Source organism: Micromys minutus (assembly GCF_963924665.1).
Source record: "Micromys minutus genome assembly, chromosome: X".
Classification (NCBI taxonomy): domain Eukaryota; kingdom Metazoa; phylum Chordata; class Mammalia; order Rodentia; family Muridae; genus Micromys; species Micromys minutus.
The window spans coordinates 100,674,129-100,746,217 of NC_137970.1; the positions used below are offsets into that span (position 1 = coordinate 100,674,129).

General features: G+C 41.3%; 1 protein-coding gene across 2 annotated transcripts; it reads left to right on the forward strand.

Annotated features, from left to right (window-relative positions):
• The first annotated feature begins 1,529 nt into the window (after positions 1-1,529).
• On the forward strand, positions 1,530-49,626 carry OCRL (OCRL inositol polyphosphate-5-phosphatase). Of its 2 annotated transcripts, XM_080909999.1 has the most exons (23): positions 1,530-1,603; positions 4,939-5,018; positions 8,288-8,326; positions 18,653-18,763; positions 19,186-19,272; positions 19,875-19,995; positions 20,083-20,244; positions 21,986-22,087; positions 23,349-23,463; positions 24,540-24,656; positions 24,755-24,942; positions 26,915-27,026; positions 28,156-28,265; positions 29,329-29,464; positions 31,939-32,049; positions 32,621-32,786; positions 33,044-33,279; positions 40,866-40,889; positions 44,297-44,413; positions 45,243-45,327; positions 45,951-46,078; positions 46,962-47,073; positions 47,284-49,626. In XM_080909999.1, exons 1-23 carry the CDS (start codon positions 1,542-1,544, stop codon positions 47,406-47,408), a joined length of 2,646 nt encoding a protein of 881 aa, XP_080766125.1. In that variant the 5' UTR covers positions 1,530-1,541; the 3' UTR covers positions 47,409-49,626. The 2 variants fall into 2 exon arrangements, with proteins under 2 accessions (XP_080766125.1, XP_080766126.1); XM_080910000.1 differs by lacking the exon at positions 40,866-40,889.
• The last annotated feature ends 22,463 nt before the right edge of the window (positions 49,627-72,089 follow it).

The window sequence follows — 72,089 nt, forward strand, 5'->3', positions numbered from 1 at the left end:
CCTCTCCACAGCACACACAGCTTGTCGGGTAGGCTCAAGCTGTCTACTAACTATAGGATATCCTGAAATTAATTTCCCCTTTCATGGTGTGAGGCAAAAATCAAATTTTATAATTTTACATGGAGAAAAATCAACATCCCCAGTATTATTTAGTGAAGAATAGATTCTTCCCTCGCTGATAGGAAATGACATATATACTGAGTATTAATCTTCCATAAGCTTATGGGTTTATTTGGGGGCTGTATTTTCCATTCCACTGACCTGTGTTCGCACAACAACTGAAAGGTAGTACTTTTGGTGGCTATCAACTACTAGAGTAGAAAAGTTAGAGGAGAGCTGCAGCTAAAGGGATTTCTTTGGAGGGAAATTCGGTAACCCAGATTCGATATCACAGAGCTCATAGTAGATGGCTGGGAGGAGGGGAGGAGAGAAAATGGAATTGAAAACATCATTCCAGAGAAAATATAAACAAGGTCTATATGGATTTTAAAAAAGTTAAAGGAGGGGAAGAAAGCTTGTAGCTTTGAACTTGGGGGGCCGTGGCTGAATGAAATGAAAAGCTAGTTTTGTCAGTGATTAGTAGCATTTTCACCATGGGCTGTATTAAGTAGGCCTAGACTAGACCTGTGCGCTTGAACTTCGCGTACTTGGAAGTGACCTGGGAAGGGTGAAAAATGGGGGAATCGAAGGACAGAAGGCTGAGATATGATAGAAGAAAGAAATGGGAAGAGAAAACACCTTAAAAGATGATCCACAGAAGGCTTCATAACCTTCAAAACCTTAAGGATTTGGGGGTAGGGGAACAGTCGGTTGTGGGCCCTATCAGTCCATTTCAACTGGTGTGGCAGTTTCTTCTCTCTGGGCATCTTCAAAGTCCTCAGATCCCTTCTAGGGTGTTGGAGATAGCAATTTGAAGTCAGATTGCTCCATAGCTGGACCTGCTTTATGGAGTCCCCAAGTCCTTCTAGTGTCTGGCTGCAGTTCCCCAGGTTGGCCGCAGGGGGCGAAATCTGCGGCGGCCTGGCAGGCGGGCGGGGGCGGGAGGCGCCGCTCTCTCTCCACTCAGACTCGCTTCTCCCGGCGCCCCAGCTCCCCGGCTGGCTCCCGGGCTCCCTGGCTCCGAGGCTCCCCGCGCCGGGTGGCACCGGAGCTCTTCCTCTCCGCCTGGGCGAGGCAGGCGGGCGGCAGGCCGCAGGAGGCGGTGTCGTGGAATCCGCTGGCAGTCCGCAGCCCCGCAGAGCCTGGAGGCCGCCCTGATGGAGCCGCGGCTCCCGATCGGAGCTCAGCCCCTGGCAGTATCCGACTGAGAGAAGGGGGGAAGGGGAAGGGAGGCCAGACGGGCTTGGGGCGCGGGTTGGTGTGCAGCATGTCCTGGGGCGAGCGGAGTAGGTAAAGGGGACCAGCTCGGGAGGGGACGCCAAGGGAGCTGAGGAGGGCAAACGGTGTGAGCCTGGCCCCGCGTCACCCCTCTTTGGCTGCGTTTGCAAAAAATAAAAATAGAGACCCTTGACCAGTGCCTACATATGGTGACGGGTTTGGAGATGAAGGGTCCCCTCCGGGAGCCCTGCGCCCTGACCCTAGCCCGAAGGAACGGGCAATATGAGTAAGTAACCTCCTGACTGCCACGGAGGTGAGAGCCTTCTTCTATAAACCTCCTTGAGCCTGAAACCGCAGGGAGCCACCCACCTTGGCTCAGCCGCAACAGGTTCACTGCTAGGTGTGAAGAGGGAGCACTGCCTGCGCTGGGGCCTCCCACCCCCAACTTCTAAACTGCTAAGTAACTCCAGGCCCTGGGGCTCAGTGGATGGATTCAATGGAAAGGGAAGCAGGAAGCCTGAGTTCTTAGTTCCTTCACCCTGTAACTGACATGTGTTGTGTAACCAAGTAAATCTGGCTTTCTGAGCCTTGGTTTCCTCTTGAGGTGAATAAAACCATAAACTGTCCTTTGGAGATAAAACTGGGGGGAAAACACGGGCAAAAGTGGGTTAAAGTAAAAGTGCAATGGAAATGCTATATTGCTAATGTTACAGACTTGTCCTTTTCCCATTCGACTGGCTCTACCAGTCCCCAGATCCTCTTTCTCCATTTGCTTGACGGCATTTGCATTAATTCACTAATGTGTTGGCGCAGAGCAGTCACAGTTGCACTGGACCGGACTGTTGGGAAGCAAAGTTAATGAAATGTGTAGAAACAACATGGCATTTGACATTTTATCAGGGCAGGTCGCCTCCAACTCTTCCTTGGATGGTGGCAGCTCAGTAAATACTGTTGACTGATTGAGCAGATTATTTTGATAAGCTAGCGCCACAGCTGCTAACCTTGCCCCCTTCCCTGCTAATGCTTCATCTTAAAAGTTTCCATGGTGACCATTTCATATCACAGTGCCCTGTCGCTGTATATGTACAGACCCCTTGGTTCACTGGTTTCTGAGAATAGCTTTTCCCCCAGTTTAACAGTTGATGATCACCTCAATCCTACCATCTCTTAACACTGGATTCTGCATGAAAAACTGTTTGTCCCGGGTTCTACTTTTAAATCCTCTGTCTCGAGCTGCCTAATTCACAAAGAAAAGTCCCACTAGCCTTGCCTGAACATAGCTGAAGCTACGGGTGCTGTTAATAACCTATTAGCAATTAGGTCTATGAAGTGGCTCTTTCCTAAATCCGGCTTGGTCGGCCATGTTGATGTGAGAAATTTATGTTATTTTCCATATAAATCCAGGAAGACTAGTTTAATAAGAGTACATTCAATAGAATAGTGGATTGAGAAACACAGTTCTTCTACCATGTGGCAAAGGCTGTAGGAATGTAAGCGGCACAAACCAGGAGATTCTGTGCATGTCGGTTTCCTCTTCTATAAAAATCCAAAGTTTTAGGAATTGAATGGCATAGCCACACTGGTGAAATAACCACAACACAGGAATTCGTTCCCCAGTTTAGTGGGTCTAGAACAATATCAAGAGAGCCAGCAGCTGGTCTTGGGAAAAGTAACTTGTCCTTTCTAAGCTCTTATACTAGAACTTTTAAACTTGGCAAGGGGAGGGCTCTTACCTATTTCCCCACAGAGAAATTAAATCCCTGTGTTTTGAATCCATATAACTAATAAGGGTATTGCTTGATGACTGTCCCAAGTGCATGTCATACCCCTTTACAGGTATAGACACTGAAGCTAAGTCACTTACTAAGAGTTACAATGCTGCATAGCTGAGATCCAAACCCATGTAGCATAGTTAAGAATTCCACAGTGGAAACGTCTACTTTTGTTTTCTCTGTGTAGCCATAGCTGCCCTGGAACTGACTTTGTAACCAGGCTGACCTCAAACTCCGAGATCTGCCTGCCTCTGCCTCCAGAGCACTGGGATTAAAGGTCTGCACCACCATGCCCAGAAGATAACTTTCTTTTGAACATTCACTGGAGACGCCTGATATATAATACAACTTAAAAGCCTCAAAAGTGTTTTGTTTTGTTTCGTTTTCTCTCTCTCTCTCTCTTAATGTCATCTCTGACCTAGGTCTCCAGAACTTTTTACATTTGGCCTTTTTGACTTAGAACTTGAAGCCTTTCACTATGTTTAGCTCTGTGGTTCTGAATACAGAGGAGCTTTTTCTTGAGACACCAAAATAAAAAAGGAGTGGAGAGGGTTGTTTTTGGAAACAATCAAATGTTTTAAAGTATTTATTTCTCCAAAGAATTTCATTTAAAAATTCACCTCTGTTTAAAGTGTAATTAAAGTTGTTCACTTGTCCAACTAGTAATCATTGAGTGTCTGTTAAACTGTAGACAAAACTGAATAGGGTCTTTGCCCTGGAGGAACTCCAATATAATAAATATAAATGCTGTTTCCGTGTTCTATTGGAAGGCCAGGCTAAGGGGATAAGACTACTGGTTCTTCTAGGGAATACTTGAAGAAAGCTTCACAAAGGACATGGGCATGGGTCTAAGGAAGAAAAGATACATTATTGATTAAAAAAAAAAAAAAAAAAAAAAAAAAAAAAAAAAAAAAACAAAAAAACCTCACTTGAAGAGTGCTTAATGTGGAGAAGACAGTTAATGCTTAAAATGTCTGTTTACCAATTAGGGTATGCCTTGATTCTGTCCCACTAGGAAGTAAAAAACAAGCCCAACCTGCTAGTGTAAGATCATGTGTTTGAGATCAGCCTAAGATATATAGTGAGTTATAGGCCAGCCTGAACTACAATACTGAAAACCTATCTCAAACAGTAATGTTTAAGGAGTGGGTAGAAGTGAATTTTGGAGTTTTGTATTTCAGAGCCAAATTTATTAGTGTTTGCATTAAAATACCAGCCTAAAGTTAGACACCACGGGACATACACAAAGGGTGTCAAGGCAACCCATTCAGGAATTTTGCTACATCTTCAGCTGCTAGTGTTTTTTTGGCTGGCCCAGAAGTGACTCTTATTTTTCTAGTCACTTACATGCATGTGTGAAAGAGGCAGCACCCTTCTTTGGTCAAAGACATGAAACTGAACATGAAAAGCTCATGATTGAGTTGTCTGATTCATTGAGTCAGTGCACATGAGTGTCTTAAATATGCTAGGCTCTACACTAAGCATTAGAAACACCAAGAGAGAAAGATAACCACAGTCCCTGCCCTCAACAAGTTCACTCAAGCTGTAGGTTCTTCAGTCTGATGTTCACAGTGTAGCTATATAACTTGCAGTGCATGCTCTTAAGACTGTGTTTAGGACGTGGACTATAATCCATTCTATGTGCATGTAAAGCAGTTTGGATGTTCAGGTATTGATCACCTTTTAACCCTTGACAACATCTAGCAATCATAATGCTCCGATCAGGTGTACTAGATGCAGCAAGTTTAATAAACACAGATTATATTTGTGTAGGAAGGCAGCAGTGTTTTATTGCTAAAGATTAGGCATTTTCGGGAGCTATTCGTTGATACATTCTTCTGTGTTCTAGGTTAATAATCCAGTTGCATGGGAAGGAACAGCATGTTCAAGATATCATTCCTATAAATAGCCACTTCAGATGTGTTCAAGGTACTTGCTTTAATGACTTAGCTAGTTTTATAAGGCTTCTCCATGGCCATTAATGCAGTGTGTAATGTCATACATATTCAAATTTGTCACTGCATGGAAAGTGAAATATATTACTCTTCGCAGAAAAGTTAACACTTCTAACCTGCCACTGAAAAGTGTTGTGTTTAAAAGTGCCAAAGAATTATGTTTTAAAATACATATGTATATATCACCTGTTTCCCTGGGTAGAGCTGGAGATATGTATAAGTAATCATTTATGCTGACTGACATATATGTGCATTTAAAGTACTATATTGGGCTTAACTAACATTGTGTCTGTTATAAAGGATTTGCACACATTCAGCACGTTGTTTCCAAAGTATTGGATTTAAGACATTTTGGTAACATGAAATACCAGACTGTGATGGCTCACAGTCAGTTCTGTTGGTTCTTAGGCCTTGACATTTGTGAATCATAGCTCTGGGAAAGAAATACTTGACCGAACACAGAAAAATCTTGTTTCATCTGCTACAGTGAAATTAAAAAACTGAGAGAGCTATGTGGGAGGTATTGCTTCCTAGACCTCACTTTGTTCTAGAAAGGAAGCTGATTACTAGGAAAGAAAATGTGTCATGTCTCCCAAAAGTCCAGTGCTTCTATCTGGCAGAAGCATTCCTCAACCAGGAGAGAATATTGAGAACTTGAGGCCCAACTTGCACAAGTGCTTACTACTCTGAACTTTATTTTTTTTTTTTACAACAGTAACATGCATGGTGTAAAAGGGTTGGAAAGAGCAGCAGTGCACAAAGCAAACAAGTCACCTTCATTTTCATGCTTAAGAGGCACTCACCATCTTTTTTTCCTTCTGTGCACATTATACATCGGTTAAGCAAGACTCATCCTCTCTAACATTTTTCTCTCGCCCACTTGCTGCTGTGTTATGAGTGTTTTCTGTGCTGCCAGTGGCTTATACGCTGTTTTATTTTATGAATGGCTTATAACCTAATTATTCCCTCTGGTTGACATTTGGATTACTGTTCACTGGTATAAATAGTAATGGGATGAACATCTCTGTACATAAATCTTCCCACATATCTGGTATTTGCTCAGGATTTAGCCCTGGGAGTGACTAGAGAGTCAGTGTGTATGAGTTTTAAGACAGCATGCTGAAAAGAAAACACAGGATGTGTTAAGAACTAAAAGTACTGAGCTGGCCATAGTGGCTCACACCTACTATCCCAGAAGGAAGCTGAAGCAGGAGGATTGTGGAGTCCAGGCCAAGTGTGAGTCTCAGGCTATATTTAGTTGTATAGTGAGACCCCACCTCCAACAAAAAAAAAAAAGTAGGAGGAGCAAAGAGAGAAGAAAGAGGGAAGGAGCATGAGAAAGAGGAGGGGGCACATTCAAATGCCTACAAGGAATAGTGTCTACAGTGTGTCAAAAACCAAGTCGGCAGTTGAGTCTCCTCTCTGTGGGAGATACTAAACCAGGCACCTGGTGCCATAATAGGTTTCTGCACTCATCTAGTTTTCGAGTGGAAGCCTTACACAAAGAGCCAAAGGCATGGCTGTTCTAGCATGCATTTCCAATTTGCTACTACTTTTGGGGTCTCACTTTTATTGTTTGTAATGAGAGGAGATAGCCAGTTAATAGACTGCAGTGGAAAACATGTACGCCATTGTTTCCCCCATGACAAATTGAAATGTTATGCCCTTGAGTTTTCGAGTCCTTTCCATTTCCTGACTTGCATATCTATTTGGAAACCTAATCAGTCAGAGTTTTATGGAACTAAAGGCTACTACAGAAGAGTGGTGACTAGAGACAACGTGTTCATAGCCTCGTTACTTCACCCTGCAGTGGATCTTAGTGAGACTCAGTTCGGCTAGTAGACAACACAGTGCCTTACCCTTTGCTTCTTTTGCCCCTGACTAATAGAGCCTGTGGTAGTATCTTGTGTGATGAGAGAGCAAAACAGTACAAAACTTCCCATCTGATCAACAGAGATCCTGGCTGATTCCAGCTCAGAATCAAGGGTTAGCCGTGAGGCTGTGCTCAAATCTGGGGAAGCCAGAGAGGAAAAGATAGGTCAAATTCAGATACCCGGGGCGCAAAAAAAAAAAAAAAAAAAAAAAAAGGAAGTCCAGGAAGACCAATGTGAAAAAAAAGAGAACTCTAAACTTGCAAACTGCTTCGTGCTGTCTTCTGTCTTCTTTTTCTTTCCATTGACACATAACATCTGTGCGTATTGAGGAGTACCAATTTGAAACATGTAATGATCCAGTTGAGATAATAACATTTCTTTGTATTGGGAACCCTCAACTCATCTAGTTCTTTTTAAGATCTGTAAATGTGTGATATACCTTAGTTACCCTGCCATGCTGGAAAACACTAGAAATGTAGTCCTCCTAGCTAACTGTACGTAACTATCCATTCCTCCCTCCCTCCTCCTCCTCCTCCTCCTCCTCCTCCTCCTCCTTCCTCTCCTCCCCCTCTCTCTCCCCTTACCTACTACTTCCTACTAGTCTCTGGTACTTATTTCCACTCTGGACTTCTCTGAGATCATTTTTTCAGCTTGCACATGTGAGAGAACATGCAATATTTGCCCTACTGTGGTTGACTTATTTCACTTTGCATAATGTCCTCCAGCTCCATGCATATGGCCAGCAGGACAGGATCTCATTCTTCTTGCCCTTCTCTGGCACTCCACTGTGTATTCTATACTATATCTTCCTTATACATCTGTCTGTCATCACTTCATGAATAGGGCTCCAGTTAAGACAGTACTGCAAGTGGCCTAAACTTCATGCTGGGTATGATACCTCTCAGACGCTCAAGGCATTCACTGAAGCCTAAGAGCAAAGAACTTTAAATATACTCCACTCTTAGTCTGCTCGGAGGCTTTCAGTCACTTCCCTGGCTTTCTCTAAGATCTGAAGAACAGAGAGCTAAGCTTTCCTTCACTTGCATGAACACGTTATTATGTTCCCTACTATTAAGTCGCCATCCCTTGCTTTTCTTTGAGGAGCTCCAGTTGGGTCCTTGATCAGTTTCTCTTCCTGTTTGTTTGTTTGTTTGTTTGTTTTTTAAGTTGAATTGCACCTACTCTTTATAACTTGGGGCTATTAAAATTCTTTTTTTAAAAATGTGTGCCAAACAAAAACAATCAAAGAATTCTTTAATGTGTTCTAAGACCCGGGGGTAACTGAGTAATGCTGTTATTTAGTTATGAAATTTGGTGGTAATGAGTGGTTTTCTCCTCGGTGATTCTGTTGTGTTTTTCCTCCTTTCAGAAGCAGAAGAAACTCTTTTGATTGACATTGCTTCAAACAGTGAGTATCTTTTGGAATGAAGTCGTTTTTAATTCTACAAATACTGACTTTAATACTTTACATTTAAGAAACTTCCAGGGCTGCATCGTATATTTTGCCATCTCATCCCAAAGTTGCCGTTTTCTTAAGGCATCCCTAAAAATTATCCTGATCTCTCAAAACCATTCCAGCTGAGCCTAAGAAAACACAGGTGGCTGCTAAGAATCTCTCCAAACCTCACCTGTGATAAGCTTTGCTGCTGCCGAGGAGCTGTAAGCTACTTGAAGCTGCAAACATTGTCTATCCTAATCTTTTTTCATCACTGTAGGACTGATTAATTTATAGGAAGAGCTAGGAAAATGCTTAAAGTGCTTGAGGTTTATGGGTCATTTTTTTCTTTTTTAGTTTGTGTGTGTGTGTGTGTGTGTGTGCAGACAAGCATGTGCATTTATGCATGTATGTTCACGAATGTGTACATGTGTGTATTAAATAGGTAGTATCTTTGGGTGTTGTGTACCTTTGGTTTTGAGACAAGGGAGTCACCAGCTTGAAGCTCATCAATTAGGCTATGCTAGCTGGCTAGTACACACCAGGAATCTCTGTGTCTGCTTCCTCAGCTTGGCTTTCAAGTATGCACCATCGCCAGCTTTTTTACATAGGTTCTGAAGATAAAACTCAGGTCCTCCTGTTTAACTGCAAAGCACCTTACTGACTAAGCTATCTTCCCAGCCATGATTAGAATGTTTTATAATTTGTATACATGATGTATATGAATATACATATATATATATATATATATATATTTAAAGTGAAATATAATTACATTCTTTTCCTCCTTCCCTATCCTGCCACCTCACCACCTCAGCCCCTGTAAAGGTCCCTCCTTCCCAGCTTCTGTCATGTCCCCCTACTCAAATTGATAACCCCTTTTTAATTATTATTGTTATTTATTAGGGTGCATGCACATGTGCGTAAATATGTAAATACAGCCTACTGAATGTTTCATTTTGTGTACGGTTTCAGAGCTGACCACTCTACTGGATAATGTATTAGAGGTTCATCTCCCCACAGGGGCAGATTCTTCCTCTCTCAGCATTCACTAGTTGCCTATTTTGTTGTTGTTGTTGTTAGCATCCAAGGTAATAGGTTCCATCGTGGCCTTTCAAGCATACATTTTAAATTGGTTCTCATCCCACACCAGCCTACCTTCTGACCCCCTTCTTCTCACTGCTCCACCTTCTGCCTGCATGTCACATTTTTACCCTGATTTGCCTCTCCTCAGCTTTCCCTTAAGCTATCTTTTCTTCTCTCATGCTCCCTTTTCCAGTCTCATGACCTGTACCCCTATACATATATGAATACTCATGCACTCGTATGCACATTAAGATGTAGGCTCTGCATATGAGAAGAAAACGTGCAGCATTTGCCTATCTGCATTTAAGATACTTTGCTAACACTGGCATTGTAATTTCCAGTTACACCCATCTTGCAAATGTCGCTATTCTGTTTATCTTTGTGGCTGGGTAAATGTTATCTTTTGACTATTATGTTCTGGAGTCTACTCCCACCTTGTTTTTATGTTTTTGTGTGAATTCATGATGCTTTCATCTATTCGGTGCATTATTTTGAAAGGCACAGAATCCATTAAATGGCTTGTTCTCTTTTTCTTTTCTTTGTTGAAATAATTAGTGCCCTACTTAAGCCCTGTTCCCTCAAGGCTTCCATTCATCAGAGAGAACATGGTCTTCTTTTTGCTGTTTCTGTCCTTTCGTATTTTTATGAGTTTAATGCAAATCACTGACTTTCTGTGCAAGATGTTCTTTGTTTATCATCTAATTGTACTGTGCTCTGGAGAGGAGAAAATGGGCACTTGATTGCTACTGTGGCTACTGTGTGGTTGCTATGGAAAGTGTATCTGACCATACAAATCTAAATCAAATGGTTTACCTTATCTCTTGCTTGAGTCCTTGGATAAGCAGAATTTACCATTTAGCTTGGGGCTACAGGTTGCACATAATTTTATTTGGAGAAGATCTCTGCCCTTGGCACTATTAATGTGTACTAAATGTTTTTCTAATTTGGGTTTATTATTCCTTTCTTTAATCATAAAATATGAAAGTCTTAATGGCTGCTCCTAAATTGTTATGTAAACCTAGCTGCTAACTTCTGTTGCAGGTATCCAAAAGAGAAAATGACTTAGAATCAGTCTATGTTGTTTTGCACTTAGACAAAAGAAGACAAAAACAACAGCAGGCTGGAGATATGGTTCAGTTGATAGAGTATTTGCCTAGCAAGCAAAAAGCCCTGGCTCCACCCCCAGTACTCCATAAACTGGGTGTGATAGCTCACATCAGTAACCTCAGTGCAGCACAGGCAAGAAGGTCAGGAATTCCAGTCTATCCTTAAGTTACACAGTGAGTTCCAAGCTAGCCTGGGCTATATGAAATACTCTCTGTCTCCAAAACATGTTTTTGGTTTTGTTTTTGTTTTAAGGAACATAGGGGTCAGGGAGAAATCTCAGTGAGTGAAAGCATGTGTTGCACAAGACTGACAACAATCTGAGTTCAACTCCTAAAAAACAGTACCCCTTATTAATGGGCAAGACTGATTTTAATATAAATATATATTCTCTAGATATTAGTGGTAAACATCTTGAAAATAGTTTTTCTAGTTATAAAGTTCATGCATCTTAATTATGTATAATTGTGGCAATCAAAATGTTTTGAAGTATCGAATTAAAATTATTATGTAGAATGGGAGAGGATGGTTCAGCAATTATGAGCAAGTATTACACTTGCAGAGGGACCCAAGTTCATTTCCCATCATCCCCTTCAAGTGGTTCGCAACTACCTATAATTCCAGCTCTAGGGGATCCAACACCTTGTTCTGGACTCTGCAGAAGCCTGCATTCTTGTGCATGCACATTCATGTATGCCCTTGCACACACAAATAAAATCTTTGAAACTTAGCATTAATCTTGAGGTTATGCTGTAGCTAACATCTATATGTATTTCCTATTGTTTTAGTTTGTATTTCATATAATTGGAATCCTACATAGATTTGCGGGGGGGGGGGGGGGGGGGGGGGGGGCTTGTAAGGCTGAGAATTGAACCCGGAGGCCTGGTACCTGGCAAGCATCTGCTCTAAAGCTGAGCTATATCTCTACTGCTTTATTGATAGTTTTTATCATGGATTTTCACTTAGCACTTTACCATGACATTTCCCCTCTATCATTTAAAATCATTTTAAACATAATTTCATGTTTGTTGTTTGAAACAGGGTTCTATCTATCATAGGCGAGTCTCAAACTCTCTATGTAGCCAAAAATGACACTGAACACTTGACCCTCCCTCTACCACCCCAGTGCTGGGATTAATGTTTTGTTCTGCCATGCCTGCTTGTTTAAACATTTTTTTAAATTTATTTATTTATTATCTGTAAGTACACTGTAGCTGTCTTCAGACACACCAGAAGAGGGCATCGGATAGCATTACAGATGGTTGTGAGCCACCATGTGGTTGCTGGGAATTGAACTCAGGACCTCTGGAAGAGCATTCAGTGCTCTTTACCACTGAGACATCTCTCCAGCCCTTAAACATTTTTTTAATAACCAATATTTCACCATGCTATTTTGTCACAGTGTTATTAAGTTAGTTTCTTTATAAAATTAAGTCATCTTGAGGGAACATAATACAACTCTTTACCTCAGTCCTATTTTACAGTTCTCACTAAAACATTGTAGTTTCCTTTTATGTATCAAAATTTTAGGTTGAGATTTTCATGCTGGATGTGATTTGCTGATAGTGTGAAATATTTTTCCGTTATTTTCTGATTGCCTGCTACCATCATATAGAACTAAGAAGTCTTGGATATTTTATCCAGTCACTTCACTTTATTCTTAATTAGTTTTTGCTATATTTTTCCATTTTGGCAGTCTTAATTATCTTCAAACAACTAGTCTGCCTTATTTCCAGTAGCTAAAGCCATTGGCTTTGTTTCAGGTCTTACTGTACCTAACAGAATTGGGAAACCAGTATTAAATGATGGTGTTAACCCTTATGTGGCTCCAGGTTTCAGTGAGGATGTTTCAACTGGCATTTCCCAGTTAAAGACATTTTTCCCTGATGATTTGCTGACTCTTAAAAAAAATAAATTGTATTTAAACCAGACATGGCATGTACCAGTAGTCTGAATATCTGGCAGGCTTAGGCAAGATGATTGTGAATTCAAGGCCAGGGCTATATAGCAAGTTCAAGACCAGCCTGAGCCACATAGAAAGACTGTCACTCACAAAAAGAACAAAACCAACAACAAAAACTAAGCTTTTGTGGTTTCTTAAAATTGTGCATATATACTGAATTTTATTAAAATTTCTCCCTGCTTTTCATGGAAATGAATTTATTTTCCCTTTTTCTTTTCTTTATCTCTTTATGACCTTTAGATGAACTCTGTTATGCTAATTTTTAAATAGTACCCTACCTAGTTTATTCATTACTCCACAAATATTTGTTGAGTGCCTTCTATTTATCAGACCGGGTGGTAAATCCTACAGAATCATCAGAGCACAGCGGAGATAAGAGTCCAGCTTCTGGTTTCCTTTTTCCTTCTCTGCTTTTTGTTGCTAGAGCTACAGAGATGCCTGTAATTCATAAATGTATTCCATAAACATCTGAATACATTTTGGGTACTATGCACTGTCCTAAGCCCTAAAAATGCAAAAGAAAGCAACACACTCTTGGTGGTTCATGTATTTTGATGCACAAAATGACTGTTAGAAGGATTAGATGCTTACATAAATGTGGATTTAATAAATACTAACAAGAACAAGTGCAAAGAGTTTACAAGAGGGGTCACTAAATTAGGCAGTGTACTCAGTCAAGGCATTTACAAAGAAGAGACATTTATATTGGGAACAGAGAGCCTAAGAGACAGGCAACAACTGGAGAAAAAGAATGTTCCAGATAAAGGGGTTTGTGAGACTCCAAACTTAGAAGTACCCCAGCAGTTTCTGGGAAATAAAAGGCAAAGATGCCTGGAATAGGGCTTGAGCACCAAGACAACAGAGGCTAGGAACTCTTGTAAGTCACAGTGTTGACTCTGCATTTTTAGACCTTAAAATGAGAAGTTAAGGATTTTTATGCTGATAGAGCATCATTTGCCTGGAAGCAGAAAGACTACTTATGAGGCTGCTTTGGTTGTATATGCTAGAGAGTGTGGTTGTGATAGAAATGGAGAAAAGTGAGCAGATTTGATAGATGGCTTTGGAGGTCAGGTCAAGAAGAATCAGATTGGGTGTGAGAGGTAGGAGGAAGAAAAATGTCAAGGATGAATACAAGGTTTCCAACAGGAACTTTCATGATGATGATGATGCACATTTGCATAAAAATCTTGAAGATGGGATGGATTTTCCTTTGAGGGGACCATCAAGAATTCGTTTTTTAGAATATATTGTATTATTTGTGTCTACATTTTTATCGTTTTACTTACTCCTGAACATGGACTCGTCCACTGCAGAGTGGTTGACCTATCAGGAGCTACATCCTTAAGGGAAAACAGACTCTTCCTCCCTCTCCTACCAGCTGTCCATAGCTCCTTAGTTAGGAGTAGGGGCTCATGAACCCCTTTACACTTGATGCTAGAATGTTGACTGGCTGGTTTTTATAGGTCCTGAGAACATAGCCACAGTTGCTGTGAGCTCAAGTGCATTGTGGTCCCACCATGTCAAGAAGACAGTTTTATTTCAGTCCTCCTAAGCCTCTGGCTCTTGTTCTTCCACCCCCTCTTTTAGAAGGTCCCTGAGCATTAGGAAAGGACTGTGATATAGATGTCCCATGTGTGGCTAATCAGAACCACAGAAATGTAATTCAAAATAACAAATAGCCTCCTAGAGTTTTTAAGTTTCCTTCCGAAACTCCATAAGCCAGGCCTCCATCTTCTGCACAAGCTCCCTCAGAACAGCCCACTGAGCTCTCAACATTCAATGTCTTTCCTATTGTTCAAAATCTTTTCAAAATCCTCCCCTAAACATGGTCAGCTCTCACAGCAATACCCTACCTACTACATTGATACCAACTTGTCTTAGTTTGGGTTACTATTGCCACAATGAAACACTATAACCAAAAAAAACGACTTGAGAATAGGGTTTATTTGGCCTATACTTCCACATTGCAATCCATCACTAAATGAAGTCGGGACAGGAACTCCAACAGAGCAGGAACCTGGAGGCAGAAGCTGATACAGAGACTGTGGAGGGGTGCTGCTTACTGGCTTTCTCAGTCTGTTTATAGAACCCAGGACCACCAGCCCAAGTGACACCTCCTACAGTCAGCTGGGCCCTCCTGCATCAGTCACTAGTTAAGAAAATGCTCTGCAGGTTTGCCAACAGCCAGATCTTTTTGGAGGCATTTTTTCAATTGAGGTTTCCTCTTCTCAGATGACTATAGTTTATGTCAAGTTGACATCTCATACCATAAAACTAGCACAATATGAATGTGTACTTGTGTGCTTATTTCCTTTGGTTGCTCTGGTAGAAGTACAAAGAAGGCAATTAGTCGGATTATTGCAGGTTGGAATTTAGCCAAATAGGTACTGTGGGCAACCAGGGGTAAGGCAATTGTGGATTTTTGCAACAGACAGTGATGATGACATCTATTTGAGAAAAGGGGAAGTGAGAGCAAGAGGGGTTCCAAGGAGAGCAAATGAAGGGATTAATGGGGCCAAGGTTCCCCAAGGTCAAAAACAATTACAGAAAAGATAAGGAGCAGAGTGGCTAATAGTTTGATTTCTGTTGCATGTTAGGGGATGGTGAGGCAGTGGAGGCTAAGGTGGAATGGGAAGGCCATGGGGTGAAGAAGATGAAGGTGATAACTGGATGTTCTGTGCCAGTTTTTTCCCTTTTTTTCTTTTTTTTTCTTCTTTTTCTTACAACTTTATTTAAAAACAGAGACACATGTACAGATTTTAAAGGCATTTTGGCATAAAACTATATGAATATATTTTTGTCCGTACTTGATTCTTTTAAAGGTTTGATGGTATGCATTGAAATCTTACTAGTTCCAGTTTTTAAGCAAGACTGAATAATGGCAGGTGTTTGAGTGGAAGTAAAGTCTTAAGTATCAGGCATTGGATTCTGGATTCTGAGCTTTGTAGAGATTGATGGTCTCGTAGAGGAAGGAAGAAAAGGTGGTATAGCCTCAGGAGAAAGCAGTTTCCTGACAGGGATGGAGAGGGAGTCTATAGGAAGTATTAAACTGCATCATATTTAAGCCAGGCATGATAGTGCTTGTCCGTAGTCTCGGGTACATGAGAAACTGAGGCAGGGGGATCACTTGAGACCAGGAATTAAAATTCAGTCTGTGGAAGAAATAACCTGCATGGAACTAGTCAGTTCCAAGTTACATTTGCCTCCAGTTAATAATGTATTGTATGTTGGAATCCCTAAGAAGTATTTTTCTTGGGCTGGAGAGATGGCTCGGCAGCACTGACTGCTCTTCTAGAGGTCCTGAGTTCAATTCCCCAGCAACCACATGGTGGCTCACAACCATCTGTAAAGGGATCCAATGCCCTCTTCTGGTGTGTCTGAAGACAGCTGTAGTGTACTCGTACAGATAAAAATAAACAAATATTTAAAAAATAAAACAAAACAAAGCTTGTGAAGAAATCAAGCATCTTAAAATACCAGGCATGTCTATTATTTTTAAAAAGTATTTTTCTTAAATTACCAGTAGAGTCAGATGTAGTGGCAGGTGCCTATAATTCCAGCACTTAGGAGCCTAAGGCAGGATCAATGTTTTGAAACGAGCCTGGGCTACATAGTGAGACATTTCTGGGTTTTCTCCCCAGATTGTTTTTAGCATCCTGAAGTGGAGCACACATATCAGTATGCCCTAAAAAGCACCTCTGGGACTGGAGAGATGGTTCAGTTGGTAAACTGTTTTTTTGTCCAAGCATAAGGACAAGTTCGATCCCCAGAACCCATGTTTGAAAGGGAAAAAAAAGAGGTGGTGATAAGCATATGGATAATCCCTCACTGTGGAGGCAGAGGCGGGTAGATCCCTGCGTCTCACTGGTCAGCTCCCCTATACTATCCTCCAAGTCCCAGGTCAATGAAAGACCCTGTGTATCTTTTAAAAACCCAAAGTGGATAGATCCTGAGGCCTAACAACAGAGACTGACCTCTTTCCTTCTTCCGTGTATGCACACACGTGTAGGCATGCACACATGCACACAAATGGAAACCTCTAGTAATGTAATAAAGCCATGGTTAAGAACCACCAAGGGATATAAAGAATGTCAGGTGAATGCTTGCTGCCTGCAGAGGGCTGAGAGTTGGGGCTGGGTGGAAGAAAGGGGGAAGAGAAGACTGGCTCATGGAATAATTTGTCATATTTTTGAGCAACATGTTAAGAGAGCATCCAATGATAATTTGCAAGCAATTTCTGGAATCTTCTGGCCATTACATAGATGTATTTTATATTTACTAAAATATATCTTTCAAGAGTTGTAGAAAAGAGAGAAAATGTCCTTGTACTTGTATCAGATGGAGATGGCTTTGTCTTACCTATTTTGATTATAACTGACATGAGAAAGGGTGGAGTTGGATCCTGAGACTTTTCCAAGTATCTTTAATGCTGCTCCAAACTGACACTTGTGTCCCTGCCTTCGTTCTCACCTGTACAGTGGATCCCCTATTAAGTATGTTTTCTCGGGTCTTTTGGTTGTCTTTCATTTTTCTCCATTTTTATCCTTTTTATGATTCTGACCAGTAATCTTATTTTTAAAAAAGCACCGTGTTCTATAAAGATGGAAACAAAAGAGATAGAAAAAAAAGAGAAAAAAACCAAAATTCAGAACTATATTATTAAAATAAACTAGGACTTTTAATTCTATTTCCCTTTATTATTTATAAGTGTAAAAAAATCCTGTTCCACAGCCATTTATTAAATTCCTTCTATCTCTGAAATCTGCCATTACCGTCACCAGGAGAGTGGCCAGCTAACCCAGGACTTTCTCCATCCAAATATAAAAAAGTCTTGAATCATACACGGACATCCCTTCTATCTCCGACATCTCTGAAACCATTGGTTACTCTAGACTATAGAGAACATTGGGTAATGTGTATATGTGTCTTGCCGCTTGACTAAACTTATAGCTTTAGGAACACAGAAAAAGCAAGGTATATAATCAACCAACTAGAATAAGAATATAAACAAACACATAGGCTTTCTGGATCATAAAATCTAAATAGTTGAGTCAGATGATAATTTTAGGGCATCAGATAACAGTTGTACCCTTAAATGTCTAAGCCTGGGTCAAGAGAGATGGCTTGGCTGTTCTTCCAGAGGACCTGGGTTCAATTCCCAGACCCTCGTAGTAGCTCCAGTTCTAGAGGAACCCAATGCCTCTTCTGACCCCCAGGTGCACCACACATGTGGTGCACAGACATATATGCAGACAAAAGCACCTACGCATATTACATAAAAACAGTATTTTAATAATTAAAGAAACCTAAACCCTTGATAAATTTGCTTTGCTTTTTAAAAAAGGCATTACTGTTTTTAATTTGTACAGTGTTTGCATGCATCATGTATATGCACCATGTACATTCTTAGTGCCCACAGAGGCCAGAAGAGGGCATTGGATGCCTTAGAACTGGAGTTACAGAAGATTGTGATTTAATACATGGATGTTGGCAATCAAATTCCAATCATCTGCATCAAGTGCCCTCAACTGCTGAGCCATCTCTTCAGCCCCGGTACATTTGGGGATAGATTTGCAAGCTTATTCAAGATACCTGTGGTATTTTTCACTTTTGTTAATGAGGTACCAGTATGTCTTCTCAGAACACATCAAGCCAATCTCCCTTTTTTTAAAGTTAACTTGTAGATTTGATTTACGCTGAACATGACCATGTGACATCCTATAGTACCTTCATGCTTTAGAATATTACACAATCTGAAGTTAAATGGCAGGAATTTCCAGTCGGGGGATAAAAAGAGGATAAAGTTTGTGAATTTATCCTTTGCTAGAACTTAGAAATCCCTACATTGACATCTGAGAGATTGGGACATAAGAAGCTGTGGTTTAGTGTGCCTATTGCTAGTCTGCTTATTGACAGTTCATCAGCACTGTGAGTGCTTCCTGTAGGGTTTCTTCTCTGCTTCATCCCCTCCACCACTACAATTCCGGAGCCCCTGCTCTTCAACATGTGCTCCTTATTAAGGGTCTGAACTCTCTGTAATATGGACTGCCTTCTGACCAGAAAGTTTGAGAACATTTTCCCAATAAGGTATTAATAAAGCATTTTATCCCATAGCTAGGCATCTGTGGATTTAATTCTTTTTAAAGGTGGCTGCAAAATTCGGGTACAAGGAGACTGGACCAGAGAGCGCCACTTTGAAATTCCTGATGAAGAACGCTGTTTGAAGTTCCTCTCAGAGATCCTTGGAGCTCAGGAAGGTAACTCAAAACAATTTCCTTTCCACAATTTCAATGGGAGTAAAATGTTGACATGCTGATTCAGAAGCAGGTAGCCATTAGCAAAGCCCCACCCCCACCCCCACCCTGACTCTTGGGCTCTGATAGTTCTTTTTTTTTCCCTTCAGGAATGAGCCCAGGGATAGATTAAGGAACAAGTCTATCCAGCTTTAAAAAGAGAAAGTCAATGGCATGGCATGCAGTTTACTGCAGCTGCAGCCCCCTCCTTCTGCCCAGAATGACTCAGAGCTGTTGGTATTTCCTTAGTCTCTTCTATCCGTGTTTTTTTTTTTTCCCAAAATTCTGCTAACTATGCATTTAAGGACTCCGAATAAATGAATAGTTTTGGGTTGTAGTTTAGTGACGGTCTTCCCAGTTTTCTGACCTAAATCTTGTCTTTCCAGCTCAGTCACAGCTTCTTGTTCCAGAACAAAAAGACTCATCTAGCTGGTACCAGAAATTAGACACTAAAGATAAATCTGCTTATTCAGGTATTGGAAAGACCCTTTCATCTCTGGTTACTTTGGTCATTTTTGAGCCAGTAGATAGTATTAGTTGAGATGACTTGGTTTTGAGGAGTAACCATTGAATCCATGGCCATGGAGAGATGCTCACTCCTGGTTTTCTCTGTGGTATGGTAGCTCTTTCTGAGCCAACTTGAAAAAAAAAAAGTTTAAGTACAGACTTCATTGCCAGACAACCTAGGTTTGAATGCCAAGTCTGAAACTTAATAATTGTGTCATCTTGTTTGTGTGACTCAACTCTGAACTTCTGTTTCCTTCTCTACAATGTAGAAAAAAATGTCAATGTTACCTACCTGATGAAGGTATTGAAATGTAAGGAAGGCATATGATATATAATCCCCTCTATAAATGTTGGCTTGTATTATTCAGGTTCCAGATCGGTATAACTTTCTGTCATTACAGTTAGTGTGTCAGTGCTTCTGGGATGAATGTGAGTCTCACCCTAAGATAAATGATTACTATACCTGTGGTACCTTGATCCTGTCATAAGCAATAAAGGCCTCGCCTATCCTGGCTATGTTGGAGGGTCTCTTTATTTTCACATTGTCTTTGGGTCTTATGTCCTTCAGGATTGCTTGGATTTGAGGATAATTTTTCATCTATGAATTTAGATAAAAAAATGAATACACAAAATCCCCCCACGGGGATTCATCGGGACCCACCCCCTCCACCTTCTTCATCGAATAGAATGTAAGTTCTCTGTTGCAACATACTTCCCCCTCTAAGAGGCTTACATCTTAGCCAATTTTACTTTTGAATCCATGGTTTATTTTCTAGGCTTCCACGTGAAAAGGAAGCTTCAAACAAAGAACAGCCCAAAGTCACTAATACCATGCGGAAGCTCTTTGTACCAAACACTCAGTCTGGGCAGCGAGAGGGTCTCATCAAACACATCCTCACAAAGCGAGAGAAAGAATATGTCAACATCCAGTCTTTCAGGTTGGTCTGTTTTCTACTCACTGAGTCTAAATATTTAGGCACAACAGTCTTGATTTGCAAAAATATTAGCTTCATTAAGAATGAAAGCACAGTATAAGGTAGTGATTATCTGACTCAGGCTCCTGTCTCTGCTTGCTTAAAAACCTATATATCTAAAATCATGCATATGCTATAGCTTCCCTTCAGTTTCCTAACAGAATCCTAACACCTATGATTCCATGTCTAATAATATTTCTATCCACGCTTTGAGGAATAAATCAAACTCATACATAATCGAAAAATGCCCTGTTATATATTCAATAAATAAGTATGTGCCTCAGTTTGTGCAACAAATCAAATTTGGAATTTTGAAGTACAACTTCGAAGCCTGTCGGAGTCAAAACTGTGAGCCAGAAAAGCAGTAATGCTTCCTGAGACCACAAAAGGGAAAGAATCTGCAAATGTCTCCTGTCCTGGCTCCACCGCTCTGTTTTACAGCCTTTTCCTGGTTCTGTGGTTCCTGCCTCCTAGGACAACAGGCCATCAAACAGTGTATTGCCAGAGATGGAGAAAGAGCCGTCAAACCACAAGGACACTGTTGCAGGGCCCAATAAAAGACAACTATATGCAAAAAAACCCCAACAATAACAACAACAACAAAAAAAATCCTATGTGTCTCATCTGGCCAGCTAAACCTTTGTCCAGCCAGTATTGAAAAATTAAAGTTTGCCACTGCTACCATATATAAATGTACTGCTTTGATAAATCAACTAAGATTTCACTCCATCCTCTGGACAATCTCTCCTGAATTCTTTCCTGTTAGCTTTTATTTCACTTTTGCTCATTAATATCCCCTTTCTGGACCCTGATATATTTGGTAGAGAAGGGAGGTGATGAGGCATAGCATGTATCCCCATTGTGTTATTCGTGAACAGATATCCCATCTCATGCAAAATACCCATGCGGTATCCTACCATCATCATTTCTTTGAATTCAAACACAACTGCACTTCCTCATATTCTACATGCTGCTCATATGTCTCATCCCTTCTGCCCTCCCACGTCATGATCATCTGCCTCATCAGTATTTCTCACAGTTGTCCTCATGATCCTCCAGAAGTAAGGGATTTTTATTTAATTTAGCTATAGCTCCTTACAGAAGAGTTACCCATATTAGATTGTGTTTAGCACCGAGATACCTCTTTCCCATACTAACCTAACACTCTCCCTTAATGAATGTGGATGGAGTATAATTGAAGGGAAATTTGGCAAAATGGTTGTTTGTTTAAAATATAGACCTAGTACCTTTTTATTAGTTCACTTGATGTAAAATGGAGAGAAAATAAACTCATGCCTTTACATCATATGTGCGAGAGTTCTTTTTTATTAATAATTTTATTCTTTTACATTTCAAATTATATCCTCCTTCCCTGTTACCCCTCCACCAACTACCTCTTTCCATCCCCTCTCACTCCCTTCCTGTTTCCTTCAATGAGGGTGCTCCTCCACCCATTCACCAACTCCTGCCTCACCTCTCTAGCATCCCCCTATACTGGGGTGTCAAGTTTCTCTCCCCTACTGTCAGATAAGGCCATCCTCTGATACATATGTATCTGGAGTCCTGGCTTCCAAGAGTATCTGGCAAAACACTTTGAAGAGTTATGTTAATCAAAATAGCCATTCATAGAAGTGATAGAAGCAGCATTGTGTTTGTTTATACTTGATCTTTGTTTTTTGTTTTGTTTTTGCTGTAATGTTATTAGATTTTTTGTTGGAACGTGGAATGTGAATGGCCAGTCCCCAGACAGCAGCTTAGAACCTTGGCTGAACTGTGATCCAAATCCTCCTGATATTTACTGCATTGGGTAAAAATCACTTCTGGACCTTCCTTTTTCTGTATTTGGTGTTAGTGTAACATGACTTTGCTCTCCCTCTTATCTGTGTGTATGTGTATGTGTTTGTGTGTGTAAGCATGTTGGTGTTTGCATGTGAGCCCCAGAGGTTATTAGGTGTCTTGGTAAATCACTATCTTATTTTCGTTCCATTTTTTTTTTAGTCTTTAAACATTTCACACACACAGACAGACACACACACACACACACACAATTTTAGTTGTTTGCACCCCCTATTACCTTCTCAAACACCCCCCTTTCTACACTCATGTCTTCATTATATGCATGACCCACTGAGTTTAGTTGGAGATTCTTGTGTGAGCATGGATGGGGTGTTATTCACCAAAGAAAGTGAGAAAGCCACTTCCACCAGCAACCACTAACTGCCCATTGTCCCTTAGAGAAGGGTAGAACCTCATGGGTCCTTCCCCTATCCGTGATGAAATGGTGACGAGCCCAATCTGTGCAGGTCCTATTCAGACAACCACAGCTGTACTGAGTTTAGGGGAACAATGGTGTTCACTGAGCCTTGGATTGGATTGTGTGCTGTAAGTGTAAACGTCCCATAATGGCAGAGTGCCATTTTAGCACTTGGGCGAGTTATGAGTTCCTCCCTTAGCTGCCACCTATTTCTACAGGGAAGGCTTATCTACCTTATTTTTTTAGATGGGGTCTCTCATTGAAGCAGGAGTTTGCTTCCTCCTGGTGCTGGCATTACAGACACATGCCTGCACAGTCAGCTTTTTTACATGGATGCTGAGGTTTGAACTCAGATCCTCACACTTGTACAGCAAGCACTTTACTGACTGGGACATTTCCCCAGCCTTGATCTTCATATTTTTTCTAAAACTTGATTGGTTAAAAAAAAAAAAAAAAACTTGCTGAGCATTGTATGTTAGGGTTAATTTGTGGGTCAAAAGAAAATACGAAAGAAACCCATGACAGGGAACCGCTCATCATAGAAACAGATGAGATCAATTCACAAAGTTGATTATTCAAAGGTTGTAAAAGACAAGTTTCACTACTATCCCTATGAGAGTTTTGTTATTATTCAGTTTTTGTATAACCTATGAATGTACTGGTGGGGATTCTTTAGAAAAGCTACATGTCTTTTATAAAATTTATCTCGCACTCTTTTTTTTTCTTTACTCTAATGTCTCAGCAAATGGGAAAGGATGTAGCCAAAGAAAATTATGGCTGTGTATAGTGCCTGAATATATTTTTTTTCTCTCAGATTCCAAGAGCTGGACTTGAGCACAGAAGCCTTTTTCTACTTTGAGTCTGTAAAAGAGCAAGAATGGTCCATGGCTGTGGAAAGGGGTCTGCCTTCAAAGGCCAAGTATAAAAAAGTAAGTGGCGCTGGGTTCTTTTTCAGTATATAATTAAGTAGTACTCACTGGGAGTTATTCCATTAAGTGAACCTCCTCCAAAAGGTTTAAATAATTGACTTCTTCCCTGTATGAAATACTGTGTGCACCATATGAGACTAATCTGCTGTAGTTACATCATAGGAAAAAATTCATAAGCTTTCTGATCATACATTTTCATCATTTAAATAGTGTTTAGAATAAATTAATATATTTCTTTTACATTAATAATTCAAATAGGTACATATACACTAACTGGTCTGTCTGTGTAAAAAAAAATATAAAATTGTACTCCAACATGGCCAGAATGAAATGCCTTCAAGAAAAGCAGTATGAAATATATGGGGTGCAGAGAGTATGCTTTAGACTTACAACAAGAATAGCAGTATTGTGGGATTTAAGCACATTCTGAACTTCTTTGTAGATCAAGAATAAAATTGACTTTAACAAGGTGGTTCAATTTGTTAGTCTTTAGAAGATATCTGCTAGGGGCATTGTGCTACTAAGAGAGTTATGTTCATCTTAAGACTACTATTCCAAGCAACAAAGTAATCTATGGTTTTAGAACAGTTTATGTAGTTACTATTTGAACTTTTAATATACTCTCAGTGGGCTACAAAGTGACTTAGAGATCTAAGACTTGGGATGTGGCTCAGTGGTAGATAGCTGCATAACATGCTCAAAGTTCTCTATTTGATCCTCAGCACTGATGAATAGAAGCAGAGAGACAGAGACATACACACAGAGAGACAGACACAGAAAGACAAATAGACACACACACACAGAGAGAGAGAGAGAGAGAGAGAGAGAGAGAGAGAGAGAGAGAGAGAGAGAGAGAGAGAGAGAGAACAGCCCTCAAGGCTTTTAACTGTTATTAATCAAAGCCAGACTAGAATCTTAGCTTTCAATTTATGGGGTCTGATTGGAAATTAGAGGGTGCAGATCTAGATTTAGATATTAGTTATCACCTTATCACCTTGTTGGTCATCCTAGGAGGTTAGCTATGTAGCAGAGAGAGATGCTTATTTTAGCTGTTAATAACTCCCTGGAATTCATAGGTTCAACTGGTCCGACTTGTGGGGATGATGCTTCTTGTATTTGCCAAAAAAGATCATTGTCAATATATCCGAGATATTGCTACAGAAACAGTTGGAACTGGAATCATGGGGAAAATGGTGAGTTCCTTTGGCAATTAATTTGATTATTGTTTAGATCTATGCAAACGACCATTGCTCCTTGTGTGAACTAAGTTCATACTTACTCTGTATCGCAGGGAAACAAAGGTGGAGTAGCTGTGAGATTTGTATTCCACAACACCACTTTCTGCATTGTCAATTCCCACCTGGCTGCCCACGTGGAAGAGTTTGAACGAAGGAATCAGGATTACAAAGACATCTGTGCAAGAATGAGTTTTTCAGTCCCCAGTCAGACTCTCCCCCAAGTGAACATCATGAAGCATGAGTAAGCAGTTAGCTCTCTGTGGCCTTTGGATAAAGATAGAACAGTGATTGAATAGGGGGAATAGCTATAGAACTATGAAGAGTGACAGATTACCATTTGGGGATTTGGGTCACAAAGAGAGAATGTTATTTAGAAATAACAGATTCATTGAGGCAGGAAAATTCGTTTTGGCATTAGGAGAAAAAAAGTTTATATTAGTGTAGCTTCTAAAATAACACTTAAGGAATCTGCAAATTAGAGTCATTTTTTAAATTAAAATAAAGATGTTCACTGTAAGTATAATAACAAAAGATACAATGAATATACATGATTTTAAATCCTTTACTTATCTTCTATTCTCTCTAGACAGTCCCTCTCTCCAAAGGAGATACTGTCTTCGGGTGTCATTTGAGTGTGGAACTTTCTAGAGCTATGTTGTCTGATATGATAGCCAGCACCTGGCTGCTGGGTATTTGAAAGTCATTAGTCAAAACTGAGAGATCTGTAAACAAAAGCTATATTGGATTTTGAAAGTTGCTTGGGGAAAATATGGGATACCTTAATTTGCAAAATATTATTTACACATTAATGATTTGGATGTATTGGGCTAAATATAAATTATTTTTACTTTTATAGTTTAAGTGCATTTATTAGAAACATTAAAAGGATATAGAGATAGGTTTTCATTTCACTGAACAGTCTCTTCTAGACTTTTCTCCACACATATACAGGCACACATACTTGTTGTGTAAGAACATATTTATCTATCTCTTTCCAATTCTGTCTCCACACATCTACATTATTCTTTTTAACGATTGTGATAATTAAAAAGAGGGGTAGCAATGATGGGTCTGTAAAAACAAGACTTGAGACAGACAGAAGTAGAGGGCCATTGACGAATGGGTTGAGTGGGGAGAGAAGTAAATATTGGTGTTTGAAGTTCTGAGAGGAAGACATAGTGTGAGATGACAACTGTAGTTCATCAAAAGGTAATTTAGGGAAATTAGAAGCAGTGATTATTAGCAGAATTAAGAAAATAATGGGTGCAATAGTATTTAAGTGTACCTATACTGTCACCAAAAAAAAAACCCTGGGATCATATAGAATTCTCTTTCATAGGGACAAAATCAGGGTCTTGAAATTTATGACCATGAAGACCCCAGTAAATTGTAAATTTATTTCCCAAGAATCCAAAACTTTCTTTCCTGTTGCCTTTGAGAACTTGCAGTGACTCAGAAGGGATCCATTTTGATGTGGCCATTTCAGCATATCCCAATTACTGGTGCTGGGACTAGGGCTTAGGTGCCAGTTTTTTTTTTTTTCTTTTTCTTTCTTTCTTTCTTTCTTTCTTTCTTTCTTTCTTTCTTTCTTTCTTTCTCTCTTTCTCTCTCTCTCTCTCTCTCTCTCTCTCTCTCTCTCTCTCTCTCTCTCTCTCTCTTCTTTCTTTCTTTCTTTCTAGAATTTGAACTTTAAGCCTTGAGCAGGTATTGTCAGGCTGGCTACGGTAGAGATCTAGGATTTGATTTTCCTAGTGGGCTTGGTAAGTCATTCCCACCGTGCAGAGAAGGAGGCTACAAAACCTCAGGGCTCTGGGAAGCAAAACACATTAAGATTCTCTTTGCCTGGAGATCTGGCAGGCAGCCAGACAAAATTTTGAAGCTAATCCAGCAAATAAACTGCATACTTCTCAGTCCATTAACTCCTTGGCTTCCAAATCCCATATGTATACTATATTTTCCCCACTTTCATTTGGTTTTATGTGGTGTTGCCTATTTTCCCAGATACTTTATAATTTCTTGTCTTTCTTGGGTATTAGCAGTACTTGCCCCTAAAGAACTAGTTATAACTTTAAGCCCCTTGTCAGTGGTAAATAACTTCTTAAAAGTAATCCACCCATTTTCTTTTCTCAGTTCCCCCTCTAATTGACTTTAATCTTAATTACTACTAGTTTAACCTATTTCTAGTCTGTAATAATCTATTTTTTGGTCCTCAGTGTTGTCATTTGGTTGGGAGACTTGAACTACAGACTTTGCATGCCTGATGCCAACGAGGTGAAAAGTCTTATTAATAAAAGTGAGCTTCAGAAGCTGTTGAAATTTGACCAGGTAAGCGAAGTTTCAGTGGCAGAGATTGTTGGGATTACAAGACAGACACATGGTAGGCATAGTTTATAATAAAAAGCAATGCCAAGTTCTTACTATCTTGTAAGGTCTTGTGGCTGGGGATAGAGAGATTTGGAGTACTTTGATGAGGTGCTAAGATCCAATGGAGATAACATTGGAGACAAAAAGCAAATGTAAAATTCATTTAGTAAGTCATTATCAGGCAGAGACTTTAGAGATTTGTATCCATGGGCTGGAGAATGGGTGAGGTAGACTGGAGAATACTTCGTAGAAGAAGCGGGCCTTCTGCTGTGCTGATGTAGTTTAGCAAATGGAATAGAGAAAATTGTTCTATGGTTGCTTGGCAGGCTGAGCAACAACAGATGGAGGTAAAAGAGGGAAAGAGGTCCCATGAAAGGTACTGGAAAAATGACAAAGGAAGTTTGTTTGGAATGAATGGCACAATCTATAATCTAATAAGAACTGATTGATAAGTTGGCATTAATTGGTATTCAGTTGTTGATGTTAAAACTGTGTAAGGGGCTGAGAAGGTGGCTCCAAAGCCAGGCTCAGTACCATATGTCTGTAACCTGAGATCTGAGGCATGAAGGTATGTGTATCTCAAGGGTTTACTGGCCAACCACCCTAGTCCAAACAGTGAACTCCTTGTTCAGTGAGAGGGCTGAAAAACCATACTCAGCCACTGAGCCATCTCTATAGCCCCAACTCACCCATTAAGTAAAAAAAAAATCATTAATTATTTGTTGAAATTGCTTTCAAAATTATCCTTTCAAGGTTTGTGTGCTTTGTTGTAATGGTAATTATGTTAGATCATTCCTGCCCAGTTCTATGTAACGTGGGATTATTCAGAATTCTTGTTTCCACAATTTCATCCTGGTCACAACTGGGAATAAAATGGCAGTGAGCTAGTAAGTGTTGTTGGAAGGTGGGTTCAGATGCTGTGGCAATGTTGACATTGAATTCAAAAGATAAGAAATCTTATCTTTGTGTTTTCCCAGGGTTGAAAGGGCTGTGGGACTGAATGCCTAGAATGGAAATAGTGGGCAGCCAAGCTATCAGTTATGTTGCTATGGTATTGCTATGCTTATGTGGTGTTTCTTTCTGTTTGTAGTTAAACATTCAGCGTACACAGAAAAAAGCTTTTGCAGATTTTAATGAAGGGGAAATCAGGTTTATTCCCACTTACAAGTATGATTCTAAAACTGACAGATGGGATTCCAGGTAAAGTGATGAGAATCTTCTCACAGGAAGTTTGTTAAAGCTTGATCTTTTTCTATGTCCTTCCATGTCCCTCCTGACAGGGTAGGGACTGGTTTATAGCACTCTATATGCAGAGAGAACTACTTCTTGGAGTCCCTTAGATTTCCTCATTTCCCCCAGAAAAGTAGTGAGTGACCCTGTCAGTAAATCCTTTTTACCTGCCTGTCTCCCACATATGTTTCTTTCTCCTAGTTTCCTAGGAACTGCAGACTCTGAGATCATTAGGTGGGGTAGGGGTGACGGGTAGGGGAATTGGCAGCAGGGGCAGGGGGTTATCCCATGTACCCAGGGAGCCAGTCCACAGGACACTGAGGGACCTTGCTCACTTCTCTTAGTTTTTGCCACTTAAGGTCAAGCTCCAGAACTACTGATAAAGAGTATTGGAGTCACGTACTAGATCAAGTGTTCAAGGCATTCCTAATTTGAGTGAATGATGACTAAGTTTTCTGTGCCCTCTGTATTCTATGCTCAGGCTTGCATGCATGCATGTTAGTTTATCTCTATCAAAGAAGCTAGATGTGTCCATGAAAGTCGGGGTTTAGAGGAGAAAGCTCTATTCTTCTCCAGAGATCAAGCCCACCCTAGGAACAGAGGATTGCAGTTTTCTACTCTACTACTTACCTATTATGAAGTAGCATTGCAGTCAGGTAGGGCAAAGGAAGAGAAAATGTTCAGAATGGAACCCTGACCTTATAAGGCTATTTTAAGAAGGTATTGTTCCACCTTCACCTATAGTTACATTGTTTAAGATGCAGACCTAAATTTAGGGAAACTATCCATTCCATCTTTAGATGATACTAGGCACATAACTTGGTACTGGACAGTAGTGTAAGAGTTCAGTGACTGACCAGCAGACACAGGCCATTATCAGTGCTTACAGTGTAGGAAAGATGATAGGGGTCCTCTGGGAAGAAGTGTGTGGTTCACTGGGAGCACATCAAAAGAGGCTTAATGTGATTCTAAACCAATGTGTACCATTCCTCTTGTGTGGTATGTTGTTTGTGACTCGTTCCTTTATTTACAGTGGGAAATGCCGAGTACCAGCATGGTGTGACCGAATTCTTTGGAGAGGAATAAATGTTAATCAACTTCATTATCGGAGTCACATGGAACTCAAAACTAGTGACCACAAACCTGTTAGCGCCCTGTTCCATATTGGGGTAAACAGTTGATTGCTCATTCATTTATGTGTTAAGTGGCTATTTCCAGACCATTGTATAGATAGATATAAAGTGGATTCAGAAGCCAGCATGTTCTAAATGATCTCTAAACAAATCATTTACAGAGTTGAGTGGTTAGCACTCCCTCACCAATCCCAAATACTATCTATCCTTGGATATTTTCAAAGTCCACTCTTTTTACTGATGTATAGGTAGTTTGTGCTGTGTAGGCACAGACTGATCAGAATAGGACCACATCTACTCATAAGAGATATAGTTCTATCTGCTACAGTGACATCTTCCTCTCAAAACAGCGAGGTTTGATGTTGCTTTGAACTTGGTTATATCTTGAGCTGCGTTTATAGCCAGTTATTCAATGTTTTGCCTCTATTATAAATGTATTTTCTCATTCTTAGCTGTATTATGCGTGTTCAAATTATCCTATAAGCTTTCTGACTTATACTTTGATTATTTCTTGTGGGTTTTCCACATATGTGGTCTTGTAACCTATGAGGATATAACTAGTGTGGTTTTTACTAGGATGACTTGATAGTCTGCTACCTGGTTTTGTTTGTATTCCAAGTCAACCACTTTGTAATCGTGGGACTATGACCATTTATTTAGCATCCTCGTGTATCATTTTCCTCCTCATTCTCCTCCTCTACAAAGTATGTTTTGTAATGAGACCAACTCATGGATTTATACATGCAAAGGGCGTAATAGGACAGATTTTCTGTTAGTTTCAAGGACTGCCGACATATACATCACCCATGTGTCTTACTGCAACTGTTGTCCTGGGTCTGCTTTTTAAATTACTTATTTGTTTTTATTTTATATGCATTGGTGTTTTGCCTACATGTATGTCTGTGTGAGGGTGTCAGATCCCCTGGAACTGGAGTCACAGACAGCTGGGAGCTGCCAATATGGGTACTAGGAATTGAACCCAGATCTTCTGAAAGAGCAACCAGTACTCCTAACTACTGAGCCATCCCTCCAGCACACAGCATACACACACACACACCTCCACAGTCCTCTTTCTAAAAGGATTTTAGGGCATTTCCTTGGAAAACAAAATTAGTTCTTGGTATTAGAATATATTTTTAAATTTTTTTCAAGATAACCAATAACATTTTTGTCCACTTTTTTATTACAGTTATTGTTTTTTGTTTATTATATGTTTATTGAAGGGCACATGCTGTGGGATGTTCGAAGGTCAGGTGGCAACTTGGCAAGAACTGGTTATTTTCCTCTACTCTCTGTAGTTGTTTTTAATGTGATGCTAGGAATCAAGCTCAGGGCTTTGTGCCTTCTAAACACACATGCAGAATCACTAAGTTCTATTCACCCCTTCTCCCTTCCCACTCCACCTTGAAATCTTTACATAAGAATAACACTAGCCCCATGTTTAATCCTACATGCTAATCCCACATTCTAACTAGGGCTCTAACCAGGGCTCTGTGTACATGTCGGTTACTTCCCACAACACGGCTCACTTAAATACTTGTCATTTCACAGAGGAGCAGATAAACACCCAAAGACTTTAAAAATCACTTCCCTCAGAGTGTTCGACTAGGAAGAGAGCTAAGATTCAAATCTTTAGCTGGTTTTACTCCTATATCTGTGTTCTTTCTACTACCACACAGTATAAGGTTCTAGTATTTTTTTTTTAAAAATATAGCTATGTCAGGACATTGGAAGTTCTGTGTCACCTGAAAACTTTAACCCATGCGTTAGTCCAAATAATTTGTCTGTTGCCATGGTTTTATTCTAGGACATTTTGTGGTGGCTTTTTTCTAAAGTGGTCGCCAGCTGCTCTGACTAACACCATGCCGTCCCCATTATGTAATCTGAGCAATTATCTGATTCCTGCAAATGTCCGTAGCAACTAATGGACTTAAAGGCTTTAATCATATTTTTCTGCAGTTTTACTATTGTATGCCTGTTTTTAAAAAAAATAGCAGTGGATGTATTTTAGCTCTGTCATTTTACACACTGCAAGAAATCGTTTTTTGCCGCAATTATCCCATTTTCTCCACAGTCAGATAATTAACAATGGAGCTAAGAAAAATTCTCACCAAATATGTACTATTATCAAGCTTCTTGCAGATTGGACTCTTCCATAATTTAGCCAATTAACCTTACCTTTCCTCCAAAGTGTATTTTTTACAATGCCTATTATCTATATAGTACCTATTACCTTAGGTTTTTAGTGACTTTTAAAATTTGCTAGAGACAGCTAGATGGCAGTGGCCCATGCCTTTAATCCCCCCCCACACACACACACACTCAGGAGCTTTGAGTGAAAGTTATAGTTATGGGTGAAGCAGGCTAGTAAAATGTTTGAGGGCATTGAACATACTATAGCATATTTTAAAGGTGTTCTCTGAATGCCTAGTTTTATATTCTTAAATAATCCTTGGAGGAGATGAGCTCCTAGCATGTGAAGCTGAAAATAGTGCCTTCGTCTCCTTTAGGTGAAGGTTGTGGATGAACGGAGGTATCGGAAGGTTTTTGAAGATATCGTACGCATTATGGACAGAATGGAAAATGACTTCCTTCCTTCACTAGACCTTAGCAGGAGAGAGGTGAGCTTCCTGTCTCCTGTCCTTTGTAGTCAACACTAAGGAAACCATGTGACTTAAAAGGGCATTAAGGTTAAAATCATTGTCACCAGTGTCAGACTTCGTCCTTCACTTGCAGTTTGGTAGATGCAGGGGCACATGAAGGGCCACACTCTCTCAGAGATTCAGCTCCCCTTTCTGGATCACATGAGTTAAATAATACATAAGCTCTTATAATAGCACCTAGCAGTTTGGAGGCCTTCGGATTGGTTACTCTTATTAGTTCATGTGTCTGGAGGAACAGAGATCAGTCACAGAAGGAGCACCCTGGACCATGATCATGTTCCTCTCAAGATCCCTGGAACAGAGTAGTGTTGAACAGGGTCAAAAGTTGCCTAACATTGTCTCTGCTGGTGTTAACTAAATAATGTATGGGAGTCAATGCTAGGAAGTTGTCTCAGTCTGTGAATACATGTGGTAATTATATATCTGATTAATAATTACCTTATTCTTGATTCATATTGTCTACAAATAATCCAACTTACTTCCCCTACTATGAATGCATGGTTGTGTCTGTCTGTTTGTTATTCCCCAGTTTATGTTTGAGAATGTGAAGTTTCGGCAGCTGCAAAAGGAGAAGTTCCAGATCAGCAACAATGGACAGGTTCCCTGCCATTTTTCTTTCATCCCTAAGCTTAATGACAGCCAATACTGCAAGCCATGGCTTCGAGCTGAACCTTTTGAGGGCTACTTGGAGCCAAGTGAGTTTCCCCTTTACTACTGTCTGCTTGCTACATACCAGCTCCTCAAGGCTCCCGCCATCCTGGCTTAACTTCTTGTTCTCTAATCACTTGTCTCTCACCTGTATTGTATTGGTGATACCTCTTTTGTACGTCCCATCTCTTCCCTGTTGTTGCCTAGTGGTTCTGTTTTTTGTTGTTTGTTTGTTTGTTTTGGAGGACAGTTGCTTTTCCACAGGAAAGATCAGTGCTACAGTACACCATCTCTTTCATTTCAGATGAGACAATAGACATTTCCCTTGATGTATACGTCAGCAAAGACTCTGTAACCATTCTGAACTCTGGTGAAGATAAGATTGAAGATATTCTTGTCCTCCATTTGGATCGAGGAAAAGATTACTTCTTGACCATCAGTGGAAATTACCTTCCTAGTTGCTTTGGAACCTCATTGGAGGCTTTGTGCCGAATGAAAAGACCAATCCGAGAAGTTCCTGTCACCAAACTCATAGACTTGGTGAGACACATCCTCAGACATCAGCCTTCTTTGTGTTTAATTTGCATGTTTATTTCCATTATTTCTGTGCCTTCTCTCTTCTTCTGGGGTCATGGAACTGACAAATGATACAAAAGAATGTCACTTTATCTTAGCACTACTTTGATTAAATTAAGCCTAGAATGGAAAAGGAGAGACTACTCTGTAGTTAAGTCTTGTTGGGACTATAGTAGATAATATATTGCACTTCCAAAATGAGGTCAAAGGCCCCCTGTCAAAGCTCTGCTCGCTAAGCTCATCACACTTTTGAATAAATTGGCATGTATGCTAGGTGTGGTAAGTGCACCATTCACTATTATCCTCATTGTGCTTACAAGAAAACTGAGGCCCAGAGGGATTCACTTGCCCACAGTCAAATAAGTCAGTGACAGATCTACCACCCAGATTTTCTGACATCTGCTCCAGTATTCCTCTCTACAGCATATCAAATCAAACTTGGCTTCTAATGAGAGCAGAGGCTATTATGGATGCTTACAGAACTTGCATCATAGTCCCTAGGGGTGCTTACTACAAGTAAAAGTTCCCACCCCATTCACCACTGGTAACAGATTCTTAAGATATGGAGTCTATGAATCAGCAATTTTCCCCTTTGGTAGCCCAGGCTAGACTTGAAGTTCTCCTTCAACTGAGAATGAATTTAAAGTTCTGATCTTCCTGCTTCCACCTCCCAAGTGTGGGATCACAGGTATACTCCACCATATCTGGTTTATGCAATGCTGGGGACAACATCTAGAACTACTTACATGTGAGGCAGGCCCTCTACCAACTGAGATATAAACTCAATTTATAGATCCGTATAACATATACTGAAGCTTCTTCACTTAATGTGACTCAAGAAAGAAAAAAAAAAAGAATTATATCTACTGCCATTCCCAAGCCAAGTTGTTATATAATGTCTCTATTCTTATGCAGAAAAAGCATATTATTTTCAGTAAAAAAAACATGATTTAATATCAAATCATCCTATTAAAAATTTTTCTGCTAAATGAAACTTTTGTTGGATTTGTGTACTGATGGGCCATTAGCAATTTTCTCCAGCTATGATGAAGGGAAGAGCCAAGTGTTAGTTACCATTTGTATGTAAAATCACATTGTTGTTCAGGCCTGGGAACAGCTAGTGATTGTATGGTCCATCACGAAGGGTTAGAGCGGCAATAGCCTGCTGGCTTGTTTGAATATAATCTGTACCGTTGCCATGGAATCCTTTCACCTGTGACTCAGAGAGCAAATTCCAGCGCTGGAATGTCATTTGTTTCCATAGAGCTCTTATGATGGAAGATGTTACCTGTGTTTGAAAGAAAACCCTTTTCTACAGAAATTCATATCCTGTCAGTCTGCTGTTTCTCTAAATTGTTTTTCTTCTACCATCATACTTTTTACTGGAAAAAAAATTATACAATAGAGTCTGATCACGCTTACCCTCCCCCAGCTCTTCTCAGATCCTTTCCACCCCACCCAGTCACCTAGCTCCACACCCTTTCTTTCTCTCTGTCTTTAGAAAGCAAACAAGTAGGCAAATAAAAACAAACTAGAATTTTTTAAAGAAAAAGAAAACGAGAAACACATACAAACAAAAACCATAAAAACACAAGATGGGAAATCATAACATCCAGGTAAAAGACCAGTAGGACAAAAAAAATGCCCAAAGCAGTATGAGACAAAAGGCTTATTTTTATCACAGTCAGTAGCAGCGTTATAGTATCCTGGCCATTATTTTTCCATGTTCTGGGAATGACTAGGAATCTCAATAATATTCCATTACATTATATGATATTATATGATATGATTTATATTATATTATATTTATTATCACATCTCTTGGCCTCATGTTCTCCCACTCTCACTCTCCCCCCTTACCCCTCCTGTCTTTATTCCCTGCCACCCCTCTTCACGTGCTTATGGCCACTGCTTCTCTATTCCTCTTCTCTATCTCTCTGCCTCTACTACCCTCTTAACTCTCCTCCCCATTCCCTGAATAAACTCTGTACTATAATATATTATATATTACATATGTATATGTGTGTGTGTATATATATATATATATATATACATACATACATACGCACGCACACACACACACACACACACACACACACACATATATATATATATACACACACACACACAAAATCAGGTAATTCAATCACATTCTTCCATAAATAGAAAGTATCTATATCAGACCCTTTTCCCTCTTCTAGGACATAATCGACTCAGGGTTAAAGAAATTGAACCTTGGTCATCTGTAATTACAGAATGGCTTTTTATGAAATTATACATTCATGATCATGTGCTCTTTTTGAAAGTTCTTATTTTGTAGGCTTCAGGGTTCTCATTTTTTATGGCTTACTGCATTTCAGTATTATTAAGTTACTATAGTTCATCAATGAGGAAGTTATCCATGTTGTTGTAAGGCAGTAAACAGGGATCTAAAATAATCATGCCCTCTTTCTGAACAGCTTCCTTCTTGTTTCAAGTCCAAAAATACTTCTTTAGGTCTCATAGTTTTTCCAGGACTTAACAGAATATTTCAAACCCCATGACACAGTACCACTAATACTGGTACATGTTCTCTATTGTATTGTGTGCTATAAATTCATGACAAAGCCAGAAATGAGTTCAGTACATGTGCTCTGTCTCTGTATATGTTTCAGAAAGATTCATAAGTTCCACTTACTTCCTACCAAATTTGAAATGAGATCATTGGCATAAATCTTTTTGTTCTTCCAACCATTTTCAATAAGAGAGATTCTACAACTCCTAGGATAGTTGGAATCAGAATAAGAGGGAATGGGTGAGAATGATTTGCTGTTGTGGCAATTTTTATTGTTTTTCAGAACAACGGTCTATTTTTCTGATTAACTAGCTTGGTAACTATGGGATGGCCATCAGTATTTATTACATACTGGATATAAAGTAGTGTGGAGACAAAGTGAGTGTCCTCAGTTTAGTGGCCATTGAAAGTAAACTTGCATACTAAATTCTAAGTCATGGTTAATAGAAAGTTTCATTCAAGATAATTTGAATGTTAATGATCTTCACTGGCTAACGTTCACTATATTTGGTTAAGTAAATATTTTGGGAAATGATTTAAACTGAATGTTGTGGAGATTGTAATTTGTATTCACAGTAGTTGCCTTTCCAGCAGTTACTCATGCCTTTGTGTGTTATAAAAGCTTATTGATTCACCAGGAAAGCTCTGTGAAATCAATCTCAGAATTGGCCTATTTTTTATCTTAATGGATATTTGATGCTTGTAACATTAACATGATCTAGAAATAAGTTCAGTACATATGAATAAAGTAGATTAGAGAAGTGATTTGGGTTGATCAGAGACATGTTTCCAGTGAAGTCAGGACACTTAAGAAACAAACATATACTTAGGTATTGGATGAATAGGCTCTTCTAGAAGTAAGAGGTACCTTGAATAAAGGATGCAAAGCAAGAGAAAATTGACCATGCATAGGAAATTACAAGATTTCTCCTGAAGGGAGAATCAGATTATGATATGTGAAGTTGGTTCTGTAGGATAGAGGCAGGCGATGGTCTGCAAATCAAGAGATGCACTTGTGCTTGAGCCAGAGATTATCTGAACCTTCAGGAGACTTTGAGGACTAATACAAAGTTGTAAATTGGTGTATTAGAAGAAACCTTCTGCTGTTGCATATAGAATGAGCGAATATAAAATAGACCAGGCTTGAAAGTGCCAGAACTGGTTGAGGATTTTGGTTGCGAGTACAAACATGGGAAAGAGAAGGCTAGGTGGAGAACATGCCAGTAAGGAGAGGGATATAAAGTCTGAGATAAGAACTTGGTGATTCATCTGATTACTTTATGTTACTGATCTAATAGCTCCTTTCTTGGCCTCTTACATGTATGATTTCTTTCTTCTTTATATTTCATATGAACTGTTTCTTCTGAGGGCTTTGATTCCCATGTAGTTCTTCTTCAATTGGAACCTTCTGGTTGGGTCTTGAGGCTCACACTTCTTATCCAGTTACTTAAAAGAATCACAAGATCAAGGCTAGCTAGGGAAATTTGATAAGCTTTATCTACTATAAAGTGTTAAAAGTGGGCAGAGGGGCTGGAGATGCAGCTCAGTGGTAGAGCACTTCCTTGATATACCCCACGCCCTGGGTTTAACCCTCAGTTCTATCAACTGAACTCTGTTATATTGTTTATCTACATTCACTACAGGGAATATTCTTCATAGAGTAAATATGGGGCTAAAGAATGATTTGAATCATGTTTATCATGTGTCATATCACTCCAGGGAAGAAGTAACCTTTTTTAGTGGAGGTTAACTGACTTTTCTAGTTCCAAAATTCAGGCTAGGATGGGTTTAAGTGTAATTTACATTTGTTTTCTTTAGGCCTACATCCAGAGAAGTAAACTCACTGTACTTTTTTTTCTTTTTATACTTTTAAATGTGTGTGACATACATGTACAGTTTTGTGTGTGCACATGCGTGCATGTGAAGCCCTGTTCCTTGATGTTGAAAATCATCTTTTGTTTGTCACCTTACTCATTGAGGTGATTTCTCAGATAAACCCAGATCTCAGTGATATGGCTAGTCTTCCTACCCAGCTTACTCTGAGGATCTCTTATTTCCCCAAGGCTAGAAGTACAGATGGACCACCACATCCACTCAGCGTTTTCCGGGGTTCTGGGGATCCAGACTCTATCCCACTTGTGTAGCAGGTGAATTAACCACTGAACTGTCATCACAGCCACCAAAGAAATAAACTCTGCATGCCAATTTGCTGCCTTTTCATTAGCATTAGCAGTCCTTTTGGATTCCTCTTTTATAGTGTCCTCCTTTTTCCATTCCTCAGGTTTGCAGTATTGGGGGTGGAACCCAGTACCTCATTCATACCAGACAATCATTCCACTACTAAAAGACATTGTCTGTCCACTAAGTTAAGATATATATAGTGTGTTGGTCAGGACAACTCTTAGGAGTGGCTTCTATCTATTCACCTTGTGGGATCTAGGGATTGAACTGGGTCTGTATACATATACCTCCAACAAGTGAGCCATCTCCCAGGCCCCATAATAGTACATAAATTGATCCATTGACTAATATAGCTTGTGGATGCACAGCCAGGCTCACTTACGGAAGTTGGAGGACAATTTTGTGGGGTTGATTCTTTTACTCCACTGTGTGAGTTCCAGAGATTTAACTTAAGTCGTCCGTCAAGCTTGGAGGCAAACTGGCTAACTGTTTCATGGGCCACCGTGCTAGTGTTAAGGGGTTTCTTTTCTCCTGCCTGATGGATGTTGATATCCATTTCATGTTTCCCTTTGTTTCTGAACATCATTTTCTCCCATTTGGGTCTGCTAGCTTAAACATTCTGTACTACTGCTCAGCAGGGGTGATTTTTGTCCTTGCTCCTCAGTGCCTGCTGCAGACAATGCAGACATATTGTCACTCAGTGTCACATTCTGTTTCTCACTGTTCTCTCAACATTCTCTAGTTAATCATGCTTCCCACAAACAAGGTGAGGAAGTTCCTCTTAGTCACCTTGTCATTTAACGTTTCTGTGCATTTCTTTCTTTCTGCCTCACCCACCTTTTCTTAGAGCATAGATCTTGCTATATTGTCCAGCCGGGCCCCGAACTCACTCAGCATTCATGGGAACTTCCTGAGTAATTTCATAACAAGCCTATACCACTGTGCCTGGCTTACTTCCACTATCCTGTCCCCAAAATCCTGTGGATTAAGGGCTTAGATGTGACCATTTGCCCATCATGCATACAGCTCTGGGTCCTAATGCCAGCTTTAAAAAAAGTTTGTTTTTTTTTTTTTTGCTTTTTTTGTTTTTAAGGACTAGTAGCTGTGTATTGGGAACTTTTACATATGAATTAGAAGAATATCAGGTTGTAAATTCTAAAACCAATGAAGACTCAGATTCTATTGGAAACCAGGGTTAGGAACCAACCACATCTTTCTCCTTTATTTGTCCTTAACTGTCACCACCCTCCCAGGTGTTTGGCATAGCTCTTTGTACTGGTAGATGCTCAGCATTCAAAGGAAACTTCTTTCAGGGTCTGGATTGATACCATAGCACACAAACTCCCTGCTTCATTTTGCTTGCTATACCACGAGCATGTACTCACCAGAGGTCAGAGGTAAAGTCTGTCAGATTTATTAACAAGTGTTTCTAAATTTAATAAAAGGTTATAATACAGACGTTGTTAAATTAGATTGTTGACACTCAGAACTAACTTCATGTTTGAAAGTATCATAAGGATTTTTCAGTGGTCTGTAATAAGATCAGGAAGAAACCAGTTGAGAGTCTCTGGGGCTGAGACTCTTCCTGGCTTTAGATTGCTTCATTGTCCCTAGGAGGAAAACATTTTACGTGCTTCGGAGATGAAGACACTGGGACAGTACAACATTGGGTAAATTGCCTGGGCTCTCTACCAAGTCAGTAAGAGGCAGAAGGAGGACATGTAACCAGGCCTGTCTATCTGTGCATAAACCATGCTGCCTTGCGAATAACATTTCTAACTCTCCTTAGCTGATGATAGAAGTATTCTCACAGCCTTTCCCGGCCTCTCTATCTAGAAAGCACTTATGTTGTCCTCTCTGAGTTCTCTAAGAGATTATGGTGATAATAGATGGGGCTAGTCAGACCCAGGTTCCAATCCTGATTCTGTCATTTACTACCTATGATGTATGACCTTGGGCAAATAATTAACCTCTCAAAGCCTCAGTTTCTTCATCTGTAAAATGGGAATAATGCTTCACATTGATGTGCAGATAAAGTGGCATTGTATATACATCCTTTGCATGGTTACATGGTAGAAATTCCCCTGGTGGTGGTCATGGTATGGCTGCTGCTCTCCGTCTCATTGGCTGTAAAGAGTGCAGAAATAACGAGGTCATTGAAAGCACTATTGCCCCTGCTTCTCCCTTGTCTTTTATATCCACTAGGAAAATAGAGGAACTGATGGAAACCCTGATCCACAAAGTTCTGAGATAAAGTCCAGTTACATTCCAGTCAGTCTGGGTGGGTACAGGGTAAGAGAAAAAGCTCAAGGAGGCTCTTGGAGACTTGGGAGGCTAGCTGGGATAAGAATGGGAGAGGAAGAAGTATATGGAAGTAAAAGTAGAAACAGACAAGAAGTATTCCCACTTCTGAATATACACTCTCAGACCCGAAGCTGAGTTCTTCATTGGAAGCAACCGTAGGATAAGGTAAGAACTGCGCTTCCCAGTAGATGAACAGAGAGAGAGATGCAGCACCAGGCTTGACTGGGGCCACAGGCAGCTTCCGGAGGGTTCTGCCTATAGTCAAGACCTAGAGAAGGGCATTTTGTTAGTGATAATCTTAGTGAATTGTTATGTATACTAGGTATGAAAAGAACTTGGCCTGTAGGAAACGGGTTTCATTTTCAGTGTTCAACTTTGAAGGATTCAGAGCTGTTTAGAACCTATGTGTCTAGCAAGCTAGCAAGACCTAATACTGAGCTGTTTCTAATACTGTGAATTAACTCTGATCATTGTCTATCTGCCAATGACTTTTCTCCTGCTCTGCTCTCAGGAAGAAGACAGCTTCCTAGAAAAGGTAATTCAATCCAATGGTGGTAACGAAGGTTTCCTTGTGCTTGCTTAACACTTAACTGTGGTCCCTGGAAATTGTCCCTAGGCATTCTCATATCAGAGGCCTCTGACTCGGTGAGAATTTCCTAATAACCACTGATGTCCTGCAAGGTGTCTTGAAGTATGTTCAAAATATAGGAACAATGTTGACACATCTGACAAGTTGTTGATATTCTGTGTGTAAAAGAAATGAAACTCGAAGGTACATTTTCTTTTACTTTTTGAGACAGGGTCTCCTGTATTAATGGCTAGCCTTAAATTCATTAGGTAGCAAAAAGGGACCTTAATTTTTTCATCCTCCTGGCTCCACCTCCCCAGTGCTGAGATTACAGTACCCCTGGTTTTAATCAGTCCTGGGAATCAATCTTGGGCCTTGTGATCCCTAGCCACTAGTGTATTTGTTTATGTGTGCATGAATGTGCACACTAAAGTATGTTGCAAGGGATGAAACACAGGGCCTCACACATGCTAGGCAAACTCACAACCATTGAGCTATACTCAACATCACTTGGCTTTTTTTTTTAATTTGCAGACAAGTGTTGTACCACCAAACTACATCTCTAGCTCAGATTTGTCTTGATAGGCCTTATTTGAAAACTCATGAGTTGGACAGTACTATTCAGCTGCTCCTACTTTCGATGGTAGTAAAGCCAAAAATAAAATGGTAGTTCTGTTGCATTAAGAGTGATTTGAAAGCTTGGGAGATGACCCAGGCAATAAAGTATTTGCTATGTAACCATGAGGGCCTAAGTTAAGATTTCCTAGTAAGTTAAACAAAAAAGCTAGATGCAGTAACACACATCTATAACCCCAGTGCTGGGAAACAGACCCCTGGAGCTCCCTGGACAGCCAGTCTAACAAAATCAGTTACCTCCATGTTCATTGAGAGCCTGTCTCAAAAAAAATGGGATGGAGACAGATAGAGGAAGATATCTGGTATCAACCCCTGGCCTGCATGCACACACACATATATATACATACACATGGACCACACACAAAACAAAGACGTGATTTGGGACTCCTTAATAATAGTGGTTAAGTACCCAGAGAATGTCCAGATATAGTCAAGAAGCAGAGCAAAGAGTAGACTTGTGGAGCTACGTAAAAATCATAAATCATCTTATCTAGCTGTCTGTTTTTCAACAGAGAAAGGTATTTTCTGTGTTGTAACAGGCAAGGCTCAAAGCCCAGAAAAGTAGAAAATGCTATAAAAAGTCCCACTGCTCATGAGCAGCAGAATGTAAGGGGCAGGTACTATTTTCTGACTATTCAGCCCTTCTGTAATGTCTCATGACCTCTTTCCTCCTCAGCTGGAGAGGCCAGGCTCTCCTCAGGGCTGCCAAATGCAGAGGAAAGAGCTGGACAGACATTCCACAGCACTTTGATCGTGTTTGAGAGACCTCTCCATTGGCTGGAGTTGAATGCACTTTGAAAGTGAAGCTGCTTTAACCATTAACATTAAGATTACAAAGTGAAGGCTCATAAGGCAAAGAGTGTGTCCTGTTGAAAGAAGGCAGAGGGTCTTGGTTCTCTTTTGAACATCAGGAATTCACAATAATGTACAGAACATTTTTTGTAAATATTCTTCCCCCATTTTCTTTTCTAGAAAAAAAAAATGTATCTTTTTCTAGACTTCAGAGCCACAAGTGTGACATTTCTGATTATCACACATGAATCTGGAAGTGGATAATAGATGCTGTATATAACCTACTGACATTTTATTAACCTTTTAAACTACTAAGGCTTAAGACATCTTTGCTTCTTAGCTCTTTTCTGTTAAGGGCAGTCCATGTTCTGTCTATTCAGCTTAAACAGTGCCTTGTGTTGTCTTAATGCCTCAGTACAGGACAAACCTTCAGTTGGATGTCAGATTTTTTTTAAAGTATTTGATGAATAATTTATATATGGTAAGTTTGGAAGCATCTGCTAAAGAATCTGTACATGTGTTCCATTTGGTCCAGCAAGCTAGTAGGATGCATTATAAAGTTTTGGGGCTCAGATATCAGATGGATGCCTGCAGGTAATACATACAGCCAGAATGAAATCAGTGAGTGGGCCACCAATAGAAGTTACAGCAACTGTATAGAATGTGAATATCAAGGCATAGCATCCCAGGGAAAGAAAGCAAAGAAATGTGAAATTAGATATGTAGAGAGATTTGAAATGGTAACCGATGATCACTACCCCCTTCTCCTTATTCCCTGAGAAGGGTGCAACGACTTAGAAAGTTCATCAGTGCTTATTGAAGAATGCCATGTTAGAAAGATACCTGGGTGTACTGGAGTATGTGTGGTGTCTGCCAACATACTGATACAGGAGGGTTTTTCTTTCCCTTGGAGCTACATGGCTGGAGGTTATAGATAGAACAATGTCAGGCAAGAATTTCTGAAAGTTAACAATATATAATGTATAGCTTAGAGGTGGCAAAAGGAAGAGGATGCTAAAAACTGACCATGGGTTTCTCCACTGGGGTTCTTCTGGAGGCTGCCTTCAGATGCCCTTTAGCCTATTTTAGATGTATAATTTTTCATATTCTTTACATTTGAAACTATAAACCTAAGATAAATTAACATATTTCTTTTTGAGTGTTGGGAGATAGTTGAATTTATTTTACACATTGAATTTAGTTATTTGTCTGGTATGTGTCACCTCTAGATTTTTGTCTTATATTCTTTCAGAAGACTCTGTCAACAGAAAGGTATATAAGACAAATAATGGCCCCTAAAAGGTTTTTGCTGAGCTATTAATATAGACAATAACTTTTGGAAGCAGACCCTTGAATTTTCATTCTAGCTCTTTGGCTGCTATATTCCATGTTATTACTTTTAAATCTTGGGGCTTATGATTAGAAACTTGAATCAAGCTTAAAGTATGTGAATCTAATGTGCAGAGTTATCTTTAATTTCTGAGAGCCAAAGCAATTAAGTTAAAGAAACAATAAGAACTCCCAGTAGTACTTATGATAAGACCTGAAGGAAGAGTTGGTGTAGAAGAAACTGAAACCTAAGTATAAATACGATCCTTCAGGGTGCTATATTAACAATTGTGATTTCATGGTCCAGCTACTGGCCATGCCTAGACTATACTATGACTGTATTATATTCTCACTTCAGAATATGGAATACTTCCACAGGATTCACACGATAAACACAGATGAAATGCTTACTAATTGAATAAAGCGTTTTGGGAAAGAGATTGTTTTAACTACTGCAATCATTACTGAGTGCCTTCTAAACATGCATGTCTCTTGTGAGGAAAAAAAGGCTTAAAGCTTAAGAGACAAAGATCACATTGTATCCACTTGAGAAGATTTTGAAGATTTAATTCTTTATTCTGAGGCCCCGTTGATTCTAATCCCTTTTCATCTGTTAGGAGAAATCCCTTCTGCAGATGGTCCCCTTGGATGAAGGTACCAGTGAGCGACCCCTTCAAGTCCCCAAAGAGATCTGGCTTCTAGTAGATCATTTGTTCAAATATGCATGTCACCAGGTAAGTGAAAGAAAAGCTTCCCTGAAACTGCAGCCTCCCTGTGGCAGCACCGTCAGACCACGAAAGCATACAAGCTAAGCTAACTCCAAGTACTCCCTTGAGTCTGAGGGCAGAGGCAAGAGCAGAACTGAGAATGCCTATGGTTTTTTTATATGCTTTGCCCTGGACCTGGATGCTCAATCCAGTCTAATGCCTATTTTGGCTACCCTGTAGCCAGTTAGCCAGTTGCAAATTTTAAAATTGAAACAAACTTCAAGCCCATTTCTTTAACAGAATACTGAGTTTTCTTTCAAATCCTACACTGAAACCCTAGCTACTCCCAACTCATTCCTTCAATTAAAAAAAAAAAAAAAAACCAAAAACAAAAACTTTCTTTGACCAAATTGAAGGGTAATGTTCTCAGATCTACTAAGAGCAATCTAACTCAGAAACCAAGCTGTATCATGGATATGCCATTCACACCTTTCCCTTCATCCGATTCTGTCCACATTTGTCAATGGCTATACTTGTGCAGGGAACACTCTGTTTTCTAGAGGCTCAGTGGTGCACTGCTGGGCTTCTTGATCTGGTCATCTAGTTCCTTGCTTTATCAAATAGAGACTGAAATGTCATTTTCTGACAGGTCATTTTCTTGCTTGAAATAAAATTTCATGTGGGTTATAGAAATGCTAAGGGAAAGCAATACTACATCTCTACTTCCTTCCCTAACTGTTAATACATGTACCACCCTTCAGTTTTTGTCCTGTTGCTCTCCCAGTTTCTGAGCAAGCTCAGAACTTGAAGGGATGGCTGTCTTGCCTTGCTCTCTTCATTCGTACTTCTTTGGTAGGAGGACTTGTTCCAAACCCCTGGAATGCAAGAGGAGTTACAGCAGATCATTGATTGTCTAGATACCAGCATTCCTGAGATAATTCGTATCCTTTCTGCGCAAGGCTTAGGAATATGGACAGATACTTGGCCAAAGTATTTTCTCACCTGTATTTGGTGCTTGTGTTTCTACACTGATATTTGTCATTGCCTTATTATAAGATAGTCGGTGACTATCCAATTGTTTTCTCAAGACCTTCCAGAAACTATTAGTCTCCCTTTGTGTCAAAACTCAGACTAAGAGGAATCAAGGGGGGGTAACAACAAGTTCTGATGAGCATGGGCCGCAGGAGCCCAACACCAGTGCTGTCCTCCTTGAGCCAGTGGGTCGCTCCTGCTATCCTTCCCACCCATGCTCTATCAGTAGGGCAGTAAGAAGAATGAGAGGAAACACTGGCAACTAGCTTATAATCCGTCCAGTGGACCCTGTCATGTGCAGGCTACGCTTGCCAAGTCTCTCTAGTTTTAGTGAACCCTCCCAAGGGAATGGCAAATTCTGTACCAACTCAACTGCAGAGCACCAGGACCGTTGTCAGAGCCCAGTCAGGAGCAGTGTGTGCTGAAAGAGAAGAGAAAAACCATCCCAGTAGGGGCTTGAGGAAGGGAGCCAGTCAGGTCTCTGTGTGGCTTTTTTTCTGGGTTCCTCTTCCTTTAACTCAAGGTAATTCAGCTGGTAGTAACCATTCTGTGGCTGAGGCACTGCTCATTTTCCTGGAAGCCCTGCCAGAGCCAGTCATCTGCTATGAGCTGTATCAGCGATGTCTTGACTCTGCTCATGATCCTCGGATCTGCAAACAGGTGAGTTTCAGTGCCATGAGGATATGCCCACAGCAGGTTCTCCCATAGGAAAAAAGCTGTATGATAGATTGAGCCTGGATCAGTTATTTGTGATAGGACACCATAGTTAAAAGTTCAAATCCTTGAGGGAGCCAGTGAGGTGGTTCAGTGAGTAAAGGTACTTGCCACCAAGCCTGTTGACCTAAGTTTGATCCCGAGAACACAAGTGATGGAAGAAAAAAATAATCAACTTCCAGTAGTTGTTCTCTGATCTCCACATGTGCACTGCCCCTCCCCTGACACACTAAATAAATAAAGTTGTATTTAGTATGACTTTTTAATTATATTCAAATGTTTTCTATTTGATTAGTTGGCCTATCTCTGTTAACAGAAAACATAGTGAGGTGGATGCCTCTCACCCTGCGGTGAGACTGGCAAGCTGAATTGTAAGTGCAGTTCTAGTTGTCATTACATGAAAGAGTAGGTGACACTTGGGATCCTCCTCCTCCTCCTTTCCTTCTTCATCTGTTTTATCTTGCAAAGATGTTGGTCTACAATGGCTGAAACTAGCTCTGAATCACATTAGTGATTAGTAGGAGGTACCCATCATTGCCAAGTGGCATTGTTGAGAAAAACAAGTTGACTGATACCTCTGCTGTTTGGGGGAAAAGGAAAACTAACAGATGAACACTTTCATTCTGGTAAGGCACTGTGTGAACATAACTCTGTGCTACCTGCTTGGCAGAGTCATTGAATAGAGAGAAACCAAACCAATCTTACTCCAGAGTTATAATTGGGCAGGTAAAATACTGTTCGGTTGTTTGCAGATTGTTCTTATGGGAGCTGTAGATTCTTGTTCCCTATGAGTCATTTACCTTACTACACACTCCTCTCTAAAACACAGGTAATTTCCCAGCTTCCAAGGTGCCATAGAAATGTTTTCCGCTACTTGATGGCATTCCTTCGTGAGCTCTTAAAATTCTCTGATTACAACAATGTCAGCACCAACATGATCGGTAAGGGTACTTCCTGAGAAAGTCTGTGTGGAGTGCTTGTTGAAAAGAATTGGTATGCACTGTGCATAATGTATACCATGTTTGATGTTTGGGAACACAAGAGTCCCTTCCCTCCTACTATTCTTGTTCCCTGCACCCCAAAACAAACCTTGAGGTTTTGCTTAGGTCATATCTGATTGGGCTTCCCCTTTTCTTTCTCCCACCCTCTAGCTACTCTATTTACTAGCCTTCTCCTAAGGCCTCCACCAAACCTCATGGCAAGACAGACTCCAAGTGACCGCCAGCGTGCCATCCAGTTTCTCCTGGTCTTCCTGCTTGGGAGCGAGGAAGATTAAGTCTTTTCCTATCTGAGATTCTAGAGGAGGAAGATCTTGGTCTACGAGTATTTCAGGATGATTTGAAAAGTCATGACACAAAAAGGGTCTATTGTAGGATCTTACATGCTGTTAATAATACAAAGGGAAGTGTTTCCTAATCCTTCCTTACCATATCCTACACAGCAAAATCCTTTTAGACATATATTGCCAAGCCAAAGTTACCATATTTTGGTGTTTGTGTTTACTCTTTGTAAAGCAAAGAGGTCTGTATTTACACACCTTTTTCTAAGGGTATGGTTTTTGCCCGGCTTCCCAGTCCTTGTGATTATCTTTAATACACTAGGCCTGGACTGAGAGGAGTTCCCGTTCTAAGCCTACAAGCACTACTTGCTATAGCTCAGACTTGTCTTCAGTCCTTCGTACAATGCACTTTGGACCCACCCTCTCCTCATGTCGCTACTTTGCACACTTCCTCCATTTATGCTATCACTTTGAAGGAAGCCTGAATGAGGCTAGTGACTCCATGGGTGTCCTGAACAGTGAAGTTCACTGTCTACGTGTGATTGTTACATGCGTTTGTGCATTTCTACTACATTAATGTCTATGTGTCACTGTAATATTGGCCTTCTCGTGGAGCCACACTTGGTGGAACCATATTCCCTTGTCTCAGACCATGTTTAGTCATGTAATTTTATGGACTGTAGAGATGGCATCCCACTGATGTGAGAAACATCACAACAGTGAGGAAAGCACTGTGAGTATGGTAGAGCGAAAATGTTCCTGCTTCCCACTCCCTTTTCCCCATCCACACTAAACATAAGGAGCAATCCTGCATGTCAGGGTGCCCTTATCCCCCACTAGAAACCTACTTCCTGAATAATGTTTGCATCACAGTCAAAAGAGGAGTCTGTGTACCTCAAGGGAGGCCCCATGAAGCTGTCCTCACCCTCCAAACCAAGTATTGAGGGTAACCCTCAGAACCCATTCTCCTGTCTTCTGAAGTATCGGGGAAAGACATTGGCCTCTCTCAACAAGGCTGACTCAGGCTCCACATCTGCCTCCTTCAAGCAAAGATTTAAAAGACTGCCCTTGGCTCCTTGACACTATATCCAGTGCTGTGTAAGAGAGACTGGTCCGTGGGACCAGCCACACATGTTACCTCTTCCTCTTGAAACAACTCTAAGGTTTTCATTTTATTCAAGCTTTGTGGGACAGACAAACTTTTAAAAAAAAATAATTTGTTGACTGACAAACCAGCTGTCAGCTTCTGGCTGCAAAACTGCCTGGTGAAATTGACTTGCTTGGTTTCATTCACCAAAACAACCCAAGTCGTCTCATTCTTGCCTGTGTACAGTCTTGGGTACTGATTTCATCATCCAAGATGATCAGTAGCATCTTGTACCATCCAAGGAGAGAGCCAGGGAAACATCCACCATCAAATAGTTTTCCAGCTCCCTCATCTCTTCAAAATTGAGTTCTTGGGAGAACAAAAGGTATGTATCCTGCAATAGACCGGTTAAGCCATTAAATAATTGGGAGTTAGAAATCAGAGTCCAAGTATTGGTGCCAGCTCACTGAAGATCTGATTTGGTCGACAGTTGATTAATGGAAGACTGAGAGCAGAAGAATGTTGTCATGTCCATTAGGCCAGAAAGTAATCACTGAAGAGGCAGATGACAGGAGCTGGAGCAAGGTGGTCCACAGGGAAATGCCTCTCCTGTGCCCATTTTATAATTCCTTGCCAACCTTGGGTCTTTGGATGAGCAAGGATATGGTTAGTTGGGGCTCTGTGGAGCATGTACGTAGTGCCCTTCCTTCATCAGGTCAAAGCACCAAGTTGCTTCACTGCCTCATCCTTTTGTCCAGCTTGGCCTGGGATGTATATAGGGTTGAGGGTTTTAGACAATCTCCAGGTAGGGGATACAAACCAGATCAGATGGAAGAACCTGCTTCCCTATCCTGCCTATCCTGCACCTCAACCTCTTAATTCCTAATTCCTCCAAGGTACTATTTCATAGTTCTGAATTAAGGATGTCAGATCCAACCGGAAGGGAAAGACTCTGCGCCTAGTATCTCTGGGAAGAAACGATTCCAATATAATGGGTGATACTGCATTAGTTTCCCTTTCTGATTCTTAATCTGTAGTTCTTTGTTATATTTCACACAAAAAAATGTTTCAGTCACTACGCAAAGCTGCTAGTGGGATTCTGTATTTTGTGTCATCTTTTTTATTATAATTTATTGCAATTTTATGAATAAATATATGTTGTGTGAAAACACATTGTGATCTGAGTGAAAAGGAACTGAAGAGGGGAGATTTAATGTCACTTGGTCTCACTTGACTCTTTTGTAGTCCCTGTCCAACCATACCTGTACTTGTCACTACCCAGCCTACAGAGAAATACCATTTAAAATTTTGGGGCTGGGCTGTAACTTCATCCTAGAGTGCTTACTTAACATTCACAATGCCTTGGATTTGATCCCTCGGCACCAGGACCACAAAAGAATGTTTTTCTGGGCTGGTGAGATGATCCCATGGGTAAAGGTACTTGCCATCAAAGCTGAGTTCAAGTCCCAGCAGCCACATGGTAGAAGGATGGAACTGACTCCAGAAAGCTGTCATCTAACCTCTACACATGTGTTAAGACATGACCATATAAATAAAATTGGGACTGGAGATGGCTCAGCAGTTGGGAGCACTTACTGATTAGTTCTGGTTCTCAGCACCCACATCTGACAGATCACAACTGCCGTGACTCCATTTCCAGGTGATCCAAGGGCCTCTTCAAGCACCTGAACACATATGGTGTGTGTATAAAAAGCCATGTATTTTATGAGACTAATAAGTCATGTATGTTAAGGGCCAGTAAAAATCATTTGACCCTAAGGGTTCAGGTAAGAGTGAGCTCATCAAAAGAAAGTGTTTGATGGGATGGGATTTTTAATGGAATCTCACTACATTGCTGAGGCTCTTCTTGAACTTCTAAACTCAATCAATGCTCCTGGCCCAGCCTCCCTTGTAGCTAGAGCTGTAGTCACCCACAGTCTTGTCTAGTTGATACTGATTCTTAATCCTATAAATGCCACAACAAGGTCATATCCATGATCTTGCCATCTCCAGAAGCATGACAAATCCTAACATACACATTTCAGAGGAGCCCAGTTGCCCCAACGATCAGCCTAAGTGGATTAGATCTGACTCCGAAAGAGCCTGTTTTTTCACATAATTCATTTTAGAACTTTTGAAAACCAGTTTATTACTTGGGGTGATGACATGCATACATTTACAAATACGTGGGGAAGGCTGTAGTAAGAGCTCTCTGGCACTTGGAGAGGATGCTCCTCAGTTGAACAGGGCACCACTCTTGGCTGGCCCATCTACAACATGAATATGTGGATTCTGACTTCATTACCCTTGAGACTGAAGAAGCTTTGCTTTAGATTTCTTCTTAACCAGGCCTTCTTCCAGTTCCTCCCGCTGTGAGCCTCCCAGATGCGTGTGCTGACTAGGCGTTGGTAGGAATTTTTTTTTCTAGCTCCACCCAAAGGCTTGGCAAGAGGTGTTTCCTTTCAAAAGTGATATTCCCTTCTGAGAATGGAGACTAACACCAAGCAGTTTCTGTGAAGTGGTGGGCGAAATAGTAAAGCAGGCACTGAAGATAGAAACTGCATCTGTACCAGCCTGCTGTGCTGCTCTTGTGTTATTGAGGCGCCAATAGAGCCGTTTTGATGCAAGGCAAGTTGAACAGGCCCTGTGTGGCTTAATAATCCATAGCCGCATAATGTAACTATAAAAATCACAAAATGTTAAGGAGAGAGCCTTGGTAAATTATCAAATCCATTGTTGTTCAAACAGGGAGTTCGGAGTGGACAATGATTGACCCATCATGTAGTTGGGTGGGAAGAAAAGGCTTAAACTTTATAGCCTGACATGGGTCAATGAACGCCCTACGGAACCTTAACCTATACATGCCAAGTCTGGCATGTTCCTGCCCCTAGGACAGGGCCAGCAGGCGTGGGCCTCCACTCTTGTTGCTGGCTGCTGTGGGCATAAAGGCCTGTTTGTAGAATAATGCACGAGTTTTATATTTCTCCTTTAAGGATTGTCCTCCATGTTAATGTTAATGATTTCATGATAATGAGACAGCAGGAATCCAAGAGGCGAAGGTGTAGTTAATGTCTTAGCAAAATGGTAAATGATAGTACCTTCAGGACAGTCCTTCAGGCTGTGGGAAAGAATTCTAAAAACCTAGGTTTGAAAGTATAATTTCTCAACTACGCAAAAATTAAGGATGGAATATGAATTGGATAAAGAGTTTCACAGGGCTAATTGAAGAGAGGCAGCTGCATTAATGAGCCAGCCTGTCAGAAAGATGCAAAAGCAGATTTCTGAGTTCAAGGTCAGCCTGGGAGTCAAGGCCCAGGTGTGGTAGAAACAGTAATTTCAGGACAAGGTCTCACCCTTATCATATGTGCTTAACAGAAGCAGGCAAATCTCTGAATTCTTTGCAAAATTAAAAGAGAATGTGTGCTTGCTGTCTCCTAAGAATTAAGGGGCAGGGGTCGTAGGGTGCCAATTCATAGGATAATCAAAAGGAAACCTGGAGAGAATGACTGGACTAATGTGTGAAATAAACAACTGGGTTTATGATCTGCAAGAGATGAACCATCCAAAGAATTATTTTAGACTAGCAAGAGAGAACTGCTTGGAGAACTGTCTCAAGCAGAACAGAGTGACAGAGAGAAAAAAAAGAGAGAAAGCAGATCGGAGAGAAAGAGAGCACGGTAGAAAGCTGTACAGAACACAGGCCGCCAGCTTGGACCCACAGTTTGACTTTTAGTCCTTTGTTTTCGCTGCTCCCAAACTCCCCTTCTCTCCAAACCCTTCTCCAAGCTGAGGCTTGTCCTTGGCATATACTCACCAGTTAACATTTAACCAGAATTGCCTTACCTTGTGTCTGCTATTCAGTCCAGTTCCTGCCACTTCTTTATTGTGTGTGACTTTAGACTAATTAGCCTATAGTTTGCTTGCGTGTAATATGAGATGAGTATAATATTCACTTTACATGGCATCATTCCATGAGTCTCATCACTTCCTTGTTAAAAATGCTAAAGCATTACCTCGTGTGTTTAGAACAATATTCCAAATTTCTCATAGCCTGGGAGGTATAGAATTGTTAAATGGAAGATACCTTAAGTTGTCAGCAGTAATACATAGTATGCAGAAGTTGATATATATATATATATCCCCGCTGTAACTGTACCTAAGGCTTTAGAGTTCTTATTGCTAATAACCTTGTCAGATAGGCAAGAATCAACTTGTACTCAACCTGCAACTTGGTCAGCTCTTCCTTACCATCTGACATGAGACACAGCACCATACTAACACATATGCCTCTGTATTTCAGACCTTATCTGTAGCTCATTTTCAAATTATTATTGTTGTCATTATTAGTATTATTTGTGTGTGTGTGTGTGTGTGTGTGTGTGTGTGTGTGTGTGTGTGTGTGTGTGTGTGTAGGTCAGGGAACAAATTGAAGAAGTCAGTTCTCTCCTTACACTGGATTCAGGGATTGAATTCAGGTTCTCAGGCTTGTGTGACAAGTTCTTGTTACTCACTGGTCCATCTAGGTGACCGGCCAGAAATGGGATTGGAATACAACTTAAAGTATGATGATATACATTGATAAAGCAAGTGTTTGCTGGGGAGGCCAAACCAATTTAGAGGCCAGCCTGGGTTATATACTGAATTCAAGGTTAGACTTAGCTAAATAAGAATGCCCTGTCTTGATTGTTTGCTTTCTAATTTGTGTGTGTGTGTGTGTGTGTTATAGTGTAGTGTATGTATGTGTACATGTGTTTATGTGTGTAGCAAGTATGTATAGATGTCAGCAGGAGCAGAAGATGTCCTTGGATCCCGTGGAGCTGCAGTTACAGGTAGTCATGAGTTACTTGATGTGGATCCTGAAAACAGACTCAGACTCTTCTCAAGCAAGATTTGCTTTTAACTCATGAGACATCTCTCTCCATCCGTACCCTCTCAAATTAGAAGAATGAACAACAAGCGCGCTCCTTTGCTACATCTGCCTGCTATCCAACCTTGGGAGCCAATGCTACCTGCTCTGCCCATTCCTCCCTGCTAGCCTCTTGCTCTTCTAGGGAGCTTTGCCTTATCATGTGGGCCTTACTTCTAGCCCTCTCTGCTTTATGAGTAAATGCCTCATTTTGGCCTTTGCTACTTGGGCCACCTCTCTTTACCCACAGTGCTACTTTCTCCTCTGTCCTGGGGAAGCTGTTCTTACCCTTCTAACTCCCTTAGTAAAGATAAGGAGCTTGCTTGCTTCTGGATCATGGTTTGAAGCCATAGTTCTGGACTGTTCAATTGCTCATCTGCAATGTAGTAGACTGCTTCTCAACCCTGGCCGTCACCACAGTCATCTACAGACATAGTTCTCAAACTGTGGTCCCAAAGGACAGCAGCAGCAACATCTGGAAGCTTCTTTAATGCCTGCAGCATGTAAAACATACCAGTATCAAGGCCCCACTTAGGACCTTAAGTGAGAGTTCCCAATCAAGACTTGGGCATAATAACATGTTTAAAGTTTCCTGGGATATTGCTTCTCAAATTACACAGAATCACCTGAGGGGTAAGAACTACCAGGAAGACTAGAACTCACCTACTGGGTTTCAGGTCTAGGGGTGGGTATTTTATTTCATGTTCTGTTGTGATAAAAGTATAGTTGAGAACTCGGTAATTTAGATGAGATCAGGAATGTTCAGGGTGCTATGGTCAGAGACAAGACTAGGTAATTTAAGAGGCATAGATATTTATTTTGATTGACAACTGTGGATGTTAAAGAGCCCAGGAGCAGGGCACTGGCATCTGCTTGGCTTCTGATATGGGCCTCCTCGTTCTTCAACCTCCTAGCCAGAAATAGAAGGGCAGGAGGAGACATAAGTGAGAAATGGGGATTGAATTCACTCCAGGTAACCCATTCCCACAGGAAAAGCATTCATCTCAATTAATGAGGGCTCTGTTCTTATGGCCCTTAACCCCTCCCATTAGGTCCTACCATCTGACAGTGCAATGACTGGGGACTGAACCTCAACATTAATTTTTCTGAAGACAGATACTTAGAGCCTAGCAGGGGGAATAGTGAACATCTGTCTTTCTGACAAGTTCTCGGGTGTTCCAGTTTCATTTCTGTTGCTATGATAAAAATATCCTGGCGAAAAGTAAATTAAGGGAGAAAGGCTTTATTTTAGCCCACGATCCTGTCTTATGGTCTATCACGAACAGGGAAGTCACAATGGTAGGAGCCTAAGACAGTCAGTTGGTCACATTATATCCATGGTCAAGAGCAGAGAGAATCAAATGCATACATGTTTGCATGTTTGCTTGTACTCAGCTTGATTTCTCTACTTTCATATAGTTAAGGATGCCTTGCCTAGTGAATAGTGCTGCCCACAGAGGGCTCTGTCTTCCTTTCATCATTTAACACACTCACCTAAGACATGTCCATAGTCCAACCCAATGTATACAAACCCTGATTGAGCCCCTCTTCCCAGGCGATTCTAGGTTGTGTGAAGTTGACAATCAAAGCTAGACATCATAGCAGGTAAGACTGAAACTGATGGACCAGTGACCACACTGGTTGCCTATTGAGCTCTACAATAGAGTCACCATTACCTAGTTCCCAGTTGGCCTGTCTACTTGACCTCCTGCCATCATTCTTGCCAATGTGGATGCCTACATTAATAACACTTATTTCATAAACCATAAACCTTGGTACCTTCACCCCTCCTTTAAAAAAAGAAAGAAGAAAAAAAAAACAAGATGTCATTATGAAACCCAGACTAGTCTCAAAACTAGCAACAACGCTTCTGCCTTTGCCCTCTGAGTACCAAGATTACAGATTGCCCCAGGGCTGGCTAACTGTAGGCATCTTACCCAGTGTGTAGCCTTCCTACAAACTAACTGGCATTCTACTCTGTGGGACCAGATCTCCTAATAAGTCATTTATGCTTTCTCATAGCAAGATGTTCCTTGCTAAGGCCAACTCTTCTACCTATGCCTTTGAAGATTTCTCCATCTACCCTTGCCAGACTTCCCCACCACCAACCATGACACTTCCTCTTGCATCTTCAATAACAGTAATTTTGATACATATTTCTGAGGTACATCCTATATGTAGTGTTGCTATTCAAGTTGCTAGAGTCACAGAAGTAAACAAGACAAAGTCCCCATTCTGATGGTACCTTTATCAGGAGGGAGGTAGACATGCAAACAGTACACAAAGCCATTTCAGATCATTACACACACAATGGAGAGAATACATCAGGGTAAGTATCAGAGGGTACAGCAAGAGGTCTTGGTCAGGGAAGGTGCCTTCAAGGATGTAGCAGTAATCTTCCTAAATCTTGGGAAGCCAAAAGATGCCTTATGTTTGTTTGATGGTTATACAATACAAACCACAGAATCCAGACATTCAGGTCCCATCCCAAGATTATGTCTCAACAGAAGAAGAGAGTAAAGTTACTGAGGCAGAAGAACAGTTTGCCATATTCTGAAGATAGTCAGGAAGAGCACAGTGATGCTGGTTGAGTGAGACAAGAGGTAGTCAGGAACTTAATCACTGAGAGCCTGAGATGCTGAAGACAGGTGCTCCATTTTATTTCACAAGCAACAAGATGCTATGGGTGTTTCTTGTCTAAAGAATGACATAGTCACCTCCCCACCTCCTTCTCTCTCTTCTCTCTCTCTCTCTCTCTCTCTCTCTCTCTCTCTCTCTCTCTCTCTCTCTCTCTCTCTCTCTCTCTCTCTCTCTCTCTCTCTGTCTCTGTCTCTCTCATGTGTGTGTATGTGTGTGTGTGTGTGGTACTTTCTTTCACAAGAACAGTGATGGTATTATGCTGTTATAATGTATTTTTTTATCACTTTTAGTTAGCCCTAATGGTGCTCATCAATTACTGCTTTATCCCCATTTCCACAGCCAAGAAAACCAAGCCTCAATGAGACTATGTAACTTATTATTCTGCTAATGACTGAGTAGACTGTAGTCCAAATTGAGCTGTTAGAAGCAATTGTTATCTCTCCCACTTTAATGCAAGTGAAGGTAAGTACGAGTGCTTCCCCTTCTGTGAGGCAAACCCTGAAATGATTAGCTTGAAGGAGAAGGGGCTTATTTAGCTCTTGATTTGGGGGGGGGGTTCATCCATCATCACGTCACCACATTTCTTCTGCCTTCTAGCGGGGCTGCCAGATGGCAACTGTGGGGAGTTAATGGTGGATCAAAGTTTCTAAACCAGGACAAGAAGAGGGGATAGGCATCCCACAAGTCCTTAGAAGTGCATGCTCCTCACTGACCTAAGGGTCTTCCCAGTAGGCTCTATCTCCTAAATGTTCCAATACACTCTATTGTGTTACGTTTCCTGGGAAATCTATTTACCCCAAGACAGACAGGACACCAATAGATCAAGGAGCCAGTTCTGTCCAAATCTAGCTTGGTGGACAAGTGAGTTTATTCCAGTTACTTAGAGAAGCATGGGTGACTCACAGGCAGCTGCAGCACCAGAAAGCCCCACCCTAGCGTGAGTGATGACTCAGAAAAGACGCCTCTCTGGTGTCTCCTACCCCAGTCAACCTTCTACCTCCTATATACACTCCACCGCTTCTCTAAACCCTGTGCAGCTGGGAGAAGATGACGTGTGACTAGGGAGGGCTAAGAGGAAGTGAGTGGCTGCAGTCACAGTGGAAATTCTGGGAAGGTCTGATTACACACACACACACACACACACACACACAAAATTCTTATGCAGAAATGATAGTAGACGATATTGTAGCGGTCTTGTGCAAATAATAGCAGCTGCTCTGACCCCACGACAGCAATGGCCATTTCATACCCTGAAGACAGTTTCACAGTACCTTCCTTGTATCACCACCCTGATGACCCATGGATCTTTCAAGAACATTCAACATCCTAACCACAGTAGTGGAGAAACCCCCCTTTACTCCCTTTTAGCTTCATCCCCCAACACATACCATCAGCTTAATATTCAGCTGGCAGCTGATATTCAACGTAGCTTAGCCTTTTACCAGCTTCTCCTTGTTACCTTGCTCTCCCTCAAAGCCCAGACCTAAGCCTTTGCCTACTTCAGGGCCCTGGGCCACACGTGTAATCATGTACTAACTTGAATTCGGCAAGTACTTATCAAGCACTCACTAACTGCAAGCCATTGTGTAAGATTCTGAAGGAAAGTGAAATGGATGTGATGGGAGATAAGACACATTTTTTTAAGGGAAAAGATAAGATACCTGGGGTGGAGGGAAGGGAGGGGTCAAGAATGCGGAAGAAGGGGTTGCGGGAGAAGGAATGAGAAAGGGGAAAGAGTGTGTAGTGAGAGATGGAAGGAAGGAATGGGAAAAGAGGAAAAGGGAGAGTCGGGGAGTGGAATGAAGAGACATCCTAACAAGTGGAGCCAAGGTTGGGACATTCAAAGTTACCCGCATCCGGACCCTGTGTGCCTTTGCCCACTTCATGGGCCCCACAGAATTCAAGTCCTCATTACCTCAGATGTGAGGAGCAAAGCTTGAGATATCCTACCTAACCCCTGCCTGACTCTTCAGCTGCGGAGTTACCTCCCTTCAGTTGACAGAATTCTGTGATGTCCTACCTCTCTGCGCCTACTCACTCGCACACCACAGAAGTTCTAGTTCATCAACCTTCTCAGGCTCTTCTGCCCACTTCTGTGGATAAAACTCCCACTCTCAACCTTCTCATGCCCTCCCCTTGCATAAACCTCCCTACAGTCTACTCTGGCCTAGTCCAGATCATTTGGCTTCTCAACCTTCCTAATGCTGGGGCCCTTTGATACTGTTCCTCGTGTTGTGCTGACCCCCAACTGTAACATTATTTTCATTGTTATCTCATCGTTTTGCTAGTATTATGAGTTACAGTGTAAATATATGATAAGCAGGATGTCTGCCATGTGACCTCTGTGAAAGGGTCATCTCAAAGGAGTCATGAAACAGGTTGAGAACCACTGCTCTAGCCCAAGCAAATGTATTGTCATCCCCTTCCCTCCCTTCTCTTGCATTCCTTGAACTTCCCCTCTGGGCCACTATTTTAAAACACAACCTGTCAAAGAGTATTATCACCACTCAGGACTGGAAGCCCCAAGAAAGTTGGAACCAAGCTAAGCATATTTGGAGTTTTCCCACAGAGGAAAGGACAAGTGCTCCACAATATTTGGTTAACAAATAAAAATATTCCTGAAAATACGTGAAGACATAAGTCTGTTTACTCCATGATCCTAAAATGTGTATGCAATGAATCATTCATTCTGAGCTCTGTTAACTTCGTGGGAATTTGTGTGTATGTGTGTGGGCAGGTGGGACATTAGTGGATCGTGTTAGTGTAGTCTGAGGAGATAATAGTTTTTAACAGCTATGCAGTTGTATCATTTCTCTTGATTTTGTAGGCAACAAACTTAATTTTGTTGATTTTTTATTGTGTATGGGAGTGTTGTCTGTATGTGTGCCGGGCATCAAACCAGGTCCTCTGGAAGAACAGGGCGCTCTTAACCACTGAGCCATCTCTCCAGCCCTGAATATGCTTTATTACATGTTTGTTTCACTTATTTAATTTTTCATTTATTCATGTGCATGTTTGTGTGAGAAACACACATCTTATTGGCCCTTGAATTTCCTTTTCTTCAGATAATTCTGAAATTTCCCCCAAAAAATTAAAAATGGAACTACCATATAATCTAGCAAACACACTTCTGGATATATATATATCTAAAGTAATTTAAAGAAGGTTCTTAAAACACATTTGCTCACTCATGATCATAACATTATTCACAATAGCCAGAAGGCAGAAGCAACCATATCCATCCACAAAGGGAGGGATAAGCAGTTATGTGGTGTGTAGAAATAATGGAATATTATTTAGTCTTTAAAAGGAAGGCTCTGCGGATACTATTACACAGATGAATCCTGATGATCAAAAATAAAAAAGAGACAAATATTGAATGATTCCGCTAAGGGGAGACATGTAGGGTAGTCAGTTATACAGACAGAAAGTCAAACGGAGGCTACCAGGGACTGTGTACTAGGGAAACATTTCTCTTCTGGATATGGATCTTCACTGTTGCAAGGTGGAAATTTTTTTAGAGATCCATTGCACCATACCATGATTATACTTAAGACTTTTGAACTCTGTACATTAAATGGCTAAGGCAGTGCATTTATATTATGACTCCCCATAACCCTCAGAAGGCAAATCTGATCACATCACCTCTCTGCTTCAAACCATCCTGGATGCTTTGGGTGCAAATCTTCTCTTGTGCATTGACACACTATAGCCTCTTGGATTCAACCAACTGCACTTCTCTTCTGGAATACTCTGGTCCCTCTTAGCATTAGTGACAACCCCCCTGGGTTGCAACAGAAACTCATTCTATGAGAGACTTTCTTGATCACCACTGAGCCAAGACTGCTCTCCTAATATCCTCCTATTCAGTGTGTAATTGCACACTCACTACTTGGTCAAAGTCACTCTGTCACCAGACAGAGATTCTGTGGAGACAGAAATTCTATCTTTTTCTCACTAGTACATCCCCAACATCTTCCCTGGTGCCTGCAATTCCACAATCTCTATCATGGCTTATTCAAGTATTGGGATGGGCCAGGAAAACAAGCCTGTCTGAGGAGTTGGAAATCATGAGTGTCAACTTTCTAAACACAATATGGAGATATATAGCATGAACCCAGAAAACTTAATAGTAGTAATTAAGACTGTTTTCCTGAAGCAAACACAGGTGAGAGGATGTTTGGATATAGCAGACACGTGGAAGGACTCTTGATAAAAGAGTATAAATATAACCCCAGTGGGAGACCAGCACTGAGCTTTGGTTTGGTTTGCTCTGCCTCGCTACTCTTCGCTAAAGACACACATGTGTTAGTCCGCCTTACATAGCATTGTTTAGCTCAACTTGTGGTAATGCAGCCATTGAGAGAAACTCATCTAAGAATCTCTGTGGAAGCATGGCCGTTTCTTCAGGATTGATCTACAGATCCCTGGTGTCTGCTTGATGAAAGGACTGGACCGTAGCTGCTGGTTCTTCCCTAGTGTCTGCCTAGAGGATGGGTCTGCAGCTGCTGAGTCATATTTGGTGTTTGCTGCAGGACTGAACTGCAGCCAAAGAAGATCCAATTCACCCCCAAAGAACTATTGCTGAACAGGTCCATTTCTCCCATATCCTAGTAACTTTTCTCTTCCACTGCCTCTGCTGGGTGGTGGGCTAGAGGAGAGGTTGAAGCCTTATTAAAAGTAGGCTGCAAAAAATTTATGCCTACACTCTTACATAATGACCCTGATTAACAGACTGTTTTACAATGTCTACAATTTCATGGATAGGATAGTACGAAGGTTTTCCAAATAATTTTTCTGCAGTGCTGGGACACAGGTCATGCATGTGCCAGCCATGTGCGCTCCCACTGAGCTAGACTCTCAACCCCAAACACTTTTAATATATTATTGTTTTATGTATTCATTCATTTATCGTGTGTGTGTGTGTGTGTGTGTGTGTGTGTGTGTGTGTGTGCGTTCTTGTAGGTGTTGGTACTCTCCTTCCCCCATATGGATCCTGGTGATCAAACTCAGGTGGTTGATTTGGTGGCAAGCACCTCATCTGTTGGAGCCATCTTACCAGCCCCCAGCAAATAATATTTTTAATTTTTATTTTTTGAAATTAAATTATAATCACATAATTCCCCCCCTTCCCTTTTCACACTTCAACTCCTACCACATACCTCTCACTTACTGTCTCTCAAATGTATGACCTCTTTGTCTTGACTTGTGATACATGCACATACACTTAAATATACAAATACAACCTGATCAGCCCATATAATGTTATTTAGATGTATATGATTTCAGGGTTAAGCACTTGGTATTGGATAATCTCATCCCATGGGATGACTTTTCCCATTCTTAGCATTCTTTGGTTGCCTATAGTTCTTTGTCTATGGTTGAGGCTCCAAGAGATTTCCCACCTTGGAGTTATCAGGTATATTGGTGTTGTCTTTGCCAAGTCTTTTTTAGACAGCCACACTGGTGGGACTTTATGGATGTAGCTTTCCTGACATTTTGTCCCTCTGGGTCTCACAATTATCTGCCACCTCTTTTAAGATGTTTCCCAAGCCTGACATGCATGTGTTTTATTATACCTGCATCAGTTGGGGCCGGGTACCATATGACTGCTGATTCTCAGCATTTTGATCAGTTGTGGTTTTCAGTGATGGGCTCTGTTAGTTTCAAAGAAAACTCCACTCAATACTGGGCATAAGAACCCTTTGAAATTGTTGGTCAGGAAAGTCCAGGAAGTTCCCAAACATTATTGCTGTTGTTCATGATTGCCCCCAGAGTTTGAAGGTAAGTCCTTACTGCCGGAGGAACCATGCACTTCGGACATGGACCCAAAGGATCAGAGCTGGATCTGACTTGAAAAGATCCTCCCTGAGGATTACTTTTCAGAAGGTGGGTGCTATGCAAGCATCCAAAGGAGGGAAGCTGAATAGTTCTATTCAGATGTCGTACCTATAAACTACAATAACAACCAGACTGGCAAAATAGTCCCAAGGGTACACCAGTGGCACGAATACCAATGCACTAAGCAACAGCTTTTTAATTGTACTTAAAACATGGTCAACAAGAGGGAAGTCATGCCTGGGACTGAAAACCTAGCCAACTACACAGAGGAGGTGAAGTCAGTAATATTGGAGAAAAGCTTACAACTGTCACCTTACTAAACCAGTATGAATCTTGCATTGTCAATATTTACCCTCATACCCAGATAAGTATAGCTCTCACCCTTCATCAAATAATATTTTCGAAGAATTGTGCCATGGAAAATTGGTAATATGTAACATCAAATTGAAAAAGCAGGCTATATATGATTATACCAATGTTCCCAATTTAAAATCAAATTCAAAAATAATATTAATCCCAGCATTTGGGAGGCAGAGGCAGGCATATTTTTTGTGAGTTCAAGGCCAGTCTGGTCTACAGAGCAAGTTCCAGGACAGCCAGGGCTATATAGAGAAACCTTGTCTCAAAAACTGAAAGAAAAGAAGATTTTCAAACAATAAGTGTAATGTTTCTCAAAAAACAAATAATCTAATCCAAAAATGGTGCAAGTCAATTAACAGACAATTCTCAAAAAAAAAAAAAAAAAAAAAAAAAAAAAAAAAACAAAAACAAAAAAAAAAACAAATGGTCAATAAGTACATGAAAATATTTAGTGTCTTAGCCTTGATGAAAGGAACATTGGGAAACCCTTCCCATTCTCTGAAGTTCTTTCTCACCTTTCCTTAATACACCTACACTTGCTATGCTAATAAAACAAACAAACAAATGGAGAACTATTTTGAGATTTGGTCTAACCCAATCGGAGTAGCTTTTATGGAGAAAACAAATGCTGATGCATATGCAGAGGAGGAGGAATCCTTATGCGGTGCGGGTGAGAATGCAGTGACTATAGGAAGCAATCAGGTTCCTTCAGAAGCTGAGAAAACAGTGACCAACTCGGCTATAGTTAAGGATTCTAAGTCACCGTACCTCAGAGCTACTTGGACAAAGCTTGTAAATAGAACCAGCCTAGATGATCATCAACAGATGGGTGGATAAAGAAAATGAGATGTGTATGCCCAATGAGTGTGTTTTCGGCCGTAAAGAAAACAGAAGTCAAGGTATTCGTAGGCAAATCAGAAGTGGAGATGGTCATGTTAAACCAAATCAGCCAGGATCACAAAAAAATGTGTCACCTGCTTCATTCTACATGGAAACAGTTGACAACGGTCCTTTTGGATCATAACATGGTAGTCCATGCTGACCTCGGAATGTGTATGGAGAGAACTTTAGAAGCCATTAAGTGCATGAAAAAAATTGTCCTGATGCTGTATATTGCCTTTATATGGAAAGCAGAATTTTGCTTAAAATTACTGGAGCATCCATAGTGACTTTGGAAGGACTGCTGGAAATTATGGTAAAGTGCACCCCTGACTACTCTTTATAAATTTAGTGACCTTGGATATTTTGCTGGTTTACTGGATGTTTTACAATGAGTGTGTGCTGCTTTTGATATGCACAAAAAGATTAGGGAAAACCTTATTTCGTGAAATAAAGAGATGCCTCTGTGTTGGAGTGGATGAACACAGTTTCTCCCTCAAAAATAGGGGTGACTGGAGGAGTCCTTGCCAATGCCATGCCCTCACCCTCATACTGAAGGGTTTGACAAAAAAAGATTACTGAAATCTCATCTTATCTATACCACTTAGGAATAGCTCCATGGAGTATAAATCTGAAGATAATGTCCCAACACAAGCACAGGCGAATGAGCGCACGCGCACAGACACACACACACACACACACACACACACACACACACACACACACACACACACTGGCTTTGGCTTTGCAGAACAAGGATCATGTGCAGATTGCAGCCGTGGCCAGTAGATGGCAGCAGAGGATGACTATTCTCTCGTTAAAAGCATTTAAAACTGAAATTATTTTTATATTTTGGCTTTATTTCTTTTCTACTATGGCTCAAAAAGCCAACAAAAACAACCCCCCTGCCCTTTTAAGAGCAGGACTAAATTGAAACTGGGTAAAGACAGTGGACATTTCAACCCTGTGTTTCATAGAACACCATGCCAAATCAAATAATATTTTTCTCGGTTATTTTGAAAGCGCCAACCACAGTTGGGATGTAACCTTGCTGCCTAGAGCTAATGACTTATATCTTCGGTGGAGAGGAGAATGGAAATGACCGGACCATCTGGCAGAGGAGGCCTGGGAGAGATGAGAACGGGAAAGAAATCAAATGAGCCCTGAGCAGGTAGCTGGAGGAGCACAGAGAACGGAGAAGGCTGAAGGTGGCCAAGTTCTTCTGAGAGACACTAGATCCCTCCAAAGGCACATGTTCAAGTCTTAATCCCCAGCACCCACGAACATCACCTAATTTGGAAAACACTTTCCTAGCTTTCCTCCGATGGCTTGGAGTTGCCGTTGCAGGCTCCTTTTCTCTTCTCGGCCCCACCACCAGCTGGTGGCATATACAGGGATTTGGTCACATCTCTCCTCATACCTAATGTCTCCATCAACCTCGCCCATGCTTTTGCCTGCAGTTCCCAGCTGCGGGCTAACAAGTCCCAAAGCTCTCCATCTGAAGCAGTATCCATCCCTGCCACCTACCGCTTCAGGTCCACTTTACAGTGGAGTCCTCACCTCCTCCGTTAATGTTCTAAAGTCTGATACCGTAAAGAACGGAATGATCACAGGACTAAAGCCCCCTAACTATTCCCAATGCAAAATAAAGTTCCCAGAATGTGAGTGACCCCTCTCTCCCCCTCCCTCCCTCCCTCCCTCCCTCTCTCTCTCTCTCTCTCTCTGTCTCTCTCTGTCTCTCTCTCTCTCTCTCTCTCTCTCTCTCTCTCTCTCTCTCTCTCTCTCTCTGTGTGTGTGTGTGTGTGTGTGTGTGTGTGTGTGTGTGTGTGTGTTACAAGACAGGGTCTCTCTGTGTAGCCCTAGCTGTCCTGGAACTCACTCCATAGACAAGGTTGCTCTTGAACTCAGAGATCCACCTGCCTCTCTGCCTTCATGAGTGCTGGGATTCAAGGTGTGTGTCACCACCACCTGACACACACTGCTCTCTTTAAATATAGAAGTCCTACTCCATCCAGGGAGATGAGTATACCTCAAAACATAACTTAGGACTAACCCCGCCGAAGAGATGGCAGAGTGACATCTCACATTGATTCCCAGAACACAATTGCTCGGCGGGAGCATGGGTGGTGTTCAGAATAATTTCCACCAGTATCTTCTCTATGAAAACATAAATGGGGTTGAGTTGATATTGAGCAAATACTTACATGTCACTACAGACTCGAGAGCTCCACCCAGGTGCCCCACATTTATCTTGAACTGAACCTGTCATATTTCCATAAGCCAAACCTTTCCATAGTTTTCTGTGTCCTCAGTGAATGCCAGTACAGCCCTACCAACAGAAATAGTGTGTTGTAGGTGGTGAGGGTGAATGGGTGTAAAAGCACCTCTGTGTAATGGCCCTAGATGGGATTTATACTAAATTCAAGAACACCCTAGGAAGCACAGAATGCCAAAATAACCTGTTTGAGAGAGCAGACACAGGGCATATTTACTGAGGGACAGAAGCCTTGCCCACCTGCCTAGCCACAAGGACTCTTGGTGATAATGTTTAGTATTATGCTGTACAATAAGACTAATGTATAATTTGCCTGTAGAATTCTGTTCTTTCTAGAGGCTCTCAGGGGTTGGCAAACCATGGGCCAAATCCAACATACCATCTAATTTTGTAAGCTAAGTTTGATTGGAGCACAGCCCTGCTATTTTTCCATGTTATCTATAACTGTTTTACTACAATTAGAGAATCGCCTAGTAGCCACAGAGACTCACAAACAAAAACATTTACTGCCTGGCCCTTTACAGAAAACTTTATAAACAATTCTACACTAGACTGTTCTGCTCTGAGCCCTCCCAGTGGCGGCTGGACCCTTTAGCACAGGCTTTGGGAAGCAAGTCTGTTCCATCCAACATTTAACTCAAAAGAATCCATACATAAATGCTCAGAAGACCAACAAAAAGTGATAACAAGTATGGTTCGGAGCAGCCATTTCGCCCCTCATCCCTCACATCCAGGGCGAGCATGGAGCGACTATGAAATGTCGCACCTGCAGTTCCCACACTCCTTCTCGGTCCCTGCGTGCCTCTTTTTGTACTGAACTGGTTCTCATGTCTGCACTCAATCAACAATGCTGGGACAACCGGATAGCCATCTGGAAGATTCCAGAGTTGGATCCATCCCATACACTGAGAACAAGATCAGTTCCCACCGCTGCAGACTGGGGAGTTTCCTCTGCCTGAGGAGGTCCCTGGATGGATGATCAGTTTAGAGACACAGAAGATAAGCAAATGCCTTGTGGGAACTGGGGGGTTGGAGTGGGGTTTGATGGAGCTAGTATACAGCAAACAGACCCCTTGGCTGGCGAGAAGATGAGCCAACAATGTGTATATACAACGTGTACATTTTGGAACTGGCCAGGAAGTAGGGCTAAAGCTGATGATCTCAGGGGGAGCAGAGCAGGCCAGAGGCGCATACAAGAAATGGATCTCACACAAGAAGAGCACAGGCTTCTTAGCCAGGGGGTTCCTAGAATATAGCTAGGGTGTTGCATAACTCAGGGGTCATGACAATGGCGCCGCCCACCCCTGATTCACCAACCCCCCAGAGGCTCACATTCTGGAGCACTTGCAGGCCGTGGATTTGCTCCAGGAACTGAAGTAATCCCAGAAAAGATGAAGTGATCCCTGCTTCATTTTTCAAGTAGACAACTACAGACCCTGTGGACATGAGATGGGAACTTGAGAGCGAAGCCAGCAGGGTGATCCTTGGAGAGACTCAAACCTGCAAAGTATTAGAAGTCATTTGAAAAAGACCTTGCATTTTTGACTTCCTTCAGTGTGTCCAGACACTTGGAGAGTTGTTATTACTCAGTTTAAAGTTACACCACATGATGAATTTTGTATTTAGTCCATGCCTTGGCTCAAGAAATTAGGACACCAACCCAACCATGGTCAAAAGCAAAGGGGCATGCTGTTCCTCTCAGCCAGGTGACACCTGAAGCAGAGGGAGGGGCAGAGGGGAGAGACATGGCTACAGTGATTACCTCAGCCTCTGCTTCAAAGCCTGTGTACCTCCTGTTGTCTGGGAGCAAGGAAAGATGCTGCATTTCCTGAGTTGGGCTCCCTTTGCAGTCTTTTGCAGCTCTTTCAGGGTGTGGTCATCCTGACAGGAATAAAAATACTCTAAAGAGAAGCTGGAGACCCTCCCTTTGGCTATACGTCAATTGAAACACCGGACCTCTAAAAATCTTTCCCATGGGAGATACATGCTGGTAAAAGGAAAGGCTGAGGCCATGGTGCCAACCAAAGAAGGAACTTATCTCTCAAGATTCCACACAGCTCTGACAACTTGTCAGACCAACTTACAGGAGAGAGAAGGTAGAGCCCAAGCAGACAATGAAGGGTCAGCGATGGGTGACGTCATATCTTGACTGGAACGGCTTAGTTATACATATCTCTGGCCCTCTCCTTAAGTCTACCTGACAGTATCCGGAAGATGGACATGGAGAAGCAGAGCTACTAGGCCTTTTTGTCCCTTTTCTTAATGTGATGGCATTAAACACATGTGTAAAACACCTTTCTCCTGTGAATTTTCACTGCTCCTTATTTTCTTAGTTTACCTATTGAAGACAAATTGCTAAGCCTGGCTTGTTAAGGCCCAAGCTAACAACTCTGGTAATGAGAACAGTCAAGAGTGCCAACCCACAGAGTCCCCTGTTGCCTGTGTTTCTCTCACGTCCCATTCTTTGAATCTCGAGAATTGCTTCTTACTACATACACCCAGTCTCCTCTGTGGAGGAGATATATGGTTCTTTTTGACTTCTTGTGACTCCAGAAGGGAGAGTGGGATATTGGAGAACTGGGCAGTTATCTGTTGTGGTGGCCAGCCTAGACACCTGGGCTGGCCACATGCCTATCCCGCCTTGTGAGACTCCCGTCAGTTCTCCGGGTGGAAGTGTTCACAAGTAACTCTGTTCGCAGGGTAGGGTCTGTGAGAGAAGGCTGGTGATTTTGAAGAGTCTGAGCAATTCAGTCTTCCCAAGCATGGAGAGCTGAGGGCATGGCTGATTCAACAGATGTTACCTTGGGCTCTTTACCAGCAGGCTGTCAAGAAAATGTGGGACCCCAAATCTTAAGAGCAAGAAACATTCTTGATGCACGGCCAACTGCAGGAACAGGATCTCTGCTCCCCAGTGTAAAGCTTTTCCACCAGTCTAGAAGCCAGTCCCAAGTCACTTTGTCCTGCCTTGTCCCATAAGCACTCGGGGACCTGGTCTGGGAGCCTCCTCCTTGCATTCATTGCAAGACAGTTAACCTGAGACAAGCCCATGATGTAAAATGAACAGGAGGCAGAGCCGGACTAGAAATGTCAGGACCCTGGCTGTCCTCCTGCCTTCCATAGCTCTTTAACATGTTGTTAGAGAGCACTTGACCTCAGAGAGTGGGGTGGGTAGATGACAAAACTGGACACTGTCATGTTCGACACCTCCTTCTGTTTCATGATCCCACATACTTGTCATCCCAAGCTCTTTCCCACTTCTATTCACTCTCTTCCTCCATCGTAGCCCAAGCCACTAACTGTCACCTCTGTGTGACGATTCTAAGACAGGGATGGCAGAGTATAAGCTACCTAGCTGAATCTGAATCTCAGACACACAGAATCAGTTTCAGCCTGTCTTGTACTATACATTTGGACCACACTTACACTTAAAGCGTTCTCTCTGTGAAGCTCAAGTGTAACTAGACCATCTGTGTTTCATTTTGTTTGTTTCTCTTTTTTCCCTTTTGTTTTGTTTCTAAACCTAGCAACCAGACCAAGAGCTTCACAGCCCAGCATCCCTTACAAAGCAGCCAAGAGGAACTTGCAGATATTCAGAGATGGCCCTTGTCACTGACTTACTCAATGCCACAAAATCGCTGCTCACCCAGGAATCAGGTCTAAGCTTTTCACATGCCTCCCAGCCCTCATCTTCATCTCATTCATTACCCCAAATCCACGTTATGCCCCCCAACATACCAAATGCCCTATACTCCTCCAAATGTGCTTCTTTGTTTTGACATGTACCGAGTCTGTCCAGTTACCTGAAGAATTCAAAGTCATCCATCCAGCAACCGCTACCACCGGCACACAACAAAAGACATGCAGAGAAAAGGATTAGAATAGAGGATTGACCCTGAAATAAACCAAAGCACCTATAGGTGCCAGATTTTTGGCAAGGGTGTCAAAAATATATACTAGAAAAAAAAAGTCAACGTCTTCAACAAGTGGTCCTGGGGAAACTAGGTGCTTACAGGAAGAAGAGTGAAACTAGATCCCCCGTCTTTCACCCTAATACAAACCAAAGTTCAAAGTGAATAGAAGGCCTTAGCGTGAGACCTGAAGCTTTGAAAGGGCTCCAAGAAAGCACAGAAGAAACGCTCCAAGACAAAGACTTGGGCATCGACTTTCACTAAGGAGGTACAGGATAGTAGCACAGGACTCGAGACTGAGAACTGACAAACCGGGCTGCATGAAATTAAGAAACAAACAGCAGAGTCTGACGGACACCCTCCAGAATGGGAGAAAGTCTTTGCCAACTATACATTAGATGGGGGATGGATATCTAGGATGTATGAAGAAATGCAAAAGGTAAACACCAAACCCCACCCACCCCCAATTAATACATGCGCCAATGAACTGAACAGCAAATTCTCAAAACAGACAGAAATACAAATGAACAATAAATATTTTTACAAGTGTCAGCATCCTTACCCATCAGGGAAGTGCAAATTAAAATTGGTTTTGAGATTTCATCTAGACCCACTTAGAGCGGCTATTAAAAGACAACTGCTGGGGCTAGCAACGTGGCTACGTGGCAAGAACGCTTGCTGTTCTTGCAGAAAACCAGGTACCAATGTGGCAGTTCACAACCACCTATAACTCCAGTTTCAAGGAATCTAACACCTTCTTCTAGACTCCATGGGTACTAGGAATGCACGTGGTACACCTGCATAAAGGCAGGTAAATATCCATCCACACAAAATAAAAACAAAGGGTTTTTTTTTTTTTTTAATGCTAGCAAGGATATGGGGAGAGAACCTTTACATATTGTGCGAGATGTGAACTGGTGTAAATATGGGGGTCCCTCAATGCACTGAAACTAACAAAATGATCGAGCCTGCCCCTGAGTATGTGCCCAGAAGACTCTCAGTCATCATCCATGTTTATTGCTGTATTGTTCACAATAGGCAGAAGATGGAACCAGTCTAAATCCCCGTCAACATGTAAACTGGAAAATAGTACAATATACATAGTAGACGTGACATGAGAGAAGGAAGAGGACCTGGAGAATATTGCATTCAGTGACATGAGCCAGCCTCAGAAAGACAAACCCTTCCTGCTTTGTCTCCTGTGTGTGTGTGAGGAGGGGCATCGGAGACTGCGAGAGAAGATGCGATAGTAAGGGGAGAGAGGTAGAAAGAGTCATGGAGTACAGGTGACCCAAAAACCAAAGAGGAAACGACTGCCTGGGGGAAGGAGGGTGTCAGGAAGAGGAGGGCAGGTGGAAAGAACAACAGATAATGACACACACGCGCACACATGTGACAATTCCATAGTCCTTTAATTGGTATGATAACTTTAAATTTAATTTTAAAATAATTTATTTATCTTGAGGGAATAACAGGTACCAACAATGTAATTTTTAAAATGAAGCTTAACAAACATGTCCTTTTTCTTCTCCGTACCTCTCAACTGCCTCCCAAGCACAACACGACCCAACATTTAAATGTCTCTTTATATTCATTTTCCTATTGAAGCAACCTATGTGGGTCAGCTGGATGGATCAACATATAAACGCACGTGCAACTACGTACATACATACATACACACAAATACAAATAAAATTATCTTTTTAAAATCGGTGTCTATTTCTCCAATAGAAGTGTAGCCTCTTTAAAGGAAGTATTTAAGTCTTCTTCATCTTTGTTATCACGGTACACACAGCACAGCTGCTGGCCAGCGCGGAGCAATCAATAAAAATGTGAGGTGTGAATGAACTAAGAGGTGTGAATGAATGAAGTATTGATTCTAAAGCAGAAGCTTTCATAGGCCAGGAGAAGTGAGTGCAGTAACAGTAGTGGCCGCCAGAGGACAGTATAAGCTTACTTTTGTCTGGTGGGCGGGGCTGTAGGGGAAATGGAGTCCCGAAACCTGACTTGGCTCTCCGCGTCAGTTTCAAAGAGAAAATTTTCTGCTGTTTGGTTTTGCTTTGTTTTTAAATCATGGAAACAGGAAACAGGAAGGAAACTTAAGAAGGCGGTTGATTCAATCGCCTCTGTTCACACAGCTGAGAGAAATCTCCCTATTTCTACTTAACTCCTTGTTACCAGGAAATCAATGCGTGTGGAGGACTAGATCACAGGTCAGGAGATTTTCTTCAGGGAGGATTACCAGTGAGTAGTGGTATCAAGAGGCCTGGAGTCCAGAGTTCCGCAGGCAAGACCCCATGTCCTTTTCACTGCTGCCCTAAAGGAGAGGGGCTGTCCCTAAAATGCAGATGGAGGAAAGGCACCAAGTTTGCTATGGTGGAGTGGGGCTTGGGCTCTTCTTTCCATACCCTAGTCCTTTTTCCCCCAGCGCTGGGCCAGCCTGTCCTCGGAGGAGCCTGGAGGAGGCAGACGCCCATACAGGTTCTTAGAAGAAGATAAGATGGATCCAGGGCAATCAGAAGAACACACACACACACACACACACACACACGTTTATCTCTAATATACATTTTGATCCTCCTTCCAGAGGGCCAGTGTTCGTGGATGGAACAACCCAGACATGCTATCTTCTGAGGTGGCTCCTTGATGGCAGGAAAACCACCCAGGCTGGCCACGGGCCCTGCTACGGTGCTCATTGCCCAGACCTTTCCAGTTGCCTCTTGCCTTGCTCTCATATATAGACAGAGGCCAGAGCTCCAAGCAGATGCCTAGCCGGGCGTGA

What these genes read in the sequence shown, in the direction of transcription:
- OCRL (XM_080909999.1), top strand. Translation starts at nt 1,542, where the DNA reads ATGAAGGGTCCCCTCCGGGAGCCCTGCGCCCTGACCCTAGCCCGAAGG. An exon ending in GTCAACATCCAGTCTTTCAG is followed by an intron (nt 20,245 to 21,985) that starts GTTGGTCTGTTT and finishes TAATGTTATTAG; the next exon opens with ATTTTTTGTTGGAACGTGGA. An exon ending in TCAAATATGCATGTCACCAG is followed by an intron (nt 44,414 to 45,242) that starts GTAAGTGAAAGA and finishes CTTCTTTGGTAG; the next exon opens with GAGGACTTGTTCCAAACCCC.